The sequence below is a fragment of the Macaca nemestrina genome, chromosome 5 (assembly GCF_043159975.1).
Source record: "Macaca nemestrina isolate mMacNem1 chromosome 5, mMacNem.hap1, whole genome shotgun sequence".
In the NCBI taxonomy this organism is placed as follows: Eukaryota; Metazoa; Chordata; class Mammalia; order Primates; family Cercopithecidae; genus Macaca; species Macaca nemestrina.
The window spans coordinates 93,248,868-93,320,956 of NC_092129.1; the positions used below are offsets into that span (position 1 = coordinate 93,248,868).

Genomic DNA, 72,089 nt, shown 5'->3' on the forward strand with positions numbered 1-72,089 from the left:
TTGGTAGACCACGGCTACCTACCCCGTGATACAAAAATCATATTTCTGGGCCTGAAATACCTTCCCAATTTATTTATAGCTACTGCCATATCTGTGGCAGATGATAAAGCCCTTAACTGTACAATTAGACAAAGAAATAAATAAAAAAAAAAAATCCTCAAGAGTTAAATAGCACTGAGAGAGGTAACACATTGACTTAAATTCTAAGAGAAAAATGGGGACTTTCTTGACCTTTCTTCTCACAGCTGTTAATGGTGATACAAGTAATCAAGTATTTAAGCAATAGAGGATGGAAAACAAATAGTCAAATGATACTTGCTACGATTTACTGGGCACCTGTAACATTGTCTTATAGCTTCACAACAATCTCTAATGTAAGTGTTATAATTATTCTCAACCACATTTTGCAGATAAGGAAATCATGACACAGAAAGGGTATTTGTTTAGAGTTTCATGGCAAATAAATGATGAAACTGGAATTTTAACTGAGATTGACTTGCTCCCGACTCTGAAATCTGAACTGCTGCTCTCTATTGTCTCCCGCATATAACATACAATTTTGCCTTGACCTGGACTTCCTGTTAAAAACTGTGGCTTTTAATATTCTGTGTAATTCATTGCATAGAGATGTCAGAATGAATTTAGATCACCTATAAATACCTCCTGGAGATTATGTGAATCATGGTATTTTATCTTTGTAATTTTAAGGAATATTTGAATTATACTAGTTGAGAAAGACAGAGACAAAGGGTGTCAGTTTCCTGGGTTTTGAGTAGATAATGGCAAAGTTTCTCCTATAATTCAGGGCTCTCTGACAGCTAAGTCAATATTGAAAACTGTTAGGGTTAATATTCCTTTGCCTGTTATGCTCAACAGGGCATTATGTAGTGAATGATTCTCTTTCATACTCCAAGATATTGTGACATCAGACAGATTCAATTTTAGCCATAATTTCATTAAGATGAATCTGCTGGAAAGATAACCACGGACTGGACTGAACAGTATTATGAGTGAAGTGCTAATTCCATTTTCCCTAACTTTGTTCATATACCTTGTTCTTGTATTTCATTTAATGTAGCATAAGTCGCTTCAGCATTAGTAATGAACACTTTCAACAACCATATCGCTTCCATTTTCCACATTATGCTATGTCCTGTGTCTTCTAGAAGTTTCCTCTCCCTAGGGTCACTTGCTAATGCAGATCCTTCTCAATCTCTGATTTTCATGTGAATTTCTGTGCATATTAAAGGTGCCAGCCTGACAGATGAAACTGATCTCTCTCTAAGGAGTGGATGGAAGAGGGAGGCAACCTTCTATGTGTTAGCCTGCCAACATGGCTGCTTCTGGCGAGGGAGGAGACATGCTCCATCTGAAGCCTCTTTGCCAGTAGTATCTTTGCCAACTGTGTTTATGTGTCTGCTAGTCTTAAGTTCCAGAACTAATACAGAAGGAAAAAACTAGTAAAGAGCTTCCTTGGACTCCAGTCTAACTATCTTTATGTCCTCCTGCTTTACCAAAGCAACCTACTACGCCAATTTCGGTCCGGCGCTGTGGCTCACGCCTGTAATCCCAGCACTTTGGGAGGCCGAGGCAGGTGGATCACCAGGTCAGGAGATCGAGACCATCCTGGCTAACATGAGCAAACCTGTCTCTACTAAAAATACAAAAATTAGCTGGGCGTGCACGCGCCTGTAACCCCAGGTACTCGGGAGGCTGAGGCAGGAGAATCGCTTGAACCAGGGAGGCGGAGCTTGCAGTGAGCCGAGAGTTGGCCACTGCACTCCAGCCTGGAGACAGGGCGAGACTCCGCCTTAAAAAAAAAAAAAAAGAAAAGAAAAGAAAAGAAATACTGCCAATTCCACTTCAGGTCTGGCGACTGATGTTACACATCTGTCTCTTCAGAAAACTAGATACCTCCTAAGAGTGCAGTGTCAATTCTGAGTGCTGACTTTTAAATTGAAGAGATGAGAATAGAAACTGAACTATTTGTCATCCATGAGTACTTTATTTTGCCTCGTTTGTAAATGAGAAGAAATTAATAAATACCAAAAATATTTGTGGTCAGATTGTTTTTAAATAAAATAACAATAAAAAGCTTGATGGGTTGTGGTATCACTGTAGCAAAGTAGTGGTTGCAAAATAATCTAGTCCTGAGATACCTAACATGATGCAATTCCAGAATTGAGGAACCCTAAGCATAGCATTGTAAACTCAGTTTTTCTTTCTATTTTTTTTTATTTGACTCTGCAAATGAAACGTACAATGAACTCCAAAAGGATAATCTCAGAAAAATAGTGCCTTTGGTAAGCAATCTCATAGCATGTATTCTATAGTCAACTAAACGTGTGTGTATGTGTATTGTGTGTGTGTCCTATACTTTTTATCCTTGATAGAAGTGCCTATGAACATAAGTACATGTGAACAAAAAATTTTACTGTAGCAGTATTTATAAGTGTGGGGAAAAAGGAAACATTCTCAACATTCTTAAATAGGGAAATTACTGTTAATATCCATTTTGGAATAATTTTTCAGGTCATTATATTGCCATCTAATTATTTGTAGGTATGTACAATTTGTTTGAAAAGCAAATGGCATGTAATCAAATATATGATTCCCTTTTGATAAGCACAATGATTTAAGAACAACAAGCTCTTCCATCCATAATCCCTTTATGTGTGCAAATAATATCCTCATATGAGCATAGAGAAAGGCATGGAAAGAATCAATCCAAGGTATGAGAAAAGCCTATGCAAGAAAGGAAGTAAAGAATACTTAGGGGAAAATGTTAAAAAAATAAAACAAGCAAACAAAGAGATATATAGACTTGAGTTTATGAAAAGGCCATCAGGATGCTTGTATTATAAAATCCCTTAACTATCTCCTCCATTGCCTGCTATAATTTCTGAATTTTCCACTGTAAGAATAATTTCATAGGTTTTGTGAGTCTATACACGCAAATTTGTCTTTGAATGATGTCAATAAGAGCAATTTATTTTTATTACATTGATTTGTCATGTGAGGTAAATGAGACTGGGGGTATCTTTGACATGAGGTGTTCCTAGGAGGGAAATCTTAGCCGAATACACAGCTGTGGCAGATTCAGGCATCTCAAACTCAAGTGAGAATACTCAGAATAGAATGAATGCCCAATTTGCATATTTTTAGAAGAAAAATTTTTCTATCTCATGCCTCTATCTTCTTATTGGCCTGGTTTTTATAATGTATCACTCTATACTAATATTGTCAATGGAATGGGATTATTCTGATTGGCTTAAGCTAATCAACATTCTACCCCTCGAGCTGGGGAAGGACCAATGAAACAGATGGCTGCCTAATAACTAAACAATAGCAGAGTGAACAATAATAAGAAGGCTATAATAAGAAGCAATGGCTATGAAGCAGGCAACCAACGTTGTCCACCCAGCCTTCATTTTACCTACTCTACTAAAGATGGTTTGCCTGAATGGCTGCCTTTCCTACTAGAGAGGATTAATATACTAAATATATATTGTTTATATATCCCATGCATTTACTACTTGAATACAATGCAAATGAACCTTGGTTTATATAACACTCAACAGTTTTGCTACATACTTTTTCTTTGACTTACTGTGAAACAAAGCTATCTTCAGGTGTTTGGGAGATTTCTCACCCGTGTACACTGCAAAAATACAGAGAGATAAATGTGAAATTGTTTCAGTAGATTCTTTATGAGGTTGTGCATGGCTTGGTGATTGACTCGTCGGTTGAATACAGAGGGAAAATTGGCCTTTGGATGTTTTTAACTATAGAAATAATGCTATAAAAATCAGTTGCAAGTCACATAGCTAAATTTCTAGTATTCAAGTAAAAGATAATCATATCACACATAATAAAAGTGTCTTTTGTAAAATAGATAACATTTTAAAAATATACAGTTACTGATTTTGAAATTAAAGTGATGCTGCCAAAATTTACTTGCTCCAAATGACCTAAGCGAAAGACTTGTTACAAAAAAAAAATTAAAGGTGTTATGGCTGTCTCAAGAATCTAGTTAAGAGTTTGCTTCTGGCTGGGTGTGGTGGCTCATGCATGTAATCCCAGCACTTTGGGAGGCTGAAGTGGGTGGATCACCTGAGGTCAAGAGTTTGAGACGCCTGGTCAACATGGCGAAAACCATCTCTACTAAAAATACAAAAAATTAACCGGGCATGGTGGTGTGCACTTGCAATCCCAGCTACTCGGGAGGCTGAGGCAGGAGAATCACTTGAAACCAGGAGCCAGAGGCTGCAGTGGGCTGAGATCATGCCACTGCACTCCAGCCTGGGTGACAGAGGGAGATTCCATCTCAATAAATAAATAAATAAATAAATAAATAAATAAATAAATAAAACAAATACAAATTTTAAAAAAGAGTTTTCTCATGTGGTGCATAGGGTCTGAAACCCACGCACAGAGATCTAGGGAGCTAAAGTTGCATCTTGGTTATAGAGGCAACAGTTTTGATTCCTCAGTGATGGTGACATCCAGGAGCGGTACGGTCCAAAAAACCTGGGAACTGGCCAACAACAGGCAAGAAGCTCAGAGTATCCATGAAAGCTACAAATATGACAAGAAGCAGCAGCAAGAAATCTTGGCAGCAAAGCCCTGGGTTACCAATCACCATTACTTTAAAGTACTGCAAAATCTCAGCATTGGCTCTATTGAAGATGGTGATGCATGCCAGATCGGGGGCAACTTGGAAGTGATGGGTTTGATGCCAGGAAAGGAGCCACAATTATTATGGGCAGTTTTACTTTGCCTGTGGAGGACACTGAAACCCAAGAAAATTCTCAGGCTGCTGCATATGAGTACATGGCCACATACATAGAAAATGCCAAAAAGGTTGGCTACCTTAAAAATGCAATCGGATGATATTATAGGCACCCTGGCCATGGCTGCTGCCCTTCTGGCATCATGTTAGTACTTGGCTGCTCAATAAGCGGTTCCAGGAACCATTTACAGCAGTGGTGATTGATCCAACAAGAACAATATCTGCAGGGAAAGTGAATCTTGATACCTTTAGGACATACTCAAAGGGCTACAAACCTCCTGATGAAGGACCTTCTGAATACCGGACTATCCCGCTTAATAAAATAGAAGACTTTGGTGTACACTGCAAACAATACTATGCCTTAGAAGTCTTGTATTTCAAATTCTCTTTGGGTTGCAAATTGCTTCAGCTTCTGTGGAATAAATATTGGGTGGGTACACTGAGTTTCATTGTTGGGTTTAGAAGCACATGATCGAAAATCAGAAGACAAACGTGCCAAAGCCAACAGAGACAGCAGTAAAACTACAATAGAAGCTATCCATGGATTGACGTGTCAAGTTATTAAGGATAAACTGATCAGAGTAACATCTCTTAAACAGTCACTGAGAAGGGCTTTTGCCCAAAAGACAATATGAGAAAAATACTCAAGTAACACTTTAAATCTAGTTACCCAATATCGGATTAAAAGTATAAGGTTCTCTGACCTGTCTTGAATACTAACATCCTGTAATAAAACTCTTTAAAAATTTTAAAAATAGCCTTTTTTTTTTTTTTTTGGCTTCTCTTTTTTTGCACAAATTCATTGGTCTACATTAGCCACCTTTTGATTTAGGTTTTTCCCCTCTAATTTCCCCTTTTTTGAAAACTAGAGAAAACTGGAGAAACAAGACTTCATTATCAAGTACTCTTGTCAAGGTTATATCGGAGCATTGAAATTACTGACCACATTTATTCTCATAATTTTTCAGAACCCTATAACTTTAGAGGAGGGTTTTTATATTAGTCCTGACTTCTAATTTTAAAATATTGGATAGCTAATGAGTTTTAATAACAAAGCAAATACTGGATTAAGCTTTAGATAAATGGATTTCATAGAAATCAAATACTTATCTGTGTAGAGCTTGTATCATATTTGCTTTTGATATAAAATTTAAATCAATATTTATTGCATTTAGGTTTAACTAATCTTCATTTTGAAAGCCAAATAATCAAAAATAAAAACAGCTGACAAAAGCTCATTTTACTTAAAGAAAGTATGGTGAGTATAAAATGGTTTTAAACATCTTTCAGAAAATAGAATGCAAAATTATAAGTTTTTATATATAAATGTATAAGAGAAATTTTATCTGAAACACTTAAATATTACTACAAATTTTATTCAAATGCTTGATTGATATCCATGTAATTGTTGAAGTACAATTGACAGTTGTGCACCTCTGCTGATTTCTTTTCTATGAAACGTATCTCAGATTTTGGCATTCTCTCTCTCTCTTTTTATTTACTGGTAATCTTGTAAATGGTAAACTTGAATATGGGTAGTTGGGAAACCCTTAGTTTTCTAGAAGGTATCTATTTAGGGAAACACAAGGGTTGGATCAAATCTCTTGGAATTCTTCTGAATGTTAAATCATAATAATCTGTACTGTGTTGCAACATAGACTAGTTATAATCTATATTCTTTTCAGAAGTATAATCTTGTATTCAGTGTGTCCCAGTGTTTCTAACAAAAGCTAAACTGAAAGAAATAATGCTGATGCAAGATCACTTGGAAGATATACAGTGCATCTGTTATTTTAGATAAGAGTATACTCCTGAATTTAGCCAAAACATGATAGCCCACTTGTAGGATGGCATTTCCCCAAGTGGATGTTGGTAAGAAACATGGGACTAAGGAGAAGACACTATGACAAATTTCTGAAGTCCTTTGTACTGCTTATTATAAGGGTGTGGTATTAATAGATGACACTGTTTAATGCATGATACTGTACAATGTCCTTTTAACGAGTATCCTTGAAGAAATTTATTTCTCATTCTGCTATCATGAACATCTGCCCTTCTCTGAGTATTTGGTTTTGCTTTTGTTTAAAAACATTGATAACCCAATCATATGATCAACCAAATTCTTCATTTTGTTTGAAGTCAGTTCATAGCCAACTTTTAGTAATTGCATTGGATAATGACATATATTTTATAAGGTTCTCATTTTTAACTTTTTTTTTTCTTGGGTTAATCTTTTTATTATAATTTATTTTATTTTGCTTTATCTTGTATATATTTTAAGTTTCTTTTAAGCTATTTTGGATCAATGTCCAATATACATAATTTGGGGCAGAATGAGAGAGAGAAGAAGAAAGAAGAGAAAGGAAGGGAAAGGAAGAAAAGGGAGAATGAGAGAATTCTGTTCTGTATTTCTCCATCATAAGTTATAGGCTTCATCATAAGTTATACAAAGGGGATAGTAGAAATAGAATTGGCGATTTCTCCTTCAGTTTACAACAACGTATTTTTTTCTGTGAAAATGTAAGAAATTTCTGTAAATTTGTTAAATGATATTCACATTAACTTTAAAGAAAGCTGTTGGACTCGATCAAAATAGATAAATTTCAAATCAAAACAAAAATTGGAGGTTTTCAGAAGTCAATAAACAGGTTTTTATCTTCGTCTTTTTTGGTTTAAAATTTTTTTTTTGTAGATACATGAGCTCACTATGTTGTCCAGGCTGGTCTTAAACTCCTGGCCTCAAGAGATACTCTCGCGCTGGCCTCCCAAAGTGATGGGATTACAGGTATGAGCCCTTGCACCCAGCTTATCATAGGTTTTTAATAGGTAGCTTAATAGTTTATTTAACTACTAGCCTGAGCAGGCTAGTTTTGGGAATTAAAATTGGATATTAATTATATCAATTCTAAAAGTATGCACTTAAGCAAAATCTGGATTTTTTCCTTCACAAAGTTTATTTTCTCAAACTGTCCATGGTTTTGGTTCGAAAGGAAACTGAATGAAGAAGTTTGTCATTGAAATCTATTACCTTACTGGAAAATCTCTTAAAGTAATTCTTGAAGTATATGACCTTTTAACGAGATACAATAAAACAGCAACTTGATTACTGGTAATTGTTAGTGTGAACTTTACTGATAGTTAAATTTGTAAAAAGACAAATGGTTTTGTTTGTGTGGGATCAAAAACGTATTTCAAACAGTTTATGTGATAGTTTCTAAGATTAGAAAACCTTGGCCTGATTCCAAAACTATGAAAAAAAATCAGCTTCGATATTCAACGCTAAAGCATTCATGAGAGAGATGCAGTCATTCAGAAAGCTGAGTTCAATATAGAACAAAATGAAAACCACAGCCTCTCAGACCACTCCCTCCTTCCACCTTCTCATATTGCAAATACTACATTTCCATTATCAGAAGATCCATTTTCAAGTCAGAGCTGCTGCTAAAACAGCCTAACTGGAGGGGGAAGAAATGGCAAAACAGTAAAAAGAAATGCTTTGTAAATTACCCTTCAAAAGCTGTCCTGGGAGGAATGTGATATACCTCAGCATCTTATGTGTTTAGCAAATAATTTCAGCTGTGCATTCTAAACGTAGCTTTCCCTCCTTTACCTAATTACCGAAATATGTGCTGCAGTTTGCAGAACTTCGCCACTGTCATAACTTTTCTTGAAGTTCAGCCAACCAATGATAATAAAGCTGTCACGAGATTAAAGGGGGCTGCAAGTCATTGCTTCTGACATTTATATGTACCATGGGAAATGCAAACAAGTATGTGGAGTTATTAGTAATATTATGGGCTTTGAATCCTTAAAATAGAGTGCTTAAGACATCTGCCTCGGCAAGGAAGGCGAGAATTGAGGTAAATCCAAGTTGCGTCCTCCTTTTGTATAGAACAGGAAGCCAAGCTCAAGAAAGCATGGGGAGTGGTTTATTCCATTTCCTTAATGTGGTGTCAGTATGAAGCACATGCCTTAGACACACACTCTTAAAGGGATAATTTCGGTTGTGGAGAAAAGAAAATAGTAAAACTTTACCTAAAACCCATGGGGTCTTTCTTGGGGCTCTTCCCTGGCCCGGTCTTATGTCATTGATTTTAGCACCAGCTCTGGGCTTGGAGTGAGACAAGGCAGTATAAAGGATGCAGGAAAACTCTCCTCAGAGGTTTTGCTGCTATGCAGAAGTTTCTTTGGTTTTTGTTTAGTGAAGGATGCCAAATTAGAAACAAAAGTTTAGAGGAAAAAAAATACTACGTTGTTTTAAAAACGTTAGGAAAACTCATGTTTTATCATTGAGTTCTATCATTATTATTATTATTATTATTATTATTATTTTTAACCTTATTCTTATCTCTTTTCTGTCTTCCCTTTGGTTTTGAGGTGTATCAAAAAGAAGTTGGGTCTAAGTCTGGAACATTTGTCTTTTCCTTTCAATTATGCAAAAGGGCAATGCACTTCATTATCTTCGGTGATAATAGATTCTCCCAAATCTAGGCTGATTCAGAGCTATACTTGGTCAAACACAAAAAAACTTTAATTTTTCAAAATAATCTCTTAAAATTGTTATTTTGATGCTGATTTTCAGATATAAATTTGGCTTCTGGAGATTGGTCAGCGTATGAAGAAAATACTGGCTCTTTGTAGTTGATATGTTGATAATTTGAAACCGGATCTTTTTCAGGAAAGCCTTGACTCTGAAAATACTGCACACAAGCCTTCCTGATTTGTCCATCCCTCTCTTACTCTAGGAAGCTGCAGTTTGAGTGTGATTAGTGCAAAAATCCTAAATTGCATAGGATAAGGTACTAGAGATATTTAGAAGGAAATAGAATATGGAGAAAAGAGACTGGGAGTTCTGAAGCATTTGGCATAGTTTTGATTCTGCTAATAACTATAATTATCACCAAATGAGCACCCACTATATGCCAGGTACCGTGTTAGGTGCTTTCCATAGACAGAATGCATTTAATTAGGACTTAGGTTTTCTACCTGGCATGATCTTACTTAAGGAAGCAAACTTTTTTTTTTTTTTGCTTTAAATGATTAAACACTGCTTAGAGTGAATTTTATTTTAAGTCTAAGTTCAGGACTTAACATTTCTATCTAGGGAATTAAAACAAACCTGAGTAATTGCTCATAATGTTTGTTTTGTAACTACCTATGATGAAGATGAATTAACTAGAATGGACTTGAGTCTACCAGTGATCAAGGAGAAAACTGCTAATTTGCAAAAAGCTCATGAACTATTTTCTTAGTTCATAAATTCTTTCTTTTCAACTAAACGTTGTATTGTGTCATCAACATAAATTAGTGATAGTCTGTGTGTCTAAATCTAGAGGAATCAGTGAACCTAAAATAAATCAGACCAACAGAAACGTAATAATTTTTGCAATGTGTTGAATGTACCACTCAAGATGGTTATGCTATTATCACTGGTTTAGTATTTAAGATTAAAATTTGCCTGCAGTCCAATAGCATTTGAAGGGAGGAGGGTGAAATACAAAAATAATTACTGGGAAGGTCTCTTTAATGGTGGGTCTGTTAAATAGTCTCCTGCAAGCACACCCTTCTCTGACAAAATTTATGTCTCTCTATGTATTAAATGATTTCCTGTCCACATTGTACCATGTATGCATTTTTAATTATTCTACAATTTTAAAATCTATAGTAGTGTTTTTATATGAAAAAAATTACTGTCAAATATAAAATTTCAGAGATATTAAACTATAATTTTGCATGCAAATTCTTTGTTATTAAGTAGGAAGAGGATGGTTCAATAGGGCATATAAAGCAACTTATAAGTACCAAATACTAATTTTTCAAAGTAGTGACAGCTACTCATGCTTTTGTGTTCACTTAAGAAACTTAACAGAGTTCTAAGATATTCAAAAAAAAAAAAAAAACATTGAAATGTAAGATTTTAAACTTCTAGAGCAAAAACCTTCTAAACTTTTACTCCAACAGCCATGATTTTCTCTGACATGCCTGATGTGAATTTTCACATGACCTTTTCAGGGTTAGGGCTAAGACTAAGAAGTTTTACCAATAAGGGAGAAGAAAAGAGTCAGGCAGAGGAGCAAAGCAGAAGTGTAAATAGTGAATGTGGTTTGGAATGAAGATATTTGAATCTGAATAGTGAGTTAATGATTCAATTAGTTTTTCACTTTGTTAAACTACATTAATCCTTCTTTATCAGGTCCCCATATTGAAGCCCTTTGAAAAGTAAAACGCAAAGGATCTTAAGAAGAAAAATCCTAAGAGACAGAGCCTTTTAAAATCATTAATGCTTCCCAAATACATGCTGCCTATTGGCAGTGATGTGGATGTAGGGTAGATATTGTTATAGAAGTCTCAAGACTTGAATAGGGATAGTTCCAATGGCCATACAGTCGTTGTGAAGTGGTTCCTATCCGAAGTCGGCTTACAAAATGTGTACTCTATTTTTAAACCAAGGAAAGAGAGTTATTTTAAGCTAAAAAACTGGGGAAGAGGGGATTTGAAAATATCTGACTAAATATATAAGCAGAATATTTCAAATATGAATTTTTACTAAATTGGAAAGGTAAAAATGACTTGAGAATTTCTTTTTTACATTCTGTTGTGCATTTAAATCTTCAGCATCTTCTACATTTATAATATAAACCCAGAGATTAAAAACTTTAAACTTAGATTATCATTGCCATTTTTGTTATCCTTATAATAATCATCAAAAGCATTTTATTAAACATTTAGGCATACCTGATGCAAATCTAACACATTAAAGGGGAAGTCCTTGTCCTGAATATTTACAGTTTAACAGATGTTAAATTGTTTCACTAAATATATAAAGGGCATGAAGAGAAACGGAAATTTGCTAAAGAAAATTACCCACAGGATAGTGAAAACACAACCAAGGCAGCCTAATGATACCAGGTCAAATTGACAGAATTCATAAAGATTCTGAATTTTTACTGGAAATGGGTTTTATTTTAAACACAAACCAAAACTCAGACTCTGTTAACAAATGTATGCTAATGGTCTGTTGGAATCTGCTTTAGCTTGGTTACTTTTAAATTACACTTTGTCTCTATGTTTATGTGTAAATGTGTGGGTTATACAAACGTTTTTTTTTTTTGTTTGTTTGTTTGTTTGTTTTTTGAGACAGAGTCTCATTCTTTCACCCAGGCTGGAGTGCAGTGGTGTGATCTCGGCTCACTGCAACCTTGGCCTCCCGCATTCAAGTGATTCTCCTGCCTCAACCTCCGGAGTAGTTGGGTCTACAGGCGCGCACCACCACGCCCAGCTATTGACAAATTATTTTTTCTTTTAGTATGTTAAGCATTTTTCAGTTTAATATTAATTTTATATCCTAAGTGATTTTTTTCCTGTTAACTTATCTGCAGGTAAGCCCAATCTAGCTCTAAATTGTCATAAAGTTGGACTATTACCGCTTTCAATAATATCAAGGTAGCAAATGAATTTAGTGGTATGTAAAGAAGAAGAAAACCATGGACGCTGCAAAGTTATATAGTTTGAAGAATAAGAAAATATCAAACTCTTACATGTTAAAGGAGTTTTAGTTAACCTATTAGCTAGAATATAAGATAATCTTTTTAATACAATGGTTTCTACAGTGTTTCCACATTCAAAGTAATTTTTACATACAATATTTGATTTGACCTAGAAAATACTTTGTATTCCATGAGGGTACCAAGATATTAAATGATGTTTTATAGGTGTAAAGGTAGAGTCAGGGAGAAAGATCAGACATGCAAATAAGGGAATTAACTGACAGAAGAAACAATTCAGGTGAAGTTGAATCCACATGTGACCCTTAACTGATGCAAATGCAAGAAATGGTGCCTCTACTTTTACAAAGCTAGAGAGTGTGATCAAGAGCCTGAAATCTGACTGCTTGGCTGAACTTGACCAAGTCATTTAAATTCTCTGTGACACGGTTTCCTCATCTGTAATGTAAAGATAATTGTCATTATACCTCTTTGACTTATTCTGAGGATAAAATATTATGTTTGTAAAATTTTTAAGCCAGTGCCTGACATTTACCAATTGCTCAATAAATGTTAGCTATTGTGATTATCTAGATTGCCTCGGTCCAAACACACCATAAACATTTCTCATTTTAAGGTTGAAAATTATGACTCCTCTAGGGCATATGTTGGAAAAGAGGGAAGATGTTAGTTAGGGGAATCAGCGGAAAGTCCTGGGCGTGTTTTTCAAATTACATAGGAGTAGAGGGTATGACTTCTCAAATTAAATATAAAGAACTAAATCCTGTTACTTCATTTATTAAATTTTAGGAAATAAATTATTTTACTCCTCTCAATATGTCAAAAACTCCTTTCACATGATGGTTTTCATCAAGGTGTTATTTGATTCTTTAAATTTTCACTCTTTAAATATTAGAAAATTTTTTAAAAGACTAGTTTTAGAAATCCAGATCTGCGCAAAACCTTAATACAGACAAAAGCACTTTTTAAATTTAATGGTCATGTTTGGAAAAAGAAGGTTAATCTAAAACTTAATTACTACGTGTATGTTTTAAGTATCTTTTAACACGTCATTAAATACCTATTAATTATAATTGTAAAGTTAACTATGTGTTATAAGCATTTTTTTCCTTATTATGTATTTCCTGTATTATCCATTGCACAAAACTGACTAGAAATCTATTCTCCCTGCTTTTCCCTGGCTCAAATAGGGGTTATTGCACTCAATTTGCCTCATGGTAGCTTTTGGGGGGGATCAAGCTACTTTTCTTTCTCATCCAAAACCTAGCGTAAGATGAGTAAGTAACATGACTTTGATCCCTAAAGAGCAATTAGGCTTAAAAATATTGGATCTTGTTATTCTATCAATGTAGGGTGTTAGAGCATAGTTTATAACACATGGTTTCAACAAATCATACCGAAGTATTCCCCCAGAAACTCCAGTGCCAAACATTTGCAACTTTCACCAAATGAATAATCCTTAGCTTCTTTAAGAAAACAATTAAAAATCTGGAACTGATTAACCAGAAATAGGTTTTTATCAAAGGGTTGTTCAACAAAGGCACAGTATTTTCTCTTGAAGGGAAAATTGAAGAAAAAAAAGACATTGGAAACAAAACAAAGGAATCAAAAATCTATTATTGTGAGTGTTCTTTGAAACATTATAGTACTTCATCACAAGTTAACTTTTAGTTACAGCTGCCATTTGCTAACCATTAAATCACTGCTGAGGAGTTTTACAAACAATGTGAATGTTGAATATTTGGATATTTTTGCCCAAGGCAAACACTTTACATCCCTGGCTAACCTATCCCAGATTAAAACGGTTAAAAAAGAAAACATAAGGCCCATCCCTCTTTTTCAAAAAGGAAAACCACATTCTTTCATTTCTGTAGAGTGATCCTCTCAGAATTAAGGAGAGAGGGCCAAGAAAATGCAAAAACAGATAACTTCAGATGAAACTTTCAGAATTTTTCTTTCTTCAGGCCCCTGTAGTTATAGTTACCATTCCAAATACTAAAAGAGCATCAGTCATATCCATAAATAGCAGTACCCTTCAGTCTAAATCTGGAGTCATCATTTATGTTAAAACATTCCACGTATTTAAAAATATATATATATGTCATACCTTTCTTTTTGAATCCTTTGCTTTGTTGACAAGGTCGCTGCCCTGCTTTAGTGATTAACAGGTGGGAATCTGTACTGGTGACTTTTCATAACAAAAACAAAACCTGTATTTCAGGAATGCTTCTTCAGCATTTCCTTGTATCCTTGCCTGTTTTCTGCTTCCACACATTCAGCTAGTTAGTCAATTATGTGTATATGTTCAAGGCTGATTTTTCCTGTGTGCTTAATATAATTAATTATCCTTTATAAATAACCCTTTAGAGGAAGACATTGATGAAAAGCAGCCAGCAGTCCTTTCTGCAGATTGAGTTTATGCCCCATTTCTTTTAAACGCATTGTCTTCACAAGTAATATTTTCTGGCATTAAAATATTCTACATCCTGTTGAATGTTTGACTGAATTGTTTTCCTCTTAGTCTTAAAAAATTACATTGGCTTTTCAGTTATCTCCTGGTAATAAACCTTGAGGACCAAGCATAGTAGCTCACTTATGTCTGCACAACCCCACATGGTGGAGCAGCTTGGGCTTGTTTGATTACTTTAAAGATCTGAAGTGAGGGTGAATGGAGAGGTGAGTAAAGCAAAATGCATTTCAAAGGATTTTTTGAATTGCACTTGGAAAGCATTTTATTTAGTATTAATACTGAACATCAAGGCACATGTTCCTCCTTACCACCAGATAAGACTGACCTCAAAAGACTAGTTGTCATCAATGACTGCACTTTCTAAAAATTCAGAGGTCATGTGGAGTTAAAAATCCATCACAGTTCTTAAGAAAGAGTGGAGAGGTGGACAGGAGTAGAGAAAGAGGGGGTTACTCATGCATACAAAGCACTTTGAAGATAAAAGGCTCTAATGAGTGTTAATAATGATGATGATAACATAATAACATACCCCTCAACATTTAGTTAGCTACTTCCTCCACAACATTTTTGGGTTGTAGGATAAAGGGGTTTTGATTTAAAAAAAAAAAAAAAAAAAAAAAAAACAGTGCCACATTGGCTGAACAAGAAAAATTATATATACTTAAATCATTAGTTGGTGCCCAAGTAAGTCTTAAGAATCCTTAATATTGAGCTTCAAAGAAGTAAGATAAGCATGGCCAACACCGGGTAAAAGGTAAACACATTACCAAAAGTCCTACTTCCTCCATCAAAGTCAGAAGGAATGAAGAAAACATTCATCATACTTCGCTGTTTTATTATTGCTGGAGAAGAACATGGATTTCTTTAGACAAATGAGTCTCACATGATAACTGAAAAAAGGAGGCATTTAAAAATCATGTATTAATTTTAGCTGTATACAACCTTCTGTTGCATGCTTATCTTCCAGGATTACTGACTTACCACTTGTAGGAGATGGTCCATTGCAATATTGCTACAGAATTGAAACATTTATCAAGTATATTAAAAGAAATTATATTATCATTAGGTTCCAATATGACAAGTTAAAGTCCAAGTAAATGAATAAAACTCTCAAAATAACAAGGTTAATATTTGTTTTCATTTTCAATTGGCAGTTTAGCAAAATAAACTTAAAACTCAAGCTAGTTTTAAAAGTCACCATTCTGATAGTGAAATGTAATAAAATTTTTCATGATAATGAAGGTATTACCTAATTTAATTTCTAAATTAATGGTTTTCAATAATTTTGTGAGTAGACCCATTAGTCAACTTACAATTGCAGTGATTTTTGTATTTTAAAAATTATATACATTATAACGAAGGAAAAGGGAGTGATTCTTCCCTGGTTCTGATAATTTATTCTATGAAGTGGGAGACCTGTTAGTGAAACACTCGTAGTGTCTCACCTCCCTCTCACCTGCGAGTGATAGGCAGGATATTGTGGAACTTAGTAAACTGGGATGGGCTACACTGGTGATACCCAAAGAGCTGATGCCCTCAATGGGACTTTATTATACAGGTTTCTATAGCTTAATCCTGAACTTCATGAATGTTGGCCTCCTAACACATGTGTTCAGGCTCCTTAGGAAAATTTGTAGACGCAGGCTTACTATAAGGGCCTCAATAAATTGTGGAGGCAAATATTTCCTAGAAAAAATAGCCTTTTTCTCTGAACAGATCTTTTAGGTATTGGTAGGTGGAATATAAGATCTACTGATTTTTAAATTGCAAAAATGCTGTTTGGGACAGAACGTTTTTTATCCTTCCAAAATATATATGTTGAAGACCTAAACCCTAACACAATGGCATTTGAAGGTCTAGTGTTTGGGGGATAATTAGATTTAGATTAGGTTATGAGCATGGGGCCCCCACGATGGCATTAGTGTCCTTATAAGAAAAGAAAGAGAGACCAGAGATCTCCCTTTCTCTGTCTTTCTCTGTCAATGTGAGAAAATGGCCCTATGCACACCAAAGAGAGCCCTTGCTAGGACCTGAATCTGAAGGCACCTTGATCTTGGACTTCTCAGCATAATTGTGAGAATATCACAATTATGGATATATTTGTGGAATATCAATTGTGGAATATCACAATTGTGGAATATCAATCTATGGTATTTTGTTACAGTAGCCCAAACAAACTATGCAAATGTTGAGTTCGATGTGCGATACACAACACAGATGAGGCTCCAGAATTAAATTGTTAGTGTCAGACATAAGTAAGCAGTGCACAGTGGGAATGTAAGTCAAGAGCTTCTCAATATGAATGGGGGGAAAAAGTGTACTTTTTTTCATCATTACAAATTTGTAAATGTTGCAGGATATCATTAATATCTCAAATACTCCAAGAGGAAACATGCTCAGGTAGAATATTCTTTATAGAAGGTCACAATCATAACACAAAAATCTGCTCAAGAGAATTCTTTCAGTAAAATAAATTGATAGGCAATTAGCACAGACGGACCAGCATCCTTGTGAAGCTATAACAAGGAAGATTTATAGCTGTCCTACTTCATTCAAACACTTCTGAGCCTTTGCTTCATCTTTAGGAACATATGTGCTGTTTTCTAGAAATAAGATTGCATTGTGGAAAATTACTGTGAAGACTGTGAATGGCTTACTTTGAAGCCAGGGCTATCATCATTTTGCAAATCTTATTAACTTATTGTAGTCTCCAAAAATTTGGGATTTGACATTGAACTAATTCAACTTCTGAAATCTTTAAAAGGAAGCATCCATATTCCTGTAGGAAATGGTGCAGGCGGCTGAAGAAACTTGTTTCACCTAGGCATCAATAATCTCCGTGGTTGAAACAAATTAGGATGAGGTAAAGGTGAGATAGGGTGATAGATGTGTTATCTTTGACTTTCAGCTCCTAAGAAATATTTTACTTTGTATCTACGATTCCCTTGATCTTTGAAGTTGGTTTATAACTTGATCTCTTTGGGAATGTGATAAAGAAAGGTATTTTATTGAAATGTGAGACTTCTTTTTTCTGACATATTATTACAATATGCTGATTTATGTAATTATTGGAATATCATTGTGATGTTATACTCCATATCAGATATAATGGAAGATGTGAATAGACATCACTTGGGATAAGAAATAGAGCAGGTAGTGTACTTTAGCCTTAGGTACAGAGTGATCTTGCAGTTGATCTAATGTAGATCATTTAATGATTTAAATCATTTTTGGGTGGCCAAATAGTTTCCATTATATGTTCCCCTAAGAGAACACCCAGAAGAGTAGTAGTAGGCATCAGGAGCATAAATGCAGGAACATGAGAGTAGCTGTCCATTTATCTTGTTGTTCTACATCCCATCCCTGAGGGCAACAGACAGTCCCTGGGAGATAACAGGCTAAATGGGATAATAGCATAATCAAGGGTTAAAGTGAGGGATTCTAGTGAGATACATTTAATTCTTTTTCCTAACAGTTCTTTAACATTTAGATAGACATACATTAGCATAACACTACTGGTCTCTCCCCAGCCACTCCATCATCCCTTTTCTGGGGTGGAAGAGAGACCTACCAGACCTAACAGGAAGCTCAGAGGAAGTGGCCAGGTCCCTCCTCTCTTTTTTGTTGGGAGTGAGCTGTCTAAAGAGCACATGCTGTGCTATAAGACACACTCAGCCCCTTCAATGGGCAGTGGGTTCCAGGCACACAGTGCTATTTTGTGGTTTGCGGAAGGAGGTGGTATTCAGAGCTAGGAGAAGCAAGACTAACTCCGATGGAGTTAGGAAGCCCAATAATGCTGCATATGTAAGCTGCACCTCTGATCTCAGCTTTATCAGTAACAGTAAGTTTGTTTTGTTTTGCACCTTATTTACTTTCTTTCTCAATTTGCTTCAAGTCCAGGTGGAGAAAAAGAGTATTATTTTTGGGACTCCCGAACCTCCAATATTATATATATAATATTCAAGATGTTACCAATCTTGCGCTTATGGTCAGTACAAAGCTAAAAGAGGAAGCCTGTTTCTTGGATTTGACATTAACAAATAATTTCTCCTGCCAAATCTACTAAATAAATTAGTGCCACATTTAGAAATGTATCTATTAGGAGAGAAGGAGACTACTTAGTAATTGGTAATAAAATGGCAAAATTATTGATGTCAAGATAAGCCAAAATAAGCCACATTTCGTTTAATGGCTTTCTTTTCAATACCTGAAAAAGGTATACTATGAAAAAGTTGATTCCCTATATTCAATTTTTTAAAGTAAGACTGAAAAACAGAAAAACATAATATAATATTCTAGCACCACTACTACCCTACCCTATCTCCTACCCTTCTCTTTTCCCCCATCTCCCATCACACACATAAGATTACCTAATATTTACCAAGTTTTCAACATGTCCAGAATAATATGCTAAGTTTGTAGATATCACAATTCTTCAAATAGGGACTGTTCATTTTTCAGATGAGGCACCTGAGGTTTAGAAAGGTTAAATAAGTAGTCTGTAGTCCCAAATGTAGTAATGAGCAGATCCGGGATTCAAACCAAGGTTGGTCTGAGTCCAAAGCCTAGACACTGAAGCCCTAAACCATCTGATTTTGGGATTATATTGCCAATGAAATTAACATGTGCCATGACTGCAGCTGAGATTTCTTGCACTGCTTGTTACGTTATTTTCTAATAATTATTTTCATTTGCATAATATGTTACTGCAGAGGAAGGTCAGCCCCTTTTGATAAAAGCATAGATATCCACATAATATTCCAATTCTTATTTCTTCTTGCCTTACAAACACTGAACATTTCATGAATACTACTTTATGGATGTGATTTTTTAAGCTCTAGGAAAGCAGAGTGGTAATGTGCAGGAGTTTATACATTCCCTATCTCTTTTCAAGAATAAATCAAAGACAATTGAGTAGTGTGACATAAAATCTGTTCACAGGGATGTAATTGTGTAAAATTATTATATAAAAACATCTTCTGCAAAAAATAAAAATAATTACATAAAACAAAGTTTTCTAAGGTTACTATAAAAGAAGTAGAATAAAATCAGGCAAAACCAGCATGACACAGGTAACTTGGGAACTCTCCCATTTATTCCATAAACAAATTTAATAGAAGACCAGGGTTATATTAAAAATTTAACTTCACAAGTTTCATTCTTTCTTGAAAATGCACTTGCTTATCATATGCAGACTAATATTTTTCATGAAAAATGCAGTGTGAAATGTATTATGGAATAGCATTAAATGTTTTATGTTCTTAAAAATATTTTCCTTTAATGATAGAATCCAGCACACATAATTTAAGCTAGAGGCCTATGCTAAGTGTGTACAGTTAATTTTGATTTAGGTTTATCACTTCACGGAGGACAGATAGCATTTTTATTTTGAATCAAAGGCAATTTTTAAAAATTATCTTATATGCTATAATATATATCTGACATATATTTGATTTTGTGCAGTGTTTGGGTGGAGGAAATTCTGCCATTTATTACCTCCATTGCTTATCATAAATCAGAAACCAGGTGCCATTAAATATTCCCAGCAATACTTTGAGGTATGTATTATTTACCCTAATTCATAGAAAATAAAGCTTTCAACTCAGGTTACATAAAATGGGCAATGTCACATTGCTCATTAGCATCTGACAGGGTTCAAGGGGTGAAAATCAAGCACTGCAGTGTATGTTTTTATTCACAAGTCTATTTTACTTCCCAACATGCTAAGAATTGTATCTTATCAACCTTTTCTTGGTAGCGTACAGTTGGTATCACCTTCATTTTTTTATCATAGAATTTCAATTCTTATGAGGTTTTTCCTTAAGTATAATTTCTTTTTCAGCCTTATAATCTTTCAGTTCTATCTCCAGAATCCTTGTAACTACTAAACTGGCTTAAAGACTTAAATCTAGATGAGATTAAAGATTAAGAAGCTTGAGAATAACAATATAAACACTTAATCAGTTTTGTCTTCAGACTGAAAATATGTAAAGCTTAAGCTTGCAGAGAAACGGGCAAGAACAATATGGCAACTGCTTTAGGTCTTTTATGAGTGTAGAGTTATTTAGTATCACAGTAATTAAGCCATTTTCTCAGGCTACAATTTTGTCTCTCAGAATTTCTGTATGTACACATTTTGACATACCTCTAAAGTCAGTGAACTAAATCTCCTCAAGATAAAGAATCATGATCCCTTTTTCAATTCCCTTGATTCTTTAGGGCTGTAAAAAGGTATGAAAACATTTATCTTATCATTATCCATGAGTTTTCTTTTTCTTTATTAATTGCTTACTTCTTAAAGGAAAACACACCAATTCAGTTATAAAGTCAATGATAGAGCTCTGGACCTATCTGGTTGTTTTATGAGAACTCTGGACCTACTTTTTGTTTTTAGTTTTAAATGAAAAAAATACACAAACTGTCCATATGTCCTCATGAAAAAATAATTAAAACAATACAGGGAATTATCTTAGTATTTATGTGTGTCACAATGTCTGTATAGAGGAGGAAAGCCTTTTCCTCTACCCTATTAGGTTCTATGGCTGGGCCTGATAATTAAACTGAGAAAAGGCAGATTTGCAGGAGAAAAGCCTAAAACTTTTCTTTGATTTTAATATTTTTACATATATATGGAAGCTTTCATATATAAGAAATGAAGACCCAAAGAAGTGAATAGGTCTTATATACCTTATAACTGCTAAGTCAGGGATGTCTAATCTTTTGGCTCCCCTGGGCCACATTGGAAGTAGAATTGTCTAGGGCCACACACAAAGTACACTAATGCTAACAATAGTCGATGTGCTGAAAAAAAAAAAAAAAAAGTAATCCTAAAAAAAACTCATACCATTTAAGAAATTTTGCAAATTTCTGTTCAAAGCCATCCTGGGCTGCATGCAGCTTGTAGGCCACAGGGAGGACAAGTTTGCTCTAAGAATTACATAATGAGAGCGTATATACCATTTTAACAATGCTCAATAAATTGTGGAGATGTACTAAAATAGAGGAAAAAGAGGTTTGAGCTAGGGGCAGTAAATAGTGGGAAAGCAATTAGTAAATACAAAAGGAAAAAGAATAGAAGATAATGGCTATTTTAGTAAGTCTGTACAGATTCATCTCAGTGTTAAATCCCCATTTCCAGTGATAAGAATATTACCCTCTCCCTGGTATGAGAAGGATTCCTTTCACAAATAAAATTTATGCTTTGGTTTTAGGTAAGAAGGAGCAGTCACAGAATTCTTCGTGTATCTGTTGCTTCTTAATTGCTTTCAGCTTAAAATAATCAATATGTCAAAGTGGCATATTTTGGGATAGTGTATTTTGATCCTCTTCATTTACAAATAACAGCATTTTTGTCTTCTTTGTCTTATTATTTATATAATTTAGATTGTTGCTGTTGTTTTCAAATAACAGCAATTAGACCTTCCAGAGCAATGCTAAGAATGGAGATGGTACGTTTCCTTAATCTGTTTCTAATTTTTATTTCTAGTTTCTTAAGAGATCATCTTTGTTTCCTTCTCCTCTCTTTAAAGCTAGAAGTGAGTGTCAAATCTTATCTATCATAGGCATCTATATAAGATAAATTTTCACCTTACATCTTATAATATAGCAAATAGCAATATTGAAATGTTATTCTATTTCTGGAGTGAATGACCACTAATCACACCATATTCACCTTTTAGTATTTTTCTGGATTTGAACTGCTAATATTTTATTTAGCATTTTTTGTTGTCTATTTATTTCCCCCTCACATGTAAACTTAGGTTAAAAGGGTGTGTATGTGTGTGTGTATGTGCTTATGTACAATTGTGTTCACTACCTTTGCCAGCTTTTCTCAGCAGTTGTTAAAAATGAGTTGAAACATTGAACACTTTTCTATGCTGTGTATAATTGAGGTGGCAGTAATCAACCATTACATGAAGTTTTGCTAGACTTCATCTATAAACCTATCTTAATCTGATGCTTTTTGTAACACATATTTGACTAAATTTTACAGTTGTTTCCTGGTTATTGTCTATTCAGATTTTCTATTTTTCTTTTTCTTGAACCAAGTTTGGTGATTTATATTTTCAAATCTCCTCCAATTCATGTTTTTTTCAAATATATTGAAATAAAAGTATCTTAATTAGTCATAAAATTTTTAATATATTTTATTTGTCTCAAGTTTTGTGCCAATTCTTTTTCATAATGTTGTTTTTTATCTATTTATTTTTTCATTACCTGACAAGAAGTGTAAAAAGAAAAAAAATCAGCTTTTTCATTGTTTTTTATTTTATTAATTTTTATTTTTAATTAATTTAATCTAACCAATTTGAGGCTTTCTCCTAGTTTCTTGGATTATACCCTTAGGTTATTCCTTTTTTATCTCCCTTGTTTTCTAATATGAATGTAATATATTAATTTCCTAATGTCCCATCAATGGATCCTATGGTTCAATTATCTGGAATTTTAATTCCAATTTATGTGAAATTTTTTACACGGTGAATGAACAAACTTTATACTTAACTATAAGTGTTAATATATTTTTGTTGCTTTTATTTGGCTATATTTCCCTCACCATCATTTCTTATAATCCATGGTTTCTTTTTCTTTCAATTCATATTTTAATTTAAATTTGTTTTGTTACTCTTTCAGAAGTGCTTATTTGTATGTTCTACAATAAGTTATTTCATTTCAATAAATGTTTACAATTTATCCTCACTTAAATGCTGACTTGACCTTATATGGAATTTGGTATTCAAAAGTATTTTTACCAGTAGCCATTTTTCCTTTGTCTTTTAGCCTTCAGTCAATGAGAAAACAAATATTAGTCTGATTATTAATGTTTTGTAGATAGTTTTAAATTTTTTATCTGTATGCTATGTTTTTAGTACATTATTTTTATTATTAATGTTTTTAAATCACACTCATATATTTCTATTTTGGCCACTTTTATTTTGCATGGAAATTGGTAGACTCTTTTGATCTTTAATATTTCTTTAGTACATTTTCGACAGTACAGTGTTTATTTATTTCTTCTATTTATTCGTTTTTTCTTTCTTTTCTGCTTTTTCTCTATAGTCTCCGTTTTGAAATCCCACTATATAGATATTAAATCTTCTGGATTTGTACTCTGAATATTTTGAATTTTCTCATACTTTTCAACCCTTTATCTTGTTACCATTCATTGTGGAGGATTATCTTCCACCTCTAATTGACTTTTTCATTGTGCCTATTCTATTCTTAAACCATTTCTTTTTTCTTACTTATTTTACTAATCAAATAATTTAATTTCCATTATCACTATTTCTTTGATAGCATATCTGTCTTATTTTATGAATGCACTATCTCTTTGAATGACTCTAAGTATTACAATTATTCCTTTTTTGCCCTTTATAAATTTACTCCTCAAAAGTTTTTTTAAAATTTTATGCCTGTCTACCACAATGCTGGTTTTCCCCAAGTGCTTTGTGATGTTTCTAGGCTAGTATTATGTCTGTAAAAGAATTTTTTCCTGTCTTTACATGTCATTATATGGAAGCTTACCTTGTTGGTTGGGAGAAAACACAGGAATATTTGTGGTGGCAGAAACCAACAGTGAATTTTCTAAGTTTTTGTAACTCTTGAAGGGTTCGTGGCTACCTGAGCATATTTACTAAAAACTTCTATCTTTATAATAAAAAGTGCTTTATTTTTATATATTCAGTAAAAATTTCAGTTTGAGATAATTTAGATCAGAATATAAACATAATTTAAGTTAAAGTTTTATAATATCACAAAGGGTTAAAGCAAAATTTATTATACATCATAGTAAGTAGACAATGTCTAGTCCTTAAAATTGAGAAAACCTAAGTCTGAATCCTAAATCTTAACTTTTTCTATATTTTTAGTGATGAGAATTAGAGCAAGTTATTTAACTTTTCTGCATCTGTTTTCTTGCCAGTAAAATGTGGTTATAATAGTAATTAGTCAGTATGTTGTGTAAATATGAAAAGACATAACAAATATTACAGTTGGAACAATGCATAGACTGTATTTGGTGCTCAATTGATGTTAGTCACCTTTTTAGTGCACATTTACATGGATGACACCAGCATCGTCTATTAGAAAGTGGGTCTTGGTCAGTTTGTTAAATAGAACCAGCTCTCCCATTATGAATTTAAGACTTATTAAACTCCCAGATATGTGTGTTGTTATATGGAAAAAGCTGTTTAAGTTTTTGCTTAATATTTGTGGCTGGACTATTAAAAATAACAAAGGATAGCTATGTAAGTAATGATAAAAGCATGGATTTCAACTGACAAAAGCTAGTCTGAATATTAGAGTCATTCAGATAATATTTAGTGAATGTCTAAATATTTTAGGCACAGTTCTAAGTTCTGGAAAGGTGGAGTATTATTGAATATGTATTCTCATTGATGGTAGTTATGATCTTGTTTGCAAAATATACAAAGTAGATTTCATCTCTCAGTCTGTCATTATTCCTATAAACAGTATGTAATCAGCAATCCAGTGTCAGGTAAAACAGGTAAGACACTGGACTGCCCCATTTCCTATAACATTATTCTACATTGAATATAATCCATGATGGTAGGCTCAAATCAGTATGTTATGCCTTTTCATTGCCTGCACACAGTCTTCTTTATAAAATGTAAATATTTAATGAAATGCTGAGTCATTTAGTAATAAGTGAATGCTAATTGATTTGTCATTAATTATCTTTCTTTGTGTCAGTAGGGACCAACTGAAGTCTAAAGGCATTAAATTTTTGAAAATAAAAAAAAGCTAAAAATATAGAATGAAATGAACACAGATGATACAGCATGGACCTGTGATGGTTTCAAGCGCTGTATTAAATAAAGACTTAGCCTAAGTCACAACTGACCTATGCTAAGTCTATTTAGAGCATATATATAAGCCTCTGTCCAAACATGGGCCTTGTTTCCTTATTCCTGCCTAACCTCTAAGAGGTTAGGATTTTCCATACTGATATTTTACCTTTTATCCCCTTTCAAATTATGTGGGTGTAGTTACCCCTTTAAAGTTTGCCAAAACAAAAGTAACAGTCCCCCATAACCAAAAGATTTATTAGATTTATTGCCTTAAAACAAGAGATTTATTAGATTTTTTTTAAGAAAGGATACCATGTAGCAGAGATAAAATATGTAGCTAACTGCAGGCAAAGCGATTCCAGATGCTACTTGGCCATCTGGCCTCCTTGAAGTGTCACTCACCAGTTTCTGCCACACTGCTGTCCTGGCTCCGCCATCACTTCACACAAAATTCCTGGGAAGGGCAATCAGAGGGCTCAGTGGACAGGTGACATGCAGACCTAATTCGTGATTGTGGCAATCCCAACACAATCTCTTTGGAATCTCCAAATCAAAATTGTCCTTCTCCTACTCCTTTCCCTTCCCCCTTCCCCACCACTGTCACTTGCTTCTCTAGGTATGCATTATATTCTTCAAATGAATAATTTGTGAGAATTAGGGTAAAAAAGACTATTATTTTCTGTACTTTGGTAAAATAAAGATTCTGTGGTCAGTTGCCTTCCAGGCAAGCAGAAACTTCGCAAATAGGCTTCACAATATAAGAAGGTCCTAGCAAGCTGAGATTGCACAATTTATCCAATGAACAAAAGTTCCAGAAGAATAATAAATCACTGTTTTCATAATCTCTTCAGACTAAAACCAGGACGTTTCTCTGTTTACAAAGGCAGACTTATTTGGTAAAGGACAGGAGGAGGTAGTGTAATGAATGTTTTGAAGAAAAATATCAGAGTGTTTTCTTGATAAATATTTAAAAGGGGCCTGTTGGGCTACTTCAGGTGTGTGTTTCACCAACTGTCATTGTCTAGAAAGAATCATGTATCAGAACATTTCCTTTCAAAAGAGGAGTGATGTTAAGAGCCGAGTGATACATATCTGTTAGCCCAAACTCCTTAAACACTTTTTCTTTCATATGATTTAGTTTTGGTTTGAATATTCTAAAATATGCCATAGTAATCACAGATTTTAAGAAACTATTTATGGGAACCATAACTCATTTTCCTTGTTGCTACATTCATTTATTTTTATATAAAAATATTGGTCTCTTGTTGTATTAGTCGCAATAGGCTACGTTATCCTGCATAACTCAAATCTCACTGAATTAGCACACAGGAGCTCATGAAACTCTGCTATGTGTCCAAAGGCGTCTCAGGGTAGCTCCCAGTTGATGACTCAGGGATCCAGATTATCTCCATCTTTGACTCTACTGTGTGTCCAAAGGCTTCTCCAGGCAGCTCTCAGTGATGACTCAGGAATCCAGATTATTTCCATCTTTGGCTCTGCTCCAGGATGTGGCTTCCAGGTCATCATATCAGGAGAAAAGGAGGAGTATGGAACTTAAGTCTTCTTTTAAATGCCTTGATTCCTAAATGATGCCCACGATTTTTGGACACAGAAAAGATCCCAAAACTCTACTTAACCGAAAGGAGTGGGAAAATGTGGCAGCATGTAGATACATTAAATAAATAGTAAATGCTTCTACTCGGGCCGGGCGCAGTGGCTCACGCCTGTAATCCCAGCACTTTGGTAAGTAGAGGCGAGCGGATCACAAGGTCAGGAGATCGAGACCATCCTGGCTAACACGGTGAAACCCCGTCTCTACTAAAAATACAAAAAATATTAGCCGGGCGTGGTGGTGGGCGCCTGTAGTCCCAGCTACTCGGAAAGCTGAGGCAGGAGAATGGAGTGAACCTGGGAAACGGAGCTTGCAGTGAGCCGAGATCCCTCCACTGCACTCCAGCTTGGGTGACAGAGCGAGACTCCATCTCAAATAAATAAATAAATAAATAAATAAATAAATAATCAATGCCTGTGCTCTACTTGGGCAAGATTTTTCTCTTTCTTTTATCCCCATTATTTACTATATCTTTAAGTCATCATTCCATGTTCATATTTTTATTATTTATATGAAAAAGGATAATAGGCAGTAACTTTTCATTCAATTTAAAGAAGCCAATCACCATTAGTGATAATTAGTAATTAGATAAGAAAAAAACCTCTTCCATATGATTCTATTACGTAAGATGAAATATATACTTTCAAATAATAGAGATGAATGATGAACACCACAAAGAACATCTAAACATTTATTTTGAAGACTAGATTTTAGGAAGATAGTTCCCATGGAATAAGTCACTAATCACATGCCTGAACAACAGGATTATCCTACATGCAGCAATAAAATTCTTCTAAATGTCTGACTCTGAAATCACATCTAATTTTTCAGTTCAAATACTATTATATTCCAAGACCTCATCATTGAGTATTTTAATCGATATACTCTACTACTACTCTAATCTTCATCCTCTTCCTGTCTTTAATCATCTTTTCACCACTGTTAGATTTCACAGTTCATCGTTATAACTATTCTATGTAAAATACACTAATTTCCCTTACCCTCTTTTTCCTTTATTACACTTTCTTGGAAAAAAAATCTCAGCTCCACATTCCCTCAACATTTATCTACTATTGATACCATTAGCACTACTAGAGAAAATATACATATGGATACCATTTCATAATCTCTAATTGCTAATGGACTTTAACACTGTACTCAGAAATCATGCTTTTTATTTCTCTTCTGAACATCTAAATACCTCCATTTCACTAAAAATGTAATAGACATTTTTCCTTACCACCTTACTCATCTTCACCTTTTCTTCCAACAACGGGCAATTCTACAGGACTGCTCCAAATTCAGAGGTCTCTGGGGAGACAGCAGAAGCATTCATTCAAACAACATCAGGCCAACTTCTCCCTCTAACAATCCGGCTCCCTTCCTTCCTTCCTACAGATGTTGACTGTCCAGAGGCTAATCTCCATCCCAACGTCTGCTTTTCAGAGAAAGCATTTGGTGACATTGACTTGATCTCATTATATAAGTCTCAGCTTAAATGTTATTATGAGAGCACTTCCCTAGTCTCCATTTTAACGCAGACTCCAGCCTTCCCCACAGTCATGTTCTCACATAGTCCCCTACTTGTTTTTATTTATAGATCTTATCATACTGTGTCCAGAATTGGTGGGTTCTTGGTCTCACTGACTTCAATAAGGTAACCACGGACCCTTGCAGTGAGTGTTATAATTCTTAAAGATGGTGTGTACAGAGTTTGTTCCTTCAGACGTTCAGATGTGTCTGGAGCTTCTTCCGTCCGGTGGGTTAGTGGTCAGGAGTGAAGCTGCAGACCTTCCCGGGGAGTGTTACAGCTCATAAATGCAGCCTGGACCCAAGGAGAGAGCAGCAGCAAGATTTATGTCAAAGAGCGAAAGAACAAAGCTTCTACATTGTGGAAAGGAACCCGAGCGGGTTGCCTCTGGCTGGCTTGGGCAGCCTGCTTTTATTCCCCTATCTGATCCCACCTACATCCTGCTGATTGGTCCATTTTACAGAGAGCTGATTGGTCTATTTTACAGAGAGCTGATTGGTCCGTTTTGACAGAGGGCTGACGGTGCCTTTACAATCCTTGAGCTAGACAGAGTGCTAGATGGAAAAGTTCTCCACGTCCCCACTAGGTCAGCTAGGCACAGAGTTAGCTGGATACAGAGTACCAATTGGCGTATTTACAAACCCTGAGCTAGACAAAGAGTGCAGATTGGTGTGTTTATGATCCCTTAGCTAGACATAAAAGCTCTCCAAGTCCCCGGACCAGACTCAGGAGCCCAGCTGGCTTCACCTAGTGGATACTGCACCAGGGCTGCAGGTGGAGCTGCCTGCCAGTCCCCAGCGGTGCCTGCACTCCTCAGCCCTTGGGATGTGATGGTACTGGGCACCAGGGAGCATGGGGTAGCGCCCATCAGGGAGGCTGGGGCCTCGCGGGAGCCCACCGTGGAGGGGGAGCTCAGACATAGCGGGCTGCAGGTCCCGAGCCCTGCCCCACGGGGAGGCAGCTAAGGCCTGGCAAGAATTTGAGTGCAGTGCCGGTGGAGCCGGTGCAACCTCCACAGCTGCTGGCCCCGGTGCTAAGCCCCTCACTGCCCTGGGCTAGTGGCTCTGGCTGGCCACTCAGTGGGCTGCAGCCATGCCCGCCGGAACTCACACTGGCCCGCAAGCTCTGCGAGCAGCCTAGGTTCCCAACTGCGCCTCTTCCTCCATGCCTCCCCACAAGCAGAGGGAGGCTGCTCCTGCCTCAGCCAGCCCAGAGAGGGGCTCCCATGGTGCCATGGCAGGCTGAAGAGCTCCTCAAGCACTGCCAGAGTGGATGCCCAGGCTGAGGAGGTGCTGAGAGTGAGGGCTGCTAGCACATTGTCACCTCTCAATACTTTATTTCTAAATATTTGTTTTTCTTATTTACTACTTATTTACCCATATGTTTTTCATTTACTATCTGTCTCTCTGCCTTTTGAAGAACATGGCAGAATCATTGTTATCTTTACCAGCATATTTTTCCCCAATGCCTAGCGCAGGGCATACATTGTTGAAAGAATGATCATCTTACTATGTTATTTGCCGGCATCCTACTGTGATAACAGCAAATGAGAAAAGTACAAGATACCCTCTAGAATAGCATTTTCCAAAATTTGGTCTGGGGATATAATATTCACACACACACACACACACACACACACACACACACACACACAACAGGAAGTAGGAGGGAGAGAAGAGGATGAGGTCTAGTTGGTTACCTAGAACAATTTTTTCACATAATGCCCGTTACAATATTTCAGAAATATTAAGTCTCAATTATAGGATTTTAGCAAAAGCAAATTGAATCTCAAAGTGTGTGCTGTGTTAAAACACTCAGACAGTGAACATAACTATATTGCTTTCTGAATAATTAAGTCTTCATTGTTTCTGAATAAAGGTATGTTTACCACAAATATTTCATGTTGGAAAACAAATTTCAACTAGCTTGCTGTATTAGTGATTCAGTGGATGTTTTTGGGTAATATACCCAAAATATACCCCAAAATTTGGATATAAATATATTTACTTTAAGTAACATACAAAATCCATACAGCAATGACAAAAAGTTTCAGAGTTTGAACAAAATAGATTTTAATGAAGTATAATAATTCATTTCTTGTTTTTGACTAAGTAGTAAATGACACAAGAAGTTTTACATAATTTGTTGCAAAAAAGGTAGAAAGCAAAAGATTCCTGACAGTTTTAAATCACAAAACAATTGTATTTAGAGCTCTTTATTAGATGATAAGTTTTTCAATGGTGTTTAGAGAGTTACTGATTTTTGAATTTCTGAATAAACCCATATCTGTCCCATAGTTGGCATGTAATTAATGTTTATTAAATAAATACATGAAAAATAAATTTAAAATTTCATAAATGCATTATTTCATTTTGCTCTAATAGGAACATTATAACATAGACAGCAGACCTGTTATTGATCCCATTTAGCAAATGAGACAACTGAGAGTCAAAGAGTTTAAGAAAGTCAATGTCTTAGTCAGGAATTGTTGGTTGCAATGAATAGCAACTCACCCAATTTAGCTCAGACAAAAGTAGAAGTTTTTCTGAGGATACAAATAAATTTCAAGGAAAAGAGCAACTAGAAATAGAGGCAGGATTCAGGGATAAATGGAAAGTCACAAGATAGCTAATTACACACTCTCTGTCCTTCTGAATCTCCCCCTCTCTTTTCTCTCTCTCTCTCAGGCTATGTCTCTCTTATTCAGTTTCTTTCTCAGCTTTCTCTTGGTTGCTGTTTCTCAACGACTTTGGCATCCTGGTATATTTGCCTTTTCATAGTTCCAAATTGAGCTTTGATAGACTCCATATGACTAGGAACTAATACCACTTGAATAAAGATTTGATTATAATTAAGGTAAGAAAAACTATGACACTTAGACATGCCAACAAATATAGGGGATATTTTATTCACGTACAATTATCTATAAGCCTAAAAGTTCACAGAAGTGCTCCTTCTGTAGTCTGACCATAAGACGCACACCCTAGTCCAAGTTCATAGTGCTAGTAAGTAGTTCAGTAAAAATGGAGGGAAGAGATTTAAATTTAGATTTAATTTCTGGTTTGGTCCTCATTCCAGGTAACATGGATTAATGAGCAGCAAGCAACTACACACCAGGAACCAGGCTAGATACCAGGCTATAATGTGAAACAAAACCAGATTTTATTCCAACCCTCATGAATCTGGTAGGGGAAGTAGAGAGTAAAAATGAAATAAAAAAATATAAAAGTGATAAGTGTAATGAAGAAAAAGTATGTGTTGCCTGGTGATATAGGCAAGGGACTGGACCCAAAGGTGGCAATTGCAGAGTACAGAGGAAAGGATGTTTAAGTAAACATTGATAATGGGCTAAGAGTGGGAGAAAAGATATTTGAGAAAGAAAAATTAAGCAGGCAAAGGTAAATATTTTGGTAATTTGTCCAAGAATATTTGAAAGTGATGGATTTTGAAAGGAAAAGTGATATAATAATGCTCATATTTTGGAAAGGTCACCATGTATGCTGTATGGAAAATGGAAATTTAGCAGGTGAGAATATGGAGAAGAATATGGGGGCTATTTGATTGGTAATAGAAACATTCAAATGAGGCTTTGAAAATCAAGCTTGCTAATGAATGATTTTCACACCATGCCATGGCATGCTAAAGCTGAGATCTAGTGTACAATCTGCTTGATGCTTTCTCCCTTACTTAATCATTATTAATTTTATTTTTATTGTTAAAAATGGTGTAGGGTGATATGAACAATCTGCTAGAAATTCTCATGTACAATGCAGAAAGCATTGGCTCACAAATTCCTTGATAGGAGGGAGAATGTTAAATTGGTGTTAATTACAACAGAATTTTCAGAATAAAGGGCTTGACTGCTGGTGCAAACTCGATATTGTATAACACCAAATAACTTTTAATGAAGTTACCAATAATTTCCAATTATTTGCAGTTATTTTTTAACTTCTAAATAGGGATTGTGCATGTGTATGTAAAACTTAAAGCTTACATTTTTTTTCCCAATTAAATCTAATTTTTTACTGAGTTACATTAGAAATTTTACTTCCTAAGAGACTTTTTTCCTTTGGATCAGCCTTTTACTTCTCCAGAGAATATTTTTCCACTGCGTTCCAGCAGAAAGCAGACTGCTTATTGTTGTTATTAGCTAACATACTGTAAGCCTTCACACTACTCATGGAAGAATTATGTCAATATTTCCTTATCTAAATGACACACAAAAAAAGCCATTGAGTGTTTTGGATCAAAAACTTTTTTTTTTTTTTTTTTTTTTTGAGACGGAGTCTTGCTCTGTCACCCAGGCTGGAGTGCAGTGGCGCCATCTCGGCTCACTGCAAGCTCCGCCTCCCGGGTTCACCCCATTCTCCTGCCTCAGCCTCCCGAGTATCTGGGACTACAGGCGACCGCCACCATGCCCAGCTAATTTTTTTGTATTTTTAGTAGAGACGGGGTTTCACCGTGTTAGCCAGGATGGTCTCGATCTCCTGACCTCGTGATCCTCTCGTCTCGGCCTCCCAAAGTGCTGGGATTACAGGCGTGAGCCACTGCGCCCGGCCACCAAAAACCTTTTTATAAAATGTGCCAAAATATGGGACTCCACAATTAGAGAGTAACAGCTGTAGTTGAGCTTTTTCGGGCTAATGAATAAATAATCTGTTGTCAAAATTAGTTCTTATATAAGCATGTATATTTAGATGACAGACTGTAGTGACTTTGAAGTTGTTATGGTCCACTGAATAATTAATGCATTTAAAAATAGAAACAATATGCAAAATCACATGAGTCTGGATGGCTAGTAATATGCTTTAATCCTCCTTGATTTGGTAAATGTTAATATATTTATTGAAACTTGATCTTGTTAATAGGTTATATAGCCTTGTGGAAAGATGTGGGAAGAAAAAAAATCTTTCTGGTAAAATGAATTTAAAGTTGAAAATATACTAATCGAGTTGTATTAGATCAAGACAGCAACAGAAATAAAATATAACCAACATCAATGAATCAATCAGCAATTTTTTATTGATTGACAATTCTGTGCAATGGAGCGTTGTTGACTCACTAGTAGATACAATTTCTAGAACTGGAGTCAAAATAGAAAGCACCAAACTTAATCATGTTGTAATGTAATAAAATATATGTGATCCTAGTTTAGTGGTGACAAATCTGAATACAGTAAATCATATTTGACTAGGAGTTTATGAGGCACTTGAAAATATTTTATAGGAAGGATTACTGTAACCATCAAAAGACATAACTTATGTTAAGGAGCTTCTGATAGAAACCACATACAAACATAAGTAATTTTATATTTATATTTATAATAAAATGCATGTTACATTAAAACTTCATTTTCTTCTCCTATGTCATTAGTATGGTTTTGTTCTTTTATTAAATAACTATTACTGTGCATTTGTTGTGTTAGATATTTGCTTTTAAGTAATTATTTCTAACTCTTTATCATAGTGTTATATTAAAGAGTTCTGTATTAACACTTTCTTCAAAAATAGAATAAAAAACTCTTAGTTTACTCCAGAAAAAAATTGATTTTTCATTAATAATGAATTAACTAGTTCAAGAAATACTTATGTGTCTGCAGTGCACCCAGCACTGTGCAAGGTATTAAGCACAGAAAGATGAATACACATTTATTTCCTACGTGTCCAATGGAGAGGAATTCTACTGTGAAACTAATCCCTCTGCATAGGTTAGGTATTAGATTTATCTGTTTTCATAGTCATATGGTTAAAGTGTATCATTTATCTCTTGGCTACTACTTTATTTCAATATTTTGAAAAAGTTGGGAACACACACCAATATTCCCTCAACCCCATTAGCTCTCTATTTTCCCACAGACCAACCCTTCATTATCCTTATAAACTATTCCCTACTCTTTATTCAGAATCCAGCATCCTCAATCTTCATGATAAATTTATAAAATATACTGTATTCTCCTGGCTTTTTTATAGTTACGAATTTTAAAAAAGGAAATTTGTAATGAATTGTTTAATACTTGCCTCTGCCGCTCTAATGAAACCTCATGAGGGCATTGATCATGTTTATGGTATTTTTCTACTATTCTCTGGTTCCTAGCTCAATGCTAGGCACAAATTAGGTGCCCATTAAATATTTGATAAATTAAAAAATGATTAATGGAACACAACATGGCTACCAGACCACAGAAATAGAAACCAGATTTTCACAAAATACAATGTAGTTTTGATTATAATCTGCAATTCCAAAGAAATTATAAATAAATTCTGAAAATAGGAGATTTAATGGAATTCTTACAGTAGTAGATTGAGCTTATTTTCACTTATATGTCTTATATTTCAACCTTATTCATTTAAGTGTTTCTTGAGCATATGCCAAGTCACGTGTAGTGATGCTGAGGAGCTTAATAGGGTAACCCCAGTGTACAAGAAACTCAAAGCCTGGTGAAAGAGGAAAATTCATTGCAATTTAATGTACAAACTACTGTGGGAGTAATATATGGATTATTGCCGGACCTTCTGGAGCTAATAATCCATCTGAATCTTGAAGTATCAGAAGGATTTCATCAGTCCTGCCATAAAAAAGTAGATGTTAGGTAGAAAGAACAATGTATGTATAGGCATGAAGGTGCTTCCCATTTATAAAGCTGTCTGCTTGGTCATTGCAATGCAAAAAGAAGCATGGCAGAAATGTGCACTTTCCTAGGAAGTGGAGACAGCTTACAGTATGATAAATGTACAATAAAACTATCCACAGAAAAAGAAAAATGTTAAAATATAATTTAAGTAAGAGATGAGCAAAAAATCCAGGAAAAAAAAGAATTTGCTTCGAATAAACATAAAACTTAGTTCTGAGTTTTCTGGAAGTAAAAATTAAAGATAAAATAATAATATCAAAAGAAGAAAATGAGATGCTGTTTCTTTAACATAATACAATTAATTAATTTATTAGGAGAGTCTAGCATTTCACCAATTCTAAATTCAAAGAATTTATGAAAAATCTTTATTTGTAGCTGTTTGACATAATGATCAATGTCTATCATGAAAACTTTTAGATGATGCTGAAAACGTCTCAATAGGAATGCTTTAAAAAAAATTCCTTTAAAAAGTTACATTCATTTTCTGATTATAAAATAATGTAGGCCCGCTATAGAATATTTGAAAACTGTGCTAGAGAATAAGGAAGGAAAAAATCCCCTAAAATCATACCACCCAGAGCTATCACTGTGAATATTTAGATGTATTCACTTCCTGTCATTTCTTTTTTCTAGGTGATAACTCCGTGAAAAGCTACATTATCTGGGATTTTAATTAATCTCATGACTGATTTTTTAGTGTACTTCCAATCTTGATGTAAATTCAGTACTTTCAAAAACATCCCTCAACCTACAAATTCAAGGAGCATATGTTTACAATGAAAACCTTTAGAAAATGTGCAGAACCTTCTCCATGAACATCTTTATAACATAACTGAAGATAATGGGCTTGCAGGAAGGGATCACACTGCATAGGGTATAGCATTTCACCCAGCACATTCACGGTAGACACCTTCTTTCCAGGGCACTCTTCCCGTCCCCTTTGTGTCTTAATATCTAAAGCCTGGGGTCACAAACTATTGCCCACAAAATGTATTCACACACAGACTTGCCCCCACGCATGTGACACATACACCAGAGACTCACAAAGTAGGAGAAATTATACAAATATTTATGATTCTTATAAAAATCCACATTTCTACCTTCTCATCAAACATATAGTTTTAATGTCTGTATAATAAGGAAAATAGGAATATATAAAAATATATTAAGCCATCCTCTTATTGTAGAGAATAGTGAAACAAATATTTGTACCTATGTTTGTGTGTGTTTTCTCAGCATTAAATAACATGGTGAAGAAATCTTTGCATAGGAACAGTTGAAAGTAGTTCTGTTTATTTCTTTAAGGCCCAGGATCACTTTTTAGACAGATAAGTCATTGACTAGCTTACCATATCTTTACCAGCACAGGGTTGACTCCTTTTTTAAATATTTATATAATACACACACATGCACAATCATTGATTTTTTAAAATTATTATTTGTGTCATTAAAGCTTTTTTATCTGTACGTATTTCATCTATATTTTGCTTACACTTCTTACGTGACTTTCCCGGTTCTTTTTGTTTTTTCCTGGAGAAGTGCATCATTTAGGCCAAGTTAGGTTTTACTGAAGTAGATTTCAATGACAAAGGTTTTTGTTCTGTTTTCTATTTACATTCCTGCCACACGTCCTTGTGGGTTGACTGGAGCTCTGCTCCTCTTTGGTCTTGTCATCATGCTGGAACCCAACTGACAGAGCAGCCACTATCTTGGATTATATTTTCCTATTACACATCTTCTACATAAGAAATCTATTTTTGTCCTCCCATTTTATATTTATATAATATGTGAAATTAAACTGTATATAAATGCAAATTAGAAAAATGTATAAAATTCATTTAAACTAAAATGTTGTCTATTTTTAGGAATGTTTTTGAGCCAGCAAAGAAGCTATTTTGTCTCCTTGAAACTTTAGTGCTGATATGGCAAAAGAACGTGAGATTCTCTAAAAAGTATTTTCAAACGGGTAAATATGTTTCTCTCCCTGTAATCAAGAAGGATCAAAGTGTATAAGGGAGGGAACATGCCCAGCCTTTTGAAACACTCCTGTGAATGCCTTCAGAAGTGGAGCTCTTGGCAGCATTAGTTCTGCTCTTCACTTCCAAGCAGGTGCAAGCCACTTCACGTTTTCTTTCTCAGCTTCCTGCCCTGCCCTCGTTTTGGATTCTCCTCTTGTTTGCTCACCTGTCACATTTCTTCTCCTTCCATCTTTCACAATTCACGTTATCTCCACCTGCCAGACCTCACAGTAGAGTGGGGCAAGAGGGGAACAGCATCACTGTCTGGAGCCAATTACATTATTTCTTTTTTATCTCTTCTCAGAAGGAATATGGTAAAACAATCAGAAACAAAGTTGACAAATGATGTTGTGTTTCCTTGCCATCCTGAAATTCTTTTGTAGAAGACAAAATCCATTGTTCTTTAATCATTAAGTCTCTATGTTGAACTGTTCATTAAATGATGATCTTCAAACTTTTTCCCCCTAGTTTCTAGTGCAGTCATGTATCACATAAGGACATTTCAGTCAATGACACTGCATACACAATGGTGGTCTCATAAGATTACAAAGGAACCGAAACTTTCCTATCACCTAGTGATGTTGTAGCCAACTTAATATCGTGGTGCAGTGTGTTACTCACATGTTTGTGGTGATGCTGGTGTAAACAAATCTGTTGCATGGCCAGTCACACAAAAGTGTAACACATACATTATATACAGTAAATAATACTTGATCATGATAATAAAAAATTCTCACGACGGTTCATATATTTACTATACTATACTTTTAATGATTACTTTAGAGTGTACTCCTTCTACTTATAAAAAAAAAAAAAAGAAGCTAACTGTAAAGCAGCCTCAGGCCAGTCCTTCAGGAGGTGTCCAAGAAGAAGGCATTGTTGTAGGAAATGATAGCTCCATGCATATTATTAACACTGAAGACCTTCCAATAGGATAAGATGTGGAGGTGGACAACAGTAATATTGATGATCCTGACCCTGTGTGGGCCTAAGCTAATATGTGTGCTTGTTTCTTCATTTTTAACACTAAAGTTTAAAAAAGTAAATAATATTTAAAAGTTTAAAAGTAAAAAAAAAAAGCTTATAGAATAAGTATATAAAGAAAGAATATATTTTGTACATCTGTACAATGTGTTTGTAATTTATGTTAAGTATTATTACAAAAGTCAAAAAGTTAAAACAACTTAAAACTTTATAAAGTAAAAAAGTTACAGCAAACTTAGGTTACTATTGAAGAAAGGAAATTATTTATTGTAAGTTTAGTGCCTACGTGTACAGTGCTCATAAAGTCTACAGTAGTGTAATGTCCTATGCCTAGATACACAAATTAGATATACAAATATTTACCATTGTGTTACCATCATCTACAATATTCAGTATAGTAACTCGTAGGCTTGTAGTCTATGAGCGATAGGCCATATCGTATAGCCTAGGTATGCAGTAGTCTATATCATCTGATTTTGTGTAAGTACACTCTATGATATTGGCACAATAACAAAATTGCCTAATGATGCATTTCTTAGAATGCATTTCCATTATTAAGCAACACATGACTGTGTTTTATATTGACACTGATTACTTGATCAGTGTTCATTTTCCATACAATTCACTCTAAATTTATTCATTTTGAATGGGTACTTATGAATTAAAAAGACAAAAAAAAATTTTGATGCAACTATTTCATGTCCAAAAACATATTCTATGAAAATGATTTATGTGCTGGATTCCTCATTGTAACTTTATTTTCAGTAGCAAAATAAGGTAAATACCCTAATTATCCAACAATAATAACTTAGTTTAGGAAACATGGCACAGACTATACAATAATTTAGAGTAATATAGGTAAGTATATCAGTATAATGCTAAATGAGAAATAGTGCATATAAAATGTGTATCATAGGAGGCTGTGAAAAAACACAAGTACATATATTCATAGAAAGATATAAACAGGATTTATAGAAAATAGTAACTTTATCTCTGGGATATGATATTCTATGTAATTACTTTTTTTCCATGAAAAATATCACTGTGGTAAGCAAACAGCAATAAATACAACAGTACTTGTCACAAAATTTGCTGCCTATCTGTATCTGTGTCTATTTATGTAAACACGTAACAAACTTTTTCCAAAACACATTTTCTGAGTTATGTTGAAGATAAAAGAGGAAACAAGGGTCAATGTAGATGGTTAGAGCTATTTTGTTCCTCCCAATCCCTCATGTCCCTGCAGGAATTTTGACCACATTGTTGAAGTACTCTGCCATGGTTTTCTCAAAACTAAAATTTCCCAGCTATGTCCCTTTTTTCATTAACTGCTTTCTTCTTATTTTTTCTTTCTGCATTCTCTTTGTTTTTTTTTTCCCCTCTGCTCTTCATTCTATCCTTTTTCTTTTTTCCTCTTCTCTCTTCTTCCTCTTTTTTTCTTTTTTCTTCCTTTCTCTATTTCACTTATCTTCCCTTCCCTCTTTTCCTTCCTTATTTCCTTCCTTCTTTCTTTTTTACTCCCTCCATTTGTTAATTTCTCCCACTCTCTTATTTCTTCTTTTTCTTCATTTCTCCTTCCTTCCTTCCTTCCTTCCTTCCTTCCTTCCTTCCTTCCTTCCTTCCTTCCTTCCTTCCTTCCTTCCTTCCTTCCTTCCTTCTTTCTGTCCGTCCTTTCTTTCGTTTTCTCTTTTTACTTTATTCACTGTTTGTCCACTTTTACAAACTGTAATAATAGCAACCATATGTATTTAATTAGGTTTGCTATGTGAAATTTTAATGCAATTTTATCTTCCTAGAAAGTCTGACATTTTTATGTCACCCACAGCTTATAGTTTAGGGAGGTGAGAATCAGAGAGAAAAAATAACTTGCTAAGGTTAAGCTAGTAAATAAGAATTAAAGTTTGAATTCATCTTTTCTCTTTTATAGTTTGGATATGTGTCCCCACCCAAACCTCATGTTAAATTTTCATCCCCAGTATTGGAGGTGGGGCTTGGTGGGAGGTGACTGAATCATGTGAATTGATTTCTTGTGAATGGTTTGGCCCCATTCTCTTGATGCTGTCCTCACCATAGTGAGTTCTTGTGAGACCTGCTTGTTTAAAAGTATGGCACCTTTACTCTTTCTCTTGCTCCTGCTTTTCCCATGTGATATGACTGTTCCCCCTTTGTCTTCTGCTGTGATTGGAAGCTTCCTGAGGACTACCCAGAAACAGATGCTGCTATGCATCCTGTACAGCCTGCAGAACCATGAGCCAATTAAACCTCTTTTCTTATAAATTACCCAGTCTTAAGTATTTCTTTATAGCAATGCAACTGCTCTCCAACTTTATTATCAGTGCTCTGTCCATTTCCACACTCTTCTCCACACAGCTTCCTTCTTCCTTATTAAATACAATGTATCTTAGAGGGGAGCCTTGACCTATTTCTCTCATCCTATTGTTTTTCTCACGTAACCAATTTATTCTCTCTCTTTTTAAGAGACTGTGTCTCACTCTGTCACCCTGGCTGGAGTTCAGTGGTGCAATTGTAACCCATTGCAGCCTTGAACTCCTGGATGCAAACATTCTCCTGCCTCAGTCTCCAAAGTAGCTGGGGTTAGAGAAGCAAGCTACCATGCTTGACTCTTATTTATTTTCATGAACTCAGCAACTGTCATAGAATCTTAAATCTATATGGCCCCTCTTGAGCTATTTCTACAACTCTAGTCTTATGTTTTAATTTTTAGATAGTAGATATTTAACATATATTGTCACTTAATCTGTGGTAATCACTTGTTATCAAATGAAGTCTTAGGTCATTAATGCATTTAATGCTCACAACACTACAAACAAGTTCTGTACTTGCACATTTTACTTTTAAGGAAATTGAGGACGATAAATGTAAATTGCCCAAAGACACAAAGTTTGATATTTCTCCTTGGATGGACCGACCTTTATCAATAACAGTGCCTAAATTCTCTCTTACCTCTAGACTTTCTGGCAAAGGAAAAAGAACTTATTAGGAATTATTTTCTGATGCCATAATTTAACCGATAGTATGTATTTGCATTGCCTACACACATATATATATATATCCATCCAAATCTAAGTAGTTGACATTGAATTTTGATATCGGTTTGATGCTGCAAGCCAATAGGTTCCAGAACTAAAAATATTTAGAGGGTCTCTGAGACCATTTATAAGATTTTTCTCTTAAACCTCCTTATGTCATTAGACTATGTGAGCTCTTACATAGTCTAATGTGCACTGATGTTTAATTCTTAATTTAAGATTCTTATTAATGGTCACAGACAACTTTGATTCTGTCATTCTCATGCTAGACACTGTGCTAGTTACCAGGAAAACAAGAAATGTGAAAGAAAAGAGATAATCCAAATAAACACAATTTAAAATGAAAAAAGAGATATTACAACTGATACCACAGAAATACCGAAGATCATCAGAAACTATTGTGAACAATTACATGGTCACAAATGAAAAAATCTAGAGGAAACTGATAAATTGCTGGAAACACACAACCTACCAGGATTGAACCAGGAAGAAATAGAACTCCTGAACACACCAATAATGAGTAGCGAGATTGAATCAGTAATAAAAAAAACTTCTCAACAAAAAAAAAGCACAGGACCAGATAAATTCACAGTCGAATTGTACCAAACATACAAAGAATAACTAATATCAATCCTCCTCAAACTATTCAAAAAAAAAAAAATGAGGTAGAAAAAATTCTCCCTAACTCATTCTATGAAACAAGTATTACTGTGATACCAAAACCAGACAAGAATAGAACCAAAAGAGAAAACTACAAATCACAATCAATATCTCTGATGAACATAGATGCAAAAATCCTTAACAAAATACTAGCAAATCAAATCCAATAACACATCAAAAAATGATAAGTCATGATCAGGTGGAATTTATCCCAGGGTTCAGGGATGGTTCAACATATGCAAATCAATAAATGTGATGTATCACATAAACAGAATTAAGGACAAAAACCATATGATCATCTTAATAAAAGTAGAAAAAGTACACAATAAAATTCAGCATCCCTTCAAATGAAAATCCTGAACAAAATAGGCATAGAAGAAACATACTTCAACATAATAAAGGCCATGTATGACCAACCCACAGCCAGCATCATACTCAATGGGGGAAAGTTGAAAGCATTCCCCCTGATAACCAGAACAAGACAAGGATGTCCACTTTCACAGCTCTTATTCAATCTAGTACTGGAAGTTTTTGCCAGAACAATCGGGCAAGAGAAAGGCATCCAAATTGAAAAGGAGGAAATCAAATATCCCTGTTCACAGATGATATGATTTTGTATCTGGAAAATTATAGCAACTCCACCAAAAATCTCTTAGATTTGATAAATAAATTCAGTAAACTTCAGAATATAGAATTAACATGCAGAAGAATCAATAATTTTTATATGCACCAATAAGGATCTAGCCAGAGCCAAACCAAGAAGGCAATCACATTTCCAATAGCTAAAAGATAAACAACGAAACAAACAAAAAAACTACTTAGGAATATATTTAACTAAGACAGTTAAAGGTCTCTATAAGGAGAACTACAAAACACCAACAAAAGAAATCATAGATGACACAAACAAATAGAAAACCATCCCATGCTCATGGATTTGAAGAATCAATATCATTAAAATGATCATATTGCCTACTCAAAGCAATCTACAGATTCTACTTATTTCCTATCAAATTCGCAATGCCATTTTTCAAGGAATTAGAATAAACAATACTAAAATTTATATGGAGTGAAAAGAGAGCCCAAATAGCCAAGGCAATCATAAACAAAAATAACAAAGCTGGAGGCATCATATTACTTGACTTTGAACTATACTACAATGCTATAGTAAGCAAAACAGCATTGTATGGATGATAAAAAAAAAAAATAGACACATAGATCAATGGAACAGAACAGAGAACACAGAAATAAAGCCACATACCTAAAACCAACTGATTTTTGAGAAAGTCAACAAAAATGTACACAGATGAAATGATACTTTATTCAATAAATGCTGCAGGGAAAATGGGATAGTCACATGCAGAAGGCTATCCCATGGGACTGATATCTCTCACCATATACAAAAATTAACTCAAGGTAGATTAAAACCTAAATGTAAGACCTGAAACTATAGAAACACTAGAAGATAGCCTAGGAAAAACTCTTCTGGATAATGGCCTAGGCAAGAATTCATGAGCAAGTTCTCAAAACCAAATGCAACAAAAACAAAAATAGAAAAATGGGACTTAATTAAACTAAAAAGCTTCTGCATAGCAAAAGAAACAATAAACAGAGTAAACAGAAAACCTGTATAATGGGAGAAAATATTTGCCAACAATGCATTCAGCAAAGAGCCAATATTGAGAATCTATAAGGAACTCAAATAACAACAACAAAAAACCCTCACAAACAAACCCATTAAAAAGTGGACAAAGGACAAGAGCAGACATTTTTCAAAAGAAGACATACAAGCAGTCAACAAACATATGAAAAAATGCCCAATATCACTAATCATCAGAGAAATGCAGCCCAGGTACAGTGGCTTATGCCTGTAATCCCAGCACCTTGAGAGGCCAAGGTGGGTGGATCACTTGAGGTCACGAGTTTGAGACCAGCCAGGCCAACATGGCGAAACCCTGTCTCTACTGAAAACACAAAAATTAGCTGGGCATGGTGGCAGGTGCCTGTAATTCCCAGCTTCTTGGGAGGCTGAGGTAGGATTATTGCTTGAACCTGGGAGGTGAAGGGAGGTTGCAGTGAGCTGAGATGGCACCACTGCACTCCAGCCTGGGTGACAGAGCAAGATTCTGTCTCAAAAAAAAAAAAAAAAAAAAAAAATTAAAACCACAATGAGATACCATTTTACACCAGTCAGAATGTCTATTATTAAAAAGTCTAAACATATCCCATATTGGCCAGGATATCGAGAAAAGGGAATGTTGCCCACTGTTGACAGGAATGTAAATTAGTACAACCTTTATAGGAAACAGTATGGAGATTCCACAAAGAACTAAAAATAGAACTACCATTTGGTCCAGCAATATTACTACTAGGTATATACCCAAAGGGGAATAAATTATTATATCAGAAAGGTAACTACACTTACATGTTTATCACGGCACTATCCACAATAGCAAAGTTATAGAATTAATCTGTGTCCATCAACAGAGGACTGGATAAAGAACATATGTGTAAAGGTAAACTGAGGCTGGAGCCGAACCGGGAACGAAGACACAAGGCAAATGGCAGTGAGAATAGCCTTTTATTAGGGCTTGCGGGGAGGTTCCTCGCTCCAAAGGCGTGGGCGGAGGAAGTTGCGCTGAGGGAGGAGGGTAGGGGCCTTTTATAGCCTGAGAGGTAGGGAAGCTGGTTGTGCAAACAGGGCCTGGGGGGTCTTGAAACTCCTAGGGCAGGAGTTGAGTAGGGTCACGAGGAAGAGGTCTTTGGAAACTGTTAACCGAAGCTGCTGTTTAAGAACTTGTGGAATGCAGGTGAGCTGCCGGTCATGGGGGCGTGTGGTTGCCCAGCCAGGACTCTGACGCATGTAAGTTTGCGGGTGTGTACAAGGGTGAAGAGAGTCTTTAACAAAAGGCCTGCTATGCCGAGTAATGCCACCATGTTGGGTCTAGATTCCTGCCTAACAATATGGTGTATATACACCATGAAATACTACTCAGCCATATAAAAGAATAAAATCACGTCTTTTACAGCAACATGGATGAAACTGGAGGCCATTATTTTAAGTGAAATAACTCAAACTGAAAGTTCAATGCTGAGTGTTCTCACGTATACATGGGAACTAAACAATGGGCACACATGGACATACAGAATGGAATAATAGACATTGGAGACTACAAAACATGGGAGAGTGGGAGGGTCTTGAGGGCTGAAAAATTACCTATTGGGTACAAAGTCCAGGCTTCAGCATCATGCAATATATGTGTGTAAGAAATTTGCACTTTTACTCACTAGATATATAAAAATAAAAGATTATTTTTTAAAAAAAGTTGAAAAAGAATGGACATACTGAAAAAAAACTTTCCCGATCTCGTGGACCTTCAATTTATAAAGATCATTACACTTTTACTCAACCCAATTTCTTCTACCCAAAATCAGACAGGAAAATGCTTGTGTTACTTTTCTGTTCACTAACAAACCTGAGGTATAGCCTCTGACTCCTAGGATGTGGCCCTTTAAGCAACCACAACTCACTTCATAGAAGATGTTCATTTATATGTAGTTAATTAAATTATATTTTTGTGTTTATTATGGGATTTTCTGTTTTACCTAGGTTTTTTAGTCATTTTTCCTAAAAATATATATTGCCCATAAAATACTTTATCCAAATATTTCCTCAAATTCTAATGATTGACTGTGACTATGGAAGGCTTTCTTTTCTGTTTCTGTTAACACTTGTTCAGTAAATTGTTAATAAGCAATTTGAGAAAAGTGATTAGCCATTTATTTGGATAACTATGATTTTAGTTAGGATAATATTTGAAGAGTCAATCATTTTTTCCAGTAGCATGAACAGATCAGTAGCTCAGGCTAGGGACTATTTCCTCTATTTTAGTATTTTGCAAACATGTTATTCTCCTCATTAAGGATTAATAGGCCCCTTTAATATCTTAGAAGAAGTGGGCCACTGTCAGAAACAAATGAGAAGAACCAGATTTTGGTGGTTCATGTTTATGTGTGTGTGTCTGTGTGTGTGTGTGTGTGTTTATTTGTTGTTCATTTAGTTTCAGAAAGAACAGACAGTATTCTTTATTATTGATTGATGAACATTTTGGTCCAACATAAATCATTGATTCATCCATTAAAAAGTAGTTGTGTTTACTACATAATGCTCTTAAATCAAATGAATATTGAATACCATACGGAGCAGAAACTTGTCATTGATAAGCCTTCTATTTGGATGTATACAATGAACAATGTCTTATTACAAACTGCTTCTTAAGTCAGACTCAGAAAAAGTAGCACAAAAATCACATTAAAAATGCCAACAATGGTAGTCATTTACAGTGCATTTTAATGCCTTATGTCCCAAGTAAGTGTTTTTTCCTTTCTTTTCTTCTTCCTTTTCTTTCAATAGTTTTGTGACCTGAAGTAGTGTATTTCAGTTAAAAGGCAAATAATAGTTTTAGTGAGCATTTGCATTTTAAAACTCATGCTTAAAAAATAAGTTCATTGGAGTTTCTCTCTAACCTAATCCTCAGGGCCAATTCTATGGGATTTTTTTTTTTAAATAGGTAAAACACTGAGTAAAATAAATAAGCCATTGTCCCCCCTCCCCCCCGCCCACCGCATTTGCCTTTCTCAAAACTTGATGGAATTACAGGTGTTGTGGAAGGGGAAACAAAGAAGGTTAAAATTATAGCCTTTGTGAGGAACAAAGATAAGCTTTGTTGCACTGGTTTAAAAATACAGGACTTTTTTTTAAAAGATATAATAATGGCAAAACATTGTAGAAATATTTTCTAACCACATAACTGGTGAGTATGAAATAAGCTGATATGTGATTTGTTATCTGTTCCTCAGATATAATAATCATTTATTTTATGGTTATCAATATAAAATAGAAATTGCCCTGCAAGTCCTTTAAAATGAATACCAAGAAACCAGCATTTTTGAGTATCATTACCAAACAAATCATTTTAAAATGTAATGGAATAAACATTCTATTATGTCAATCTATCTCATGTTAAATTGGAAGGGAGAACCTGTTTTTTCTTTGGCAGGAAATAGTTGGACGTTGATAAAATACGTATTGTAATATATCTTTGCTGCTTGTATTTTCTGCATGTATGGAGTAACACCTACAAAAAACTAATCCAGGCTTTATGTTCTCCATGTAAAATTCCATTTAAAGGGAAGATAAGCAATGAAATATAATAGTATATAAATTGTTTTCCGGTCAAATCTCTGATTTCCTTAGGCTCAGAATATTTGTTAATGGCTTCATATGAATGTGTTTTGTACTGTACACGATTTGGACCTTTGGTGATCTCAGGATCAAAGCATTGCCCATGAGAAAATCTGACTACCAACAGTGCATATATTTTAGATGTTATATATATATATATATATGTATATTTGTATATATGTGTATAAATATCATATATAAATATATATGTTCATATACTTTCATGTGCTTCAACACATCAGTCTTCCAAAAATAGTAAAACAACTTCTAACAACATTTCCCCCAATAACAAATGTATTTCAAATATTAAGTAAATTAAAACAATTCATCAGCTCTCATCAATAATGCTGTATCCCTGTGACTCCAGTCCAGCAGCAGTAGCTGGATTTTCAAAGGTTTTTGAAAATTATTTGAAGGTAAATTGTGCAACTGGAAGATACAAGTTTATCTTCAGATTTGAACCTGGTCCATTTTAAATTTCAACTTTTTCAGAGAAAAAAATTAATGAAGTAATTCCTCGCTTTGTGGTGCATATGGGTAGAGGAATGTCTAATCCAAGTGTACTCTGAAAAACCAAATACATAAATGTAAGTGAAGGACAGCCTCTAGGATTAAAGTGTGGTATATATAAAGACATTTTTCCTTTTCAAAGTTTGCCCTCTAATTAAAGAAATATAATTTGTTTCCTTTTTATTCCTGTTTTAGTTTTCTTTTGTTTTTTGTTCCTTTGAAGTTGATTTCCACTTTGGAAACTGGAGAAGAATAAAACTAGTTTTAGTTAAACATGGAAAATTTTTTTGCAGGTAACTTCTAATATATAGGCATTTCTGTTTATATATCCATAAGATCGAGGTTTCTTGGTTTCTTTCTTTTACCATACTGATATTATAAGAGTTTTTAAAAAACAGTTCTGTCTTTTAGAGAAAGCAGTTTTCTTTTTAGTCATATTTTCTAAATTCGTCATGCAAAGAAATGTCAAAAGAAAAATAAAATTTGCATTAAGAACCTTTTTCTTATTTTTGATAAACTATTTGAGCCATTTGTTTTATATTTTTGTGTAAGACATTCCTTTAGGGTTAAATTAGCTTTGAAAGGGCGTATCTAATCATAAAGGCAACCTTCAATTAGGAATTTTATTTGCACTCCTTTGACCTTTATTTTATATTTGATTGTCCTGTTTTCTTGACCTGGTGCCTCAGCCATTTTACTAGGTCTATGACCATGTGAAGGTTGATAAACACTTCTAAGCTTCAGTTTCCAGTTTCCTCAGCTGTAAAAAAGAGATAAAATTATGATATCATGCATGTAGGAATATAAACATGATAAATTCCATACGTGTATGTGCAAGTGCCATATATACATATAAATGCATACCATGCGTATGTGTGCATATATGTATATATATGCATACATGTAAATGTACATGTGTATATATAGTATATGTATATGTACACACATAGTATATGTATAGTGTGTGTGTGTATATATATATATACATGTCTCTTGTTCATTTAGACCTCATAAGTCAAATGTGGAACCAAATATATTTACTGAAGAAAAGCTGAAAGTTTTATACTACCAATATAAGGTCATATAAGTGTCAATATATAGGCATGCATATAGTATGTATATATACATATGTGAATATAAGTGTATATATCTCTCTCTCTCTACACAAATAGTGTGTATTTGTGTGCTTAGATGCTGTCATTATAATTCATTTATTTTTCTCAGTTTTGTCTCCAATCTTTTTATTACTATGATTAATAAGTGTTTTAATTAAATCATTAATAAAATGCTCCAAATATGTCAGACTAAATGTTTACTTCACCTTTATTGAGAGAAAGAGCATGACTGCTGGTACTGAATTGGGGATTTCAGTTTTAAAAGATTTTTCGAGGAATTTGAAATTACAGCGAATTGTGATCTGTTCGAATAGACAAGAAAATCTGGTTCTTTTGTAGAGAAATAAAACCTTCAACTTTGTGTAGATTTTTTCTTTTATTTTTCTTCTTTTTTTTCTTTTTCTTTTTCTTTTTTCTTTTTTTGCAAATTGAAAGGACAACATGGATAAAGAGATGAAAATCAGATTTTTTTTTTGAAATCAGAAGATGGGAAATAGTAAGGATCCTTTTAGATTGTCATTTAAAATTGAATTACATTCTCATTTAAATAGAGAAAGCTTAGAAAGTAGCCTACAGGAATTCCCCCTAAGGCTGAAGCCAGACATTCTTTGCTGATTTAGGCCCTTAATTAGGCATAAACTAATCATGCTGTGAGCTCTAGAGACAAGATGACACATAATTGTTAGTGCTAATTTCTTAATTGTTAGAAAGTGATACTTCAGTACATGCTTCATCCAACAAGAATGATCTGTAGTCTGGCATCTCCTCTCTCCATGTGTCAACAATTTACACTTATATTAAAGAAAGAATACTTAACAATACACTTAATTCTGTTTATAGTGTCCTCAAAACAAATTTGATTTTAAAATATAACCCCCTTTCACTAATGGAAAGATTGATGTGGCTCTTCAGTACTGAAAATGGGAAATTCAGTCAACATGTATAAAATGATTTATATTAACTCACCAGTGCTATATTATCCAATGGCAAGTTCAAATGGCATCAGAGGACAAAAATGTCTATTGGATACATCAGCCTTCTAAATTTGTTCTGTACTTACATTGTCTCAAAGATAAAAATTAGAATAATAATTAATTATGATTAGTATTAATTCATATTTATTTTATGCTGTGACTTTAGTTGAGGTCAAGAAATCAAATACATAGTATAGATCCGTATTTCCTTCTTTTGCAAAAGACCTGGATTTCAAGGAGGGGTGGTAGTTATAATAAGTTTACTTGCATTTACTTAAAGAAGTAATAGAAAATGTAGGGTTAAAATTCTTGGAAATGACAGTTGAGAAAAGGAACATAATAGGGGAACAAAAAAATAAGAATGTCAGTTTTATGTTGTTGTTGTTGGTTAACATACGATGAGGCCTTTCTCATAGGAAGAAAGCAAGAAACAGTTCTTTTGCCTCTGGTTCATTTAGACTTCGTAAGTCGGAGCCAAATATATTTACTGAAGAAAAGCTGAAAGTTTTATACTACCAATATAAGGTCATATAAGCTCCAATATATAGGAATGCATTTTCTTCCCTTCTTTATTCTCTCTTCTCCCCTTCTTGTGCCACTGAATGGACTTCAAAGGAAGAAAAGAGGATAGCACAAAGTAGATTTGTATATTATTCCAACATTAAAAAGAAAAAAACAAAATTTAAGGCAATGTTATTAGTAAATTTTAGTACATTATGGTTTGCAAATATTAAAATTGTTGCAGTTTTCTTTTCAAAAGTGATTTTAGTGAGTTTTTTCTTATGCTATTAGGATAAGTGTGCATACATTTTGTGATACACTAATGTTAAAGTGCACGTTGAGAATTATAACAGCAAGAGCTTTAAAAGTCCTGAGAAAAATAATTTCAACTCAGCTTTCAGCTCCCAAAAAAGCCTGAGCACAGCTTATGCTCCCAGGACTGGGGATGCAGAGATGATTGTCTCTGTGCTGCCACCAGAGGCTGACGGTATAGTGAGAAGACTCTTCTCCAGGGCAAATAGTCGTGTGGACCCAGCAAGACCTATGGGTGGTGAGGGAGCAATGGATAAAGGAGGGGCACTTGTGTTTGGATGTCTGTCTTTGCTGAAAGCACAGCTCTGAATGTCCTCACAATGTGTTCCACCCTTTTCCTAACCTTCTAACAATGAACTGTGTACATGAAAACATGTTAATTTCAATATCTATATTTACTACCATTCTAATAATTTACCACTGATTCACAATTTTTTATTAGAAAGATTGTAATTTCATTCTTGACGGAAGTCCAGTGTAAAGATATTTTAACGTAACAGTCTTACAGTATTGACACATATGAGTTCACTCTAATTTGATCCCAATTTATATTTTCAAAAACATAGTATCCTGGCCAGGTGTGGTGTCTCATGCCTACAATCCCGGCACTTTGGCAGGCCGAGGCGGGCGGACCACGAGGTCAGGACAGCGAGACCATCCTGGCTAACATGATGGAACTCAATCTCTACTAAAAGTACAAAAAATTAGCCTGACGTGGTGGCATGCGCCTGTAGTCCTAGCTACTCAGGAGGGTGAGGCAGGAGAATTGCTTGAACCCGGGACGCTGAGGTTGCAGTGAGCCGAGACTGTACCACTGCACTCTAGCCTGGGCGATAGGCCAAGAATCAGTTAAAAAACAACCAGCCAACCAACCATAATATCCTCTCCTTTATATTTATTTTTTAAAGGTCAAATACTCTGAATATTCCAGTGATCATGTTTGAGATGACGAGTCTTTCTAAAATGCATAATTAGACATACGTAGGTAGCTCTTATGATTTGATAGGAAAATAATCTGTCCCTAATTTTCATAAGTTCTTGAAAGTATTTATAAGCATTAGTAATATTTGTAATATCAAGTGAAATGAAATATGCCAGGTTTTAGCCATAGTATTAGATCACCAAATTCTAGTTATCTAATCAAACATATTCCTATCTGATAAAATTAATAAACCAGATAAATTAATGGAATTAAAGTGTAAACACTGTGAAAGCCTAGGTATAAACAACAAAATGTGTTTCTGGAAGAGTAGCTAAAGAAAAACTTAGATGTCATTAGGTAAAATACACTTACAGTTTTAAATAGCACGATGTGTCACATACTAATACTCTATAGAACTTGAACTTTCATTATGAATAATATTTATAATAAATATAGAAATGATACCACAAGATTTTTCTCTCCAAAATAGGTGAATGTGGTGTGTGTGTATGTGTGTGCGTATGCCTACTATAAGTTATAACAAGTTCATTCAGGTTTTATAAATAAAGCAATAATGTGCATAATAATGATTTGCAAATATGTATTAATTGTGTATTTATGCAAAACTCTTTACTAAGTTTTCATTTATTGGAACCACTTTCAGCACTACATAATTAACTCTATAACCAACTAATTCAACTAAAATGAGATCTGGAAAAATCATCTTTGCATAGCTTTACAATCTGATTTTTGAAACTACAGTAAATATAAATCCTATTTACATTATTTTACAAATCACAGCACTGTTCAATTGCATTATTAACCTTTATGTATTTGATTTTACATTTAAAATCTATTACTCCATTAATTGTTGACTGGCTTCAAAATTAGCCAAACAAAACCCAGCTATTATTTTACCTTCAGGACCCCAGAGTTGCACTGGCTAGTAGAGCAAATTATAATAACTACAAGCTTTCTAGAGAAGCCATTTTAATTCAATTTGCTTATACTTAATAAACATTTCTTGAACAGACCAGGGCCTGCAAGCTGCTAAAAGAATAAAGATGGGTCTGTTTTAATCCTTATCTGTAAACATGTTTGAAACAGTACTGTCAAAAGGAAAGTATGATGCTGGAGGATTGTTAAAAAGTGCAGCAGTTTTCTGCCTCTGGAAGTGAAGACTGGATTTTAACTTTGAGATAAAGCCCTTTCTGCAAGATAAACAAAATTGTCAAGCGCTTTTTTCATTTAGGTGTAAAACAAACACCTACTCATTTTTCCTAAGGTTCTTCCCCAGTGCAGATGGTGAGAAATAAGTTATATGTTCAATTTCATGGGGAGGATTGGGTGCTTCTGAAGTTTAGAATAATTTTCCTTTCTTACATTTGTCATTAGAGCCCCCAAAGCCTAAAGATGACTAATTATTCTTAGTATATACTTTTAACTTTTTGTCATCGGTTGCCACAATGATCGGAAGCTAAAACCAATCATATCAGTGATGGTCAAACTTCTTTTTATCTCATCACTTACAGAAGCTGAATAAAAGACAATTGTCTTTGTTTGGGTTCCCTTTGAAAAAGATCCTGAGAAAAAGTTTTAAATACAAGTACATAGTTTATTTGGGAAACCAAACCAAGTCTGAGAAATACCAGAAGGAGATAAAGACATGGAGCATGGAAGGGAAAAAAACAAGAGGGTGCATATTGGAATCAGTTACCAAAGAGGGCAACTGGAGCTCAATCCTGTTGGCCAAATCTGGGAAACACTAAAGAAGGTACCTTAGAGGTACTCTAGGAAAGAGAAGCTGAGATGTTTATCCTTAACATTGAGTCCCTTATTTGTTGAGAGCAGATTTAGGGAATATTAATTCTTGGCACTTCTGGTATGCCCTCTGTAGGAGTCAGATATGAAGAGCAAGAAAAAAAAGCCTTCAGACCAAGAGGATCACAGTATACACAGCAAGCAGCCTAAGAAAACACGAAGACTAAAGGGACCAAGAATTGAATGCTGAGTAAGAAAGTGTTTTTTTTTTTTTTTTTTTTTTTTTTTTTTTTTTGCTGTCAAACAGGCACCTCCATCTAACACGGAGTTTAGGAAGGCTCTTGAAGTGAGGAAATGGGGCAGAAGACATGTAGTAGGACTTAAACCCAAAAGACTTTCTAGAGAAGATGTTGCAATTCCATTTGATTACATGTAAACATTTCTTGAACAGATCAGGGCCTGCAACATGCTAGAAGAGTAAAGATGGGTTCATTTTAATCCTTATCTGTAAACATGCTTGAAACAGTAGTGTCAAAAGGACCCATATCAGGAAAGGAAAATCTCTGAATGTTTCAGAGGAGCTGACAGTTATCTGAGTGTGTTTGTTATTGAAGCTCTGAATTAGCCGGAGATGATGTGCTGTGTATGTGCTGTGCTTCATTTGAGATTATAGTGTCCAGGGGCTTCTCTTTTGTACGTAAGGCACCCATCTGAGGATTCTGGAATTTGCTGTCTCTGCTTTGTGTGTGCCACGCTAGTGTCGGGATTATGTTTCCAGTTAGGTTGGCCCAAGTATCAGCAGACTGGGTGGCCCACACAGGGTTTATCAGATCAGTGCCAAGAGACAAAATAATACCAGTTTTGAGAATTATTATATTAATTTTGGGCAGCATCTGGGGAATCAGACATATTCTCATTGATAGTAAAAAGTGAATAAGTATTTGCTCTACAGTTAACTAACAGGGCTTAACAATTTTGTTTATCTTGCAGAAATAAGGGTATGGCAATTGGATTTGAAGGAAAATGGTGTCGCTACAATTAATCATCATGGGATTTGGAAGACCCAAGGAGAAAACTAGGTGAGTTTTCCTTAGTCCTAATTATATGAGTTCTAGAAATTAAATGTTGTAGTGATAATGAAAGGTCTGTCCATGTTGTACAACTACAAGATGTAACAGAGGTAACTACTCATACATAGAGACAGATTTACCAAGGTTGGGCCTAAAAGTATATGATTTTTTGGCCTCGAAACTTGGCCAAGAGAGATTAAAATTGTTGTGAGATTAATAATGGGAAGGAAGATGAGGGTATGAGTAAATGTCTAATAGATATATCTATACTCATATTAATAAGAAAATTTAAAAGATACACTTTTTTCTCGTATATTTATAATTCTAATTATATAGATTAGGAAATGACAATTCCTAAAATCTAGAGATAAAAATTTAATCCAAGGTTGTCAGATACCAAATCTGAGACTATACAATATACCACACTGACATATTAGATTGACTCAGAAATCACAACAGCTGCATTTATAATATGCTACCAGTTTAATTAACTTTGCACTATTAATAGTTTCTGAATTAGGAGAACCAGTGGGGCCAATGAGACCCTGAGCTTGTCAGCAAACATTCCCGGGTCAGACACCCATGTGTCCTGATTAAAACCACAATTTGTGTAAAATACTTTCATTCAGAGAGAGGGGGCCTCAAAAGACCTTACTTAATTGAATGTTTAGTCAATTAAATGTCCTCCTGATCCATGCAGTCAAAACATTTAATGGCAAGAAGGAAAATCATTTCTCATTTCTAAAACTAGAGAGTATATTTTTAATGTGAAAGGTTATTTAATTTTACCGTATTAAAACAAATGAGGGCCAGTGGTTTTATAATATCAACATATTTGTTTACATTGTAAAGGGCTATTTACAATAAAAGCAATTTTATATTACATGTTAGTTTTTGTTTCTGTTTTCAGAAAAAAATGTAAACTAAAAGAAAAAAACAAACACAATTGTATTTCAAATAAATCTTAATCAAACTGAAAAGAAAAGAAGCGAAAATCTAATCCAAGTGGTTTATGAATACATTTAAATCTTTAGGAGCGTGTTTTTGGGGAAAACTGCAAAATCTTTTTTGTTATGTGGGCAAAGCGATCCTGAAACTAGGATGTATTATAGGACTAAGCAAATGAGTAAATATATTGATATTATTGAGAGTCAGAGTTCTCACTATGAAAGAAGTGGCATTTAAATAAGGAATGGGGAAGGAAAAAAAGAATTCTGTGAGGACAAATCATATTAAAGGTATTGGTGTGGGCTCATGATTTCTAATATGTGTGCATGTGTGTTTATATACATATGTATGTGTATATATGACATGTATACACATGTACTACAATATTTTTTTTTCCTCAAATCCACGTTTCTTTCATAGAGACTCAATGCCAAGCATTTAATGCAGTCTGCAAACTTATTCCTTGGAACAGTCTGGTTCTAGCACTTTCTTAAAATTTCTTTATCTATCTATATATATTTTCTTAAAGCCAACATCGTGTAAATTAAAATCAGTCTTTGTTTCCTTATTTCTTATTTTGAGTATATGAAATATGTTTAAATGGAGACAGGGCAAATACTGATATATGTTGCATGAGGTGCAAATGTGTGGTCCATTTAACACAGTGGTTCGTAGTCAGGTTATTTTGCCCCTAGGGAACATGTAATCATGTTTAGAGACATTTTTCATTGTCACAGCTAGGAGTGGTGGTGGTGTTGGTATCTAGTTGGTGGGGGCCAGAGATGTTGCTAAACATCTTACAATGCACAGGATACTGCCTCACCCTCACTCCCACCCCACAAAAAATGAGCTGATCCAACATGTCCACAGTGCTGGAGTTAAGAAATCTTTATTTAACTGAATAGAAGAGACACTATTAGGATTATTCGGGCAGATTTGATTTTCAAGTAGATACAGAACTATAACTTACCGAATAAAAGTCATATTTTTGTTTTGTAAACACATTTTTGTGACATTTCAGCATTGTCTTTTATCATTAAAACCTGTACTGTACAGATATTTACAGAACAACCATGATTGTCACATGACAATAGTGCTTTCCATTTTAAACAACTTTTCTCTTGCTTTTCCTATTGTTTTCAGAACCATCTAAAGTATGACATTTAGAATTAAGGTTTTAAAAAATTACTCTTATTTCTCATTCATTTTTGAAGTTTCCCACTTCCTATGTGATGTTGGGGGAATGTTTTTGTTTTTCTCATCTCATATAGACGTTCTCAATTTAGGATGTATATTGGAATAATCTGGGGAGTCTTTAAAAAAATTCTAATGCCTGGGTTCACTCCCCAGATATTTTTATTTGTTTGATTTGGGATGATGCCTATTTCTAAGACGTCTTCAGGTGATAATAACATTAGCTAAATTTAAGAAACACTAGTATATTCTTTTTAGCTAAATTTATCAATGAAAGTTAAGCATTTTAATTATTGATGTGCTTCATTTAAAAAATGATCATGAGATCAATATAAAATAATACACAGTGAATAGATTGTAAGAAATTAATACTTAACTACCAAGTGGGCTCTGCTATTGCTCCAAAAAAATTATTTCTATTAGCATATCCTCTTCCTCCATCACCTAAATGAATGTTGGGATGCTCTGACAAGACTGAGTTTATAAAAAGGACCATAATTTTCATTTATCTTCAGCTGTTATCCTGATACCTACTGGCTATCAATATCCTGAAACTTATACACCACTGCAAATTAATCTATGAATCCTTAACATGTTCTGGACTATGTATGTGCTAAGCACTTTATGGCATCATGTCATCTAGTTCTCAACAAAGCTCAGTAAGCAAGTGATTATTTGCTTCCTCTACAGTTGAGAAGAATGGCTTCAGACACAAAAATCCACCTTGTCATTCAAAGCTAGTAAGTGGCAAACCCAGAATTTGAACTCAAGTGAATGTTTCTGAAAAGCCATGATTTTAACCTTTGTTGTGCATGCTCGCCATAAGGGGACTACTTGATGCTGAGTCATACAAAGACCACAGGGACCCATGAGGAGGGAAATGCAGAAATGGACAGGATATGAAACATCTTCCTGCCCCATGTTACCATCCTGATCCCCCTGCATTTCTTTTATTGCTTAATTTTGCAAGCCCTGGTTAGGGAGGCTGTTCTATGTGAAGTGCTTCAGTAGAGTTGACCTTTCTCTAAAATTTATTTTCTTTACGTTTTCTTTTTGTAGGGAGAGTGTCTTGCTATGTTACCAAGGCTGGCCTCTGTCTCCTGTCCTCAAGCAGTCCTCTTGCCTTGGTTTCCCAAAGTGCTGGGATCATAAAGCCGAAGCATCCAGCCTGAGACTAGTTTGACTATGTTTAGGGAGATCATCCATGCAGAAAATACCAGGCAGAAATTTCACAGCAGCATCCTTTGGGAAGGTGCTACAGACCATGGTTATAAAGAAAAACATGCCTACCAATAGATCAATAGAATTATTGGTGTAGCGCCCTTCTTTTCTTTGTTGTTCTGTTGATTACACTAGGAATATAGTGACTTGGGCTCTTTTGTTGTAAGTAACTGAAATAAACTCTGGGGAACTGGTAAATTTAAGCAAATGGAACATTTTTAAAGGGTATGTTGGAAAAGAAGGCTGAAGAACCAGGCTTGGAAGAAATAGCTACCAGGCAGTTGCCAAAAGTCTTCACAAAAGAAATCACTTGACAGTTTCACCTGAGATCCACTGCTGGAAAAAATGAATACCATTTTTTTTTTGTCCTTACATTAGTTGAGAGTCAAAATCTTAGGAGAGAAGTTCCAATTAGCCAGATTTAGGAAACACGTTTCATACAAGGGCAATGAGAAGGTGAATGACAGCATCTGGTGGAAGAAACTTCCTCTTTTCATGGGATGAGGTTAAAATTGCTTAACTTATTCCCCACCGAGATTCTATAAAAATAATATAGACTAAGCACTTACCCAAAAGGAATAAGGATATACACAAAAATGGCAAATTCACAATATGGGGTGTCAGCAGAAGGCATTGTACAACAAAGACACAAAATAAAATATTTCACATCAGATTTAGATTCCCTTTTTTTAAAAAAATAGAAAATCCTGAAATACTAGACCCGCACATCCCCTCAGGACAACCATCTGTTGGACTGGAAAAGAGGCTGCTACCTCTAGATCGACATACATTTTCCAGTTCCCCATAGTCCTCACCGCTCTTTATTATCTCACACCTGGCCCCTTCACATCTTTCCAGTACTTCTATGGTCTCTATAGTCCTAGGGGTTCTTGAATTATCCCATGAAGGCTCTCCAGGAAGCTCTCTTTTATGGTTGATAGCCAAGAATAACTTCATCAAACTTGGAAAAAAATCAAACACTTCTGCCAAGAATTACTATATTAGTTGCAACACCTCTGCTGGATCTGCCCTGTTCCCTCACCCTTCTTTCACTGAGGCCTTGTCCACATTTCCAGAAATGTTGAAATCAGCATATTCAAATCTCTTTGCCTGAGATGCTGCTGAGAAACCACACATCTTAGATTAAGAAGTCATGTTACTATGACCTCTTCTGGAACTGAGCTCTGAACAAGGACACTACTTTCTCAGGACAAACACTCCCACAAAACTTCTTTAAGCTCTGTGTTTTCCCTCTCTGTACTGTCTCTTTCTGATTCACGCAGTTTTCATCTTTCTACCAAACTTCCAGTTCAGTTCTTAAAGTAATTTTCGTCTGACCTGTAGGCTCCTTAGACTTTGACATTGACCTTTTTCCAAAAGGAAAGCCAGAATTTTCTTTCTCAATCTAGTCCTTGGAGAAGCAGTAGTTTCACACAAGGCTATGAAGGTACTTACCAAAAATCAGCTGTATTTGTTATCCCAACTTCTTTAACTGACAGGTGCAGTAGCTATGGTAGGTTACATCAGGCCTATAAAGCTAACCTAGAGAAATATTAATATCATTATGGAGAACATGTTTATTCTTCATCTGAATGTGCTGCCACATAATAAACAGTTGGCTCCTTGACTCTTTTTTATCTGGCCTTTATGCAGGCTTGTTAAAGAAATAACTAAGGATTGGAAAAAAATTCATGATAATGTGACATCCACAGAATATTTTTCCTGATAAATGGAGTAGAAAGACTGAAACAATGGAAGCACTACAGAGAAAAGCTATCAAACCATCCTTGGTCTTTGAGAAACTAGTTTCCCTTAACTAGTGTCTTACAGCATGAGAGAAGGATTTCTTAATTATTCAAAGTTAGACTGCAATGTGAAATGGGAAGCTGTTTCAGCCTGGCCAGGCAGTTCAGTTTGCTTTTCACACTTGTAGCACCAGCTTCTTTCCAGTGGTTCTTAACCTTGTCCGATATTTTTTTAAGTGGCACCATGTGAACATGAGGGAAACTTGGGCAACTCAAGGAAGAGAGTTTGTGCAGGAGCCTTGTCAGATGAGTCCACTAAATCTTAGGGGAATCTGAGCTATATTAGATACCACCTTGCCTTCTTGACAATTCTACTGAAAATCCTGCTGGAAAATTCATCACTGATTTATTATCTGAGCACCAAAAGAAACAGCTGAATAGTATGTAAGGGTCTTACTTTATAAAAAATAGGTATTTTTGAGCATTAGGTTTTTACCCCCCAAGATGGTATGTTAGAGGCTTTTACTGTGCCTTAGCCATTTGGAAATGCAAGATAGTGCATGAAGATCAACTCTGTGAGCTTTAATTCAAGAAAGAAAGCAGAATCCACTGGAACCATGAAGGGCATTCCAGATTAAAGGGAGAAGAATGTGGGGAAACATCCCCTGTGAATACATCTGCTTGATAAAGGCAGATCTCCAGGCTTTTGGAGCACACACTCACCTGAAAGAGCAGCCAGAACCACCCCACCCTTCCTGTGCAGAGATTGTGGTGCAGTGGGGCCCTCTCCACTCTATGCCCAGGCATTCAGAGCACCCAGTTGCCCAGATTGGCAGCTTCTGTTACCCTACCCTTCTTGTGCAGTGATCTGGGTGCATGGAGACCCTCTCTGCTCTGGACTCAGCCAGATCTCCAGGCACTCAGAGCACCCATATATCTGCATCAGTACCCTAAGCCAGTCCACCCTTTCTGTGCACAGACTGTGGAGCAGCGGGGCTCTCTCTACCCCATGCTCAGGCAGGTCTCTGGGCAATAGGAATATTTGTTTGCCTGAATTAGCACCCTGAGCCACCACTGCATTTCTGTGAAGAGACTGTGTGGTGGGACCCTCTATACTCTATGCCCAGGCAGATCTTCTGGCACCCACTCTTCTGAATTAATAGTTTAGGTAGCACCCTTCCCCTTGCAGAGAACGTGAGGCTAAGGAGGTTTCCTAGTTCCACACCTAGGCACATCTCTGAACACTTGTTAGTTACTCACTGGATTTTCCCCCAGTGCTGGTGCATGTGTCCACAACCAGGATACTTGTAGTGGACCTGCCTGGAATGACCCTACCTCTCTTGCCCCTGTACATTCTGGGCTAAGCAGGGTACTCAGACCACTGTGTACTCCATAGATCAGCCCAATGTCTGAGGCAACAGAGAGTATCTCCTGGTAAACAAGGATTAAGTATTAATACACACCCAGCAACAGGCATGTTGGCCATAGCTGGCTCTTACCCATAAGTGCCATCTATTGGCTTGTAGGTTGAATGACACAGCCCAATATAAAACCAACTGAAAAAAAGTGTATATGTCTATAGAAACATTCTCTACAGTCACACTCACAAGGGAGTTGGGAAAGGAAAAGGAAAAGGGGGAAAAAACCCTAATAATATCATAGGAAAATTTTAAAAAGTCCTATTCATACAAAAATAATAAAAAGTAGAAATGCCAGTGTCTCCAGATGAGAAGGAACCCACACAAGATTTTCTTGAAAAATCTGAATGTAGTAACACTACCAAAGGCTCTCATTATCTCTCCATCAATGGTTCATAATCAAAATGGAAATTCAGAAATGACAGAAAAGTAATTCGAAGCATGGATTGCAAGAAAGCTCAATGAGATCCAGTACAAAGTTGAAAATCAGCACAAAGAAACTTCTAAATCAATCCAGGAAATGAAGGAACAGATAAACATCTTAAAAAATAAGTCAACCAAGCTTCTGATATTGAAAAGCTCACTTTATAATGCCAAAATACAATTGAGATTTTTATCAATAGACTGCATTAAGCAGAAGAGAGAATTTCAGGTTTGAAGGACAATCTTTTGAACTAACTCAGTCAGACAAAAATAAAGAGAAAATAATTTTTAAAAATCTTCAAGGACTATAAGATTATATAAAGTAATCAAACCTACAAATTATTGGCATTCTTGAGAGAGGAGAAAAAATAAACAACCAAAAAGACACGTTTGAGAAAATAATTCAGGTAAATTTCCCTAGTCTCCCTGAAGAGGGAGCATCCAGATACAAGAAATCCAGAGAAGACCTGCAAGATACTTTACGAAATGAATATCACCAAGGCATATAGTCACCAGACTATCTAAGGTCAATGCTAAGGAAAAATCTTAAAGACAGCTAGAGAAAAAGTTCAGATCACATACAATAGGAACTTCCTCAGGTTAACAGTGAACTTTTCAACAGAAACCTTACAGGACAGCAGAGATTGGTGACTTATTTTCAGCATCATTAAAGAAAAGCAATTCCAACCAAGAATTTTATATCCTGCCTTCATAAGTGAAGAAGAAATAAAATGTTTCCCAGACAAGCAAGTGTTAAGGGAATTTTTAACCACTAGACCTGCCTAATAAGAGCTCATTTAGGGAGTTCTAGACATGAACACAAAGGAACAAAACCTGTTACCACAAAAACAAAAACACGTCAATTACATAGCCCATAGACTCTAAAAAAGCAACCAACAATAGAAACCACAAAGTGACCAGTTAATGACATAGAGATCAAATCAAAGCTTCATATATCAATATTAACCTTGAACTTAAACAGTCTAAAAGCCCTATTTAAATGGCATAGAGTTGCAAGTTGTGTTAAAAAAAAATAAAAAATAAATAAAAAATAACACATCTTTTTTTTATAAATAAAAAATAACACATAAAAAATAAAATAATAATAAAAAATAACAAATAAAAAATAAATAAAAAATAAAAAATAAATAAAAAATAACACACCAATAGGTTCAAAGTAAAGGTCTGGAGAAAGCTCTACCATGCAAATGGAAAACAAAATGAGCAGAGTTCACTATTCTTATATCAGACAAAATAGACTTTACATCAACAACAGAAAAAAAAAAAAAGGCATTACTTAATGATAAAGGGATCAATTCAACAAGAAGACTTAACTATTCTAAATACATATAGATACACAACACCAGAGCAACCAGATCATAAAATAACCACATTTACACCTACAAAAAACAATTAGACAGCCACACAATAAAAATGGGGAATGTCAACACTTTTTTCACAGCATTAGATAGATCATCAAGGCAGAAAACCAATAAAAAATTCAGGACATGAATTCAACACTTGATCAACCTGCAGAATACTCTACCCATCAACCACAGAATATATATTCTTCTCATCTGTACATAAAACATACTCCAAGATCAAGTAAACGCTCAGTAACAAAGCTAGTCTCTATAAATAAAAAATATGTATATACCAACCATACTTTGGGACCACAAAGGAATAAAAATAGAAAATCAGCACCAAGATATCCCCAAACCACACATTTTTACATGGAAATTAAACAACTTGCTCCTGCATGACTTTGGGGTAAACAACAAAATTAAGGCACAAGTGAAAAACTTATTTGAAATAAATGAGAATGGATACACAACATACCAAAATCTCTGGGATGCAGCAAAAATGCTGTTAAGAGGAAAGTGTATAGTGCTTGGTGCAAACCTTAAAAAGTTAGAAATATCTCAAATTAATGTTCTAACATCACATCCAAAGAAACTAGAAAAACAAGAAAAAACTAACCCTAAAGCCAGAAGAGAAATAACTAAAATCAGAACAGAACTGAATGAAATTAAGACCAAAAGTCTTTACAGGGAATCATCAACACCAAAAGTTTTTTTTTTTTTTTTTTTTTTTTTTGAGAGGATAAAGAAGATTAATAGACAACTAGTTAGATTAACAATGAAAAAAAGAGAGAAGATCCAAAATAAGCACACTTAGAAATAACAAAGATGATATTACAAATGATAGCACAGCTAGACCAAAGATAGGTCCTCAAAGAATATTACAAATATTTCTATGCACACAATACACAAAATTTAGAGAAAATGGATAAATTCCTGGAAATCCCCACATTCCCAAAACAGAATCAGGATGCAATCAGAAACAGACCAATAATGAGTAATGAGATTGAATCAGTAGTAAAAAACCTAACAATCAAAAGAAGCCCCCAACTGGATGGATTCTTAACAAAATTCTACTAGATTTACAAAGAAGAGCTGGTATCAATTCTACTGTAACTATAATCGAGAAGTAGGAACTCTTCCCTGACTCATTCTGTGAAGCCATAATCATCCTAATACCAAAATCTGGCATGGACACAGCACACACAAAAAACTACAGGCCAATATCCCTGATGAACACAGGCACAAAAATCCCCAACAAAATGCTAGCCAACCAAATCCAGCCACACACCAAAAAGTTAATTCATCATGACCAGGCAGGTTTCATTTCTGGGATGCAAGGTTGGTTCAACATATACAAATAAGTGAATGTGATTCATCACATAAACATTATACTTAAAAAATTTGATCATCTTAATAGATACAGAAAAAGCATTTAATAAAATCCAAAATTCCTTTGTGATAAAAACCCCTCAGCGAACTAGGCATAGACGGAACATATCTGAAAATAATAAGAGCCATCTATCACAAATCCACCGCCAACATCATACTGAATGGGCAAAAGCTGGAAGCATTCGTCTTATGAACTGAAATAAAACAAGAATGCCCGGTCTCACCACTCCTATTCAACACAGTAGTGGAAATTCTAGCAAGATCAATGAGGCAAGAGAAAGAAATAAAAGGCATCCAAATAGGAGGAAAAAAAATCAAACTATCTACACTGACATTATGATTCTATCCCTAGAAAACACTAAAGACTCTTCCCAAAAGCTCTTGGTACTGATAAACAACCTCAGTAAAGTTTTATAAAACAAAATTAATGTACAGAAATCAGTATTATTTCTATTTATCAACACCACTGAAGCTGAGAGTCAAATAGGACATAATCACATTTAAAATAGCTGTACAAAAAAAGAAAATATCTAGGAATACATCTAATGAAGCAAGTGAAACATCTCTACAGGGAGAACCACAAAACACTGCAGGATGAAATAAGAGATGACACAAGTAAATGGAGAAACAGTTCATGCTTATGGATTGAAATAATCAGTATTATTAAAATGCCCATACTGTCTAAATCAATCTACGGATTCAATGTTATTTTTATCAAACTACTAACGATTCTGAAATTCACATGGAATGAAAAACAGCCTGAATTGGCTAAGCAATCCTAAGCAAAAAGAATAAAGCTGGAGGCATCACATTATCTCACTTCATACTATAAGGGTATAGTAACTAAGACAGCATGGTACTGGCAAAAACAAACAAACAAACAAAACAAAACAGATTCATAGACAAAAGGAACAGAATAGAGAACATAGAAATAACGTCATACACCTACAGCCATCTGATTTTCAACACAGTTGAGAAAAATAAGCAACGGGAAAAGGACTCCCTATTCAATAGATGGTGCTGGAATAGCAGGCTAGTCATATGCAGAAGAATGAAAGTGGGCTCTTATCTTCCACCATATACAAAAATTAACTCAAAATGGATGAAAGATTTAAATGTAAGACCTCTAACTATGATAATTCCAGAGGGAAATCTAGGAAATGCCATTCTGCACATTGGCCTTGGGAAACAGCTTATGACTAGGCCCTGAAAAGCAATTGCCACAACAACAACAACAACAACAAATTAACAAGTGGGAACACTGATTAAACTAAAGAACTTTGGCATAGCAAAATAGGCTGTCAACAGAGTAAACAGACAACCTATGGAGTGAGAGAAAATATTCACAAAATATGTACCTGACAAAGGTCTAATATCCAGAATCCATAGGAAACTTGAACTATTCAACAAGCAAAAAAGAAATAACCCCATTTAAAAGCTGGCTAATAACATGAACAGACATTTCTCAAAAAAAAAAAAAAAATACATACAAGTGGCCAAGAAATATATGATAATCACAAATCATCATATATCAAAAAAATGCAAATCAAAAGCACAATGATATACCATCTCACACCACTCAGAATGGCAATTACTAAAAAGTCAAAAAACAATAGATGCTGGTGAGACTGCGGAAAAAGGGGAACACTTACACACTTTTGGTGGAAATATAACTCAGTTCAGTCACTGTGGAAAGCAGTTTGGAGATCTCTCAGAAAACTTAAAACACAATTACTATTCAACCCAGCAATCTCATCACTGAGCATATATCGAAAAGCAAATAAAATGTTCTACCAAGAAGACACATGCACTCATATGTTCATTGCAGCACTGTTCACAATATCAAAGACATGGAATCAACCTAGGTGCCCATTAGTGGTGGATTGGATTAAGAAAATGTGGTACACATAGACCATGGAATACCATGAAGCCATAAAAAGAACAACACCATGTCCTTTGCAACAATCTGGGTGCAGCTGTAGGCCATTATCCTAAGTGAATTAATGATGCAACTGGAAGCTGTTATCCTAAGTGAATTAGTGTAGGAAATGTAGTAATGTAGAAAGTAATGTAGGAATGAAAAAAATCAAACACTGCATGTTCTTACTTATAAGAGGGAGCTAAATTTTGGGTCCACTCAGACATAAAGATGATAACAATAGACAGTGGGGAGTCCAAAAGGAGGAATGGAGGGAAGCAGACAAGAGCTGAGAAACTTTTTTTGTGTCTCATGTTCACTATGTGAATGAGGGGATCAATAGAAGCCCCAAACCTCAACATAATGCAATATACCATTGTAACAAACCTGCACATGTTCCCCTTTCATCTAAAATAAAAATAGAAATTAAAAAATAAAAATAATAATGATAAAGTAAATTTTAAAATATATTGCAGTAACCAAAATACAGTCTTCCTAATTTAGGAAATTCCATTTAAAACTTTACTACTGATCTAGCAGATGTTTTTGTGACTATAAGATAGTATAAGACTATAAGACAGGATGGGGCAGAAGTAAAGAAAGAAATATAGCTAATTTCCATTTTACCTTTCCAGATTATTAATAACACTGAATTGTTTTCTTTTATAAACATATGTGTGCATACACACATATACATGTTTTTAAATTGGAATTAATAACTAGATTAACCTGAATATTTTAATAATTATAATTGAAAAAACTGTATATTAGAATGAAATAATTTTAAATCTAGATTATCTTATACTTGCTAAAATAATCATTTTGTATCAATTTATTGTATTAAATATCATACAGGTAAACTAAGAAATGATTTAGATATGTACTTGCTAATCTTCGGCTATTAGTTTTGAGAACTGTTTAGCTGTCTTTGATATGTAGGGACATATTAAACTACATGATTAATTTCCTGGCAAATGAATGCAACCCAACTTACGCTTCCAAAAGCCAAAAACAAAACCCAAAAACTTCTTTCAAACAATCTGTTCGCTAATTTGTTGTTTTAATAACTTTATAGCTCTTTCTCGCTTTGTAGGAAATCAAACGCAGTCACTTTGTGGTAAATGCAAAACCCAATATAGGAGAAATGAAATTCATATAAATATTTTACTGCAATTTCTCTCATAAGCTATGTAACATTTACATCTGGACTATTAAGAACTCAACCTACCTAAACCTTGTGGAAGCCACAGTAAATGTTTTCCTCACCAACTTCTTACACAAACCTGGAAGCTCAAGCTTAAGCTAGGAGGTTGATTTCTACTACACAAGAAACAGTATGACTCTTTTCATACCCCTGCCAGAGGCAATTAATGACTGTATTTAATTCCCAAATATATGGTTCTTTGAACTCCTATTCAGAATCTCAGAGGGGAAAAATAAATGCTTTTTGTCAAAACTCAGTATCTATTTTTTAAGATAGTTTTTGTTTTCCTTACATAGTTTTCATTCACAAATATACATTGTATAATGATGTCTAACGATTGATAGTGTTTGGCTCTGTGTCCTCACCCAAGTCTCATCTCAAATTGTAATCATTATAATCCCCATGTGTTGAGGGAGGGACTTGGTGGGAGGTGATTGAATCAGGGACTGATTTCCCCTATGCTATTCTCATGAGAGTGAGTGAGTTCTCACAAGATTTGATGGTTTTAAATGGGCTCTTTCTCCCTTCACTCAGCACTTCTTCTTCCTGCCACCTCGTGAAGAAGGTGCCTTGCTTCCTGTTCAACTTCTGCCATGATTGTTAGTTTCCTGAGGCCTCCCCACCCATGCTGAACTGTGAGTCAATTAAACCTCTTTCCTTTATAAATTACCCAGTGTCAGGCAGTTCTTCATAGCAGTATGAAAATGGACTAATACAGTCAATTGGTACCACAGAAAGTGGGATACTGCTATAATTATACCAAAAAATGTGGAAGTGACTTTGGAACTGGATAACAGGCAGAGGTTGTAACAGTTTGGAGTGCCAAAAGATAGGAAGATGTGGGACAGTTTGAAACTTTCTAGAGAGTTGTTGAATGGCTTTGCCCAAAATGCTGATAGTGATACGGACAATGAAGTCCATGCTGACATGGTCTCAGTTGGTGATGAAGAATTTGTTGGGAATTGGAATAAAGGTGACTCTTGTTGTGCTTTCAGAAAAAGACTGGTGGCATTTTGCCTCTGCCCTAGAGATCTGTGGAACTTTGAACTTGAGAAAGACGATTTAGGGTATCTGGGAGAATAAATTTCTAAGCAGCAAAGCATTCAAGAGGTAACTTAGGTACCTTTTTTTTTTTTTTTTTTTTTTTGAGATGGAGTCTTGCTCTGTTGCCCAGGCTGGAGTGCAGTGTGCAGTGGCCAGATCTCAGCTCACTGCAAGCTCCGCCTCCCGGGTTTACTCCATTCTCCTGCCTCAGCCTCCTGAGTTGCTGGGACTACAGGCGCCCGCCACCTCGTCCAGCTAGTTTTTTTTTGTATTTTTTAGTAGAGACGGGGTTTCACTGTGTTAGCCAGGATGGTCTCGATCTCTTGACCTCGTGATTCGCCTGTCTTGGCCTCCCAAAGTGCTGGGATTACAGGCTTGAGCCACCGCGCCCGGCCTTAGGTACTCTTAAAAGCATTAAGTTTTATCTATTAATCAAGAGGTGGTTTGGAATTGGAACTTATGTTTAAAAGAGAAGCAGAGCAGAAAAGTTTGGAAAATTTGCAGCCTGATGATGCAATAGAAAAGTAAAACCTATTTTCTGAGGAAAAATTGAAGCTGGCTACAGAAATTTGCATAAATAATGAGGAGCCAAATGTTAATTGCCAAGACAATGAGCGAAATGGTGACAGGGTGTGTCAGAGGTCTCATAGCAGCCCCTCCCATCACAGATCCAGAGGCCTAGGAGGGACAAATGGATTTTTGGGCCAGGTTTAGAGCCTTGCTGCTTTGCGCACTCTTAGGAGTTGGTGCCCTGCATCCCAGGCATAGCAAAAAGTGTTCAACGTACAGCTCAGGTCATTGCTTCAATGGGTGCAAGCCCCAAGCCTTGGAAGTTTGTAGGTGGTGTTAGGCCTGCAGGTGCACAGAAGTCAAGACTTGAGGTTTGAGAACCTTCACCAAGATTTTAGAGGATATATCGAAATGCCTGGATATCTAGGCTGAAGTTTTCTGCAGGGGAGGCGCCCTCATGTAGAACCTCTGATTGGGTGCTGTGGAAGGGAACTGTGGTGTTGGAGCCTCCATACAGAGTCTTCTTAGGGGCACTGTCTAGTAGAGCTGTGAGGAACGGCCACGGTCCTCCAGACCCCAGAATGGTAAGTCCACTGATAGCTTGCACTGTGCAGTTGGGAAAGCCAATGACACTCAACGCCAGTCTGTGAAAGTACCTGAGAGGGGGGTTGTACCCCACAAATCCAGAGTCTGAGCTGCTCAAGACCGTGGGAATTCACCTTTTACATCAACATGACCTGGATGTGAGATATGGAGTCAAAGGAGATCATTTCAGAGCTTTAAGATTTGACTGTCCCCCTGGATTTTGGACTTGTATGGGGCCTGTAGCCCCTTTGTTTAGGCCAATTTCTTCCATTTGAAATAAGAACAGTTACCCAATACCTGTACCCCTTTTGTGTCTTGGAAGTAACTAACTTGCTTTTGATTTTATAGGCTCACAGGCAGATGGAACTTGCCTTGTCTCAGATGAGTCTTTGGACTGTGGACTTTTGAGTTAATGCTGAAATGAGGTAAGACTTTGGGGGACTGTTAGGAAGGCAGGATTGGTTTTAAAACATGAAAAAGAGTAAGATTTGGAAGGGTAACAGCTGAATGATATGATTTGGCTCTGTGTTCTCACCCAAATCTCATTTCAAATTGTAATGCCCGTAATCTCCAGGTATTAAAGGAGGAACTTGGTGGAATGTGATTGGTTCGGTAGGGGCGATTTTCCCCATGCTGTTCCCATGATAGTGAGTTCTCACAAGAGCTGATGGTTTTATAAGGGGCTCCTCCCACTTCCTTCATTTGCTCTCTCTCGCCTGCCACCATGTAAGATGTGCCTTTGCTTCTCTCTCACCTTCCACCCTGAAGTTTCCTGAGGCCTCACCAGCCATGTGAAGCTGTGAGTCAGTTAAACCTCTTCCCTTTGTAAATTACTCAGTCTTGTGTATGTCTTTATAGAAGTGTGATAGTGGACTAATATAATGATCTTTCAGTTGATACAACTCCAAATATATATTAATAGATTATTACTCTAAGGCTGTAATATACTATAAGAGATATATTATGGCTATAAGACTAATAATAGTCATAAGGTCCATTTTAGCATCTTGTAGGGGCTATGCTATGTGTCATGTAGAAGTATGATTTACAGGTGGCCTGGTGATTTTCAAACCTGGCCCAAGGATTACTAGGTTCCTATGACCACCAATCCAAAACACCTGGCTGCTCTAGAGACAAGGCCATCTCAGCACAGATGCAACTTTCATGAGCCTTAAAACAAAGTTCACCTTTACAAGACTAGCTTAAAATCTCTTAATGAAGGAAATGCCTGATAACTGACTCAGACCAAATACAGGTATATGAAGGGGGGGAATTTCCCCAAACTCTGAGAATGGTCCCAGATGGAGACCTTCCCAATCAATTGGTCATCTGACCCTTAACTGTATCAGCCCCATGATTCCAGCCTTCTCCCACTATGTATCTTGTAAGAGCACTGCCAGAATAAACTGCCTGAACATCAGAAGACGTCTAAAACTCATTGCTGACATGAATTGAACTTAAGGTGAAATGTCATTGCTGGCAAGCTGGTTAAATAGGATCAATGAAGACCCCCCAAATGTAACAAAGTTTTTATTATTTATTTCTTCATTATTTTAGAGACAGAGTCATGCTCTGTCACCCAGGCTGGAATGTAGTGGTTCCAAGTTGGTTCACTGCAGCCTCAACCTCCTGGGCTCAAGAGATCATCATACCCCAACCTCCCCAGTAGCTGGGACTACAGGTACACACCTCCATTCCCAATTATCATACAGGTGCACAATAATTAGGAAAATTTATTCTGTATACATTTTATTATTATTATTATTGTAGTGATGGTGTCTCACTATGTTGCCCAGGTTTGTCTTAAACTCCTGTGCTTAAGCAGTCCCTGCTTCAGCCTCCCAAGATTTTGGAATTATAGGGATGAGCCACCATGACCAGCGAAAAATAAGTATCTTCTTTTTTTTTTTTTTCTTTACAGATTTTCTCTCTTGTTGCCCTAGACTGGAGTGCAATGTCACAATCTCAGCAACCTCTACCTCTCACTGCAACCTCTACCTCCCTGCAGGCAAGCAATTCTCCTGCCTCAGCCTCCCAAGTAGCTGGAATTACAGGCATGCACCGCCACGCCCAGCTAATTTTGTATTTTTAGTAGAGACAGGGTTTCTCCATGTTGGTCAGGCTGGTCTTGAACTCCCAACCTCAGGTGATCCACCCACCCTGGCCTCCCAAAGTGCTGGGATTATAGGCATGAGCCACCACACCTAGCCCAAAAGTATCTTTTAAAATAATTTGCTTTGGATTTCATAAACATAGCAAAAGGTAAAGACTTGTTTATTAGTTTTCATAATTGCAATTTTTGATCTCACCAAATCTGATAAATATAAAGAAAATCTTTTTTTTCAGACAGGGTCTCACTCATTTTCCCAGACTGGAGTATAGTGGTGTGATTATGTCTCATTGCAACCTCAATCTCCCAGGCTCAAGTAATCCAGCTCAGCTTCCTGAGTAGCTGGGACCACAGTTGAAGACAATTTTATACCATGGCAATTCTTTGGCTCATTTTTCTACCAAGTTGGATTTACTTGGCATGAGCCATCAGCTTCTGTCATTCATTTCTATGTGTTTATAAAGAATAATTAGAAATGCTTTCTCCTTCTTCACCTATATAATAAATTAGCAGGTGGCACCTCCCGTCAAATAGTTTCGTATATTTGT

General features: G+C 35.3%; 1 long non-coding RNA gene and 1 pseudogene across 1 annotated transcript; both read left to right on the top strand.

Moving 5' to 3' along the window:
* Nucleotides 1–4,495: 4,495 nt before the first annotated feature.
* Nucleotides 4,496–29,683, top strand: LOC105492205 (COP9 signalosome complex subunit 5-like; annotated as a pseudogene).
* A 15,207-nt stretch (nucleotides 29,684–44,890) lies between these two features.
* Nucleotides 44,891–58,497, top strand: LOC105492206 (uncharacterized). The gene is made up of 4 exons (XR_011623076.1): nucleotides 44,891–44,921; nucleotides 53,535–53,648; nucleotides 54,389–54,477; nucleotides 57,670–58,497. It is a non-coding gene; the product is annotated as an uncharacterized lncRNA (long non-coding RNA).
* The last annotated feature ends 13,592 nt before the right edge of the window (nucleotides 58,498–72,089 follow it).